The following is a 72,089-nucleotide window of genomic DNA, read 5'->3' on the forward strand; positions in this document are numbered from 1 at the left end:
CCAAGGACGCGCAAGAGGCTGGCCGAGTGGAGTTGGAAGCAATCAAAGCGAAGAAAGCGAAGCTGACCGAGTTTGATCGCCAGATCTCTGACCTTCAACGTCAAATTTCTGACCTTCGACAGCAAAGGTCGGCTACCGCTTCTGAGCTTGAGAAGGACTTTGAGGCTAACAAGGCTCGACTAACGGCCTTCGCTGCCGGTGCACGGCGTATCCAGCAACTGCAGTGCAACAAGAAGACAAGGCAGGCTGAGATAATTTTGAGCAAAGCGAAGTGGCTGGAGCTAAAAGCTGCCCTCGAGACTTTCCTCCCCTCGACCCCTTAGGAATCTATCATTGTATTTGTATCTGTTCTTTTCGTAATGATTCTTTTGATATTAATACAATGGTCGTTTTGCTACCAATACAATGGTCGTCTTGCTAACAATATAATGGTCTTACTCTTGCATTTCCCATGTAATTGGATAGTACTTCTTTAAAAACTTTCCATTAATCGGCAATTTGTGAACTGAACCCGTCCGATCTCTTAGATGATATGCTCCCTTGCCGAGGACTTTGTGAACGACGAATGGCCCTTCCCAATTTGGTGACCACTTCCCAAATCTGGGGTCTTTAATCCCAACAGGCAACACAGTTTGCCAAACCAATTCTTCTTCGCCGAACGTTTTTTGTCTTACACGCTGGTTATACGCTCGTTCAGCAATTTTCTTTTGCGCTACCAATAAGTTACCCGCGTCGATTCGACTTTCTTCTAAATCTTCTAATTCTTGCCGCATCGCTTGACAATATTCAATACTGAACAAATCACTCTGCTCGATTACTCGTAACGAACTTATACTCAACTCGACCGGAAACATGGTGTCGTGTCCATAAGTTAACGCGTAAGGAGTGGTTCCAGTGGCCGACCGGGGTGAAGTTCGGTATGCCCATAACGCTTCATTTAACTTCAAGTGGCACAACCCAGGTTTCTCTTTTACCATTTTTTCAAGGATGCCGATCAACACTTTATTGCTTGCCTCGGCCTGCCCGTTTGCCTGTGGGTAGTACGGCGTAGATTGCTCGAGTCGGATGTTCAAACTTGTCGCGTATTCCTTAAACCTATCGACCGTGAATATAGTGCCATTATCAGTGATGATCGTTTCTGGCACGCCGAATCTGGTCACAATATTTTCCTCTACGAAATTGCATACCTCCTTGGCCGTTAATTCGGCGTATGATCTTGCCTCGACCCACTTAGTGAAATAGTCGGTTGCTACCATTATCCACGCGTGTTTCGCTGCCCCCGACGACGGCGTGATTTTGCCAATTACGTTCATTGCCCACCCTCTGAACGGCCATGGTTTAGTAACCGAGTGTAGTAATTCGGCCGGGGCTCTCTGCACGTGTCCATGAATTTGGCATGGTACGTATTTTCGTGCATATTCGATACAATCTTTTAATATATTGGGCCAAAAATAACCATGTCGTCGAAGCAACCAGCGCATCTTTCGTCCAGACTGGTGTGCCCCACAAATACCTTCATGTACCTCGGCCATTGCTTGGGCGGCCTCATGTGGGCCGAGGCACAATAGTAGTAACCCATCCTCGCCTTTGCGGTACAACTCATTTTGGTATGACACGTAATTCGTGGCGAGGACCTTCGTTCTCTGGTCGTGTTTCCCGTTGGGATTATCGAGGTATTGTAACATCGTCTTTCTCCAATCGTCTGGTTCTACCTCGACGGCACATACCTCTACAGGGTCTCCTCGTTCTAGTAGGGATGGAAGCGACATTACCCTAGTACGTATTACGTGTGCGCGCTGGAGAGTTTGCCGATTGATCAAGGCCGGGTACGTTTGCAGGCCTGTGGCTGCAATTCGGCCGAGCTTGCCCCCTAATAGGAGCATATTTAGGCGACTTACTTAGCTTGTTTTCGTGCATCTATGGTGGTAATTCATAGTTATTTTAGTCTTTTATGCTTCTTTTGTGTGTTTTCAGGTTCTAAGGGCTTAGGGAGCAAGAAAGTGCATTTTGAGGCTATTTGGGGCACTTTTGGGCATGGATTGGATAGCTTAATCATGGAGCAAAGAGGATGGACGAAATTGAAGCCTTGTATGCTCTTTGGGGACATCAAACAAAGGGCCTAGCCCAATCAAACAAATCCTTTGAGCCATGGAAAACCTCTAGCCCAATCAAACATATTATGCCATGCAAACCAACCTATTTTAGCCGACAAACAAAAGACCAAAGCTTTAGCCCAATCAAACAAATCCTTGATGAAATACGGCACGAGGCGTACGAGAATGCAAGCATTTACAAGCAAAAGACCAAAGCTTTCCATGATAACATGATCCATGGGAAATCCTTCTCCATTGGGCAGAAAGTGCTATTGTTCAATTCCCGTTTACGTTTGTTTCCCGGTAAGTTACGTTCTAAGTGGATTGGACCGTTTGTTATTACTAATGTTTTTGTTCATGGTGCAGTCCAAATCCAGAGCTTGAAAACGGGACATGAATTTAAGGTGAACGGGCATCGTTTGAAGGCCTATTATGAGAACTTTGTGGAGCACACCGTGGATGACACCCCCTTGGGTGTCGTGGGCTCCAATTTGGAGTGATTGGGTTTTTCGTCCGGCTGCAAGACGTAAAAGAAAGCGCTTCGTGGGAGGCAACCCATTACAGTGAATAACGCTTGTTCATTGATTTCCGAGTGATTACAAAAAAAAAAAAAAAAAAAAAAAAAAAAAAAAGAAAACATGGCAGAAAGATGGAGCCTTCACAAAGGTTGTGTACGTGAGGCCCCACTACGTGGCAACACTCTCGGAACAGGAGGCATCGGAGCAAGAGGCATTGGAGCAAGAGGCATCGGAGCAAGAGGCATCGGAGCGGAAGGCATCGGAGCGGAAGGTACCGAAGATAGATCATTCAAGGCCTCAAACCTTGGTGGAACGCTGGATGACCCAGGAAAGAGGTGCCTCTGGAAGAAAGCCGCAAGCCTTTGACGGTCATCAAGCTCATCAAGCTTCCTCTTCATGCCTGTCGAATAATTGTTGGCAAGCACGTGCAAACTTCGGTTCTCGTACTTAAGCTGTTTTATCTCCTGCTTAAGACTCTCCACCTCTGCCATCAAGGATTCAACCTGACGGGAGCGAGCAAGAAGGCGTTGGCCCATGTTGGACACAGAGCCAGTGCACTGAACACTCAGAGCCAGGGATTCTTGAACGGCCAACTCATCGGACCGTCCTGAAAGCAGCTAACTGTCTTTGGGAGTGAGGAGGTTCTGAGCCACTATCGTAGCCGTTGTGGGATCCGTCATCACAGAGTCCTCAACTGTAAGAGGGCCATGGGAAGATAAGAAAGACGGGCACCATACCTTACCCTGACGAGGCGCGACCGGATCACTGCTTAGACTCAAATCTAAGCAAAGGTTCGATGGGTTGGATGAGCTAGCCATTGTTCACGAAGTTAAAAGAGAAGGGTTGGATGGAGGGAAATCTCGATGAGCCGAAGATGATTTTTGGGAAGTCTTCAAAGTGTGCAGATAGAGGTGATCGATCACCTCTATTAAAGGATAGGCGACACAATCACCAATTCAGCATTGAAGAGACACTGCTCTTCAAAAAATCGGATTTTCTGGCGTAAAGATCGCCAGCTCTTCAGACGCAATCCAAGCTTTTCAGAAAGCGTGTGCAAATTTGTCAAAAGCTCCCAGCTTTTCAGAAGACGCGTGGAAGGCGAGAAATCAGCTGCACACTTTAGCCGACAAACGTGGGTGACAAAGCCGAAAGCTCCCGGCTTTCCAGAAAGCGAGTGCAACTTTGTCAAAAGCTCCCGGCTTTTCAGAAGACGCGTGCCACTTTGTCAAAAGCTCCCAGCTTTTCAGAAGACGCGTGGAGGACATTGCCTCATCCGCACTGCCATTGCCTCACCCACAAATGCATAATTTACCTTCTCGGCCGAAAATGTAAGCTGCAACCAACCCTCTCAAACATGCTCAGATTTCTCCTTCTCTTGAGATCACACTTTCAAACATGGATGTATCCCCCAAAGAAGATACCAAATGCCTGCAGTACGAATGAGGAAGAGGAAACGGTGGATCGAAACATGTGGATTCATTCGCTGCCTCTTCGAAAGCAAAGGTATCTCATATCATCAAGGGCGAAAGCAAAGGTATCTCATATCATGCTCTTTCCCTGTCTTTTCCTTTGTCCTTGATATTACTTGCATGGCAAAGTGAAAGAAGCAATCAGCCGGCACTTGGAGTTTATCTGGACTCTATTCCCTGGTTGCTTACCTAGCTTTGCTGAGCTATCCTCTAACCCTCTTCAATACGAATTGGAGAGATTGAACAAAGAAACAGATAAGAGGAGGAAGCTCAGACCTTCGGGGGAGACCAAAGGAAGCCTGCTGCCCAGTTCAAGAGTAGCACAAAGGAAAATCAACAATGGGAGCAGCGCAGTTCAAGAGTAAGCCTGTGGAATCACAAAGATCCAAGCCTCACTGCAATCACCAAGGAGAAGATGGAACGAAAACTCCATAACCAGATTTGCATCTCTAACATTGAGGACAATGTTTAGTATGTTTACTTACTGTTTATATGTTTGTTTGTGTTTAGTGTGGTTTTTAACATTGAGGACAATGTTTGTTTTAAGTGTGGGGGAGTTACTAAAGTGTTTTGATGCAAATTCGTAGGGTTTTATCCACCATAACTTCAAATGTTGTCTCTTGCTGTTTTTAAGTGTTTTTAAGTGTGTTTAGTGTGTTTTGACTTAAAAATTCAAAAATCACATAAAAATTTGAAAAACATATTTTGAAAAGCCTAAAAAGAGTGTTTTGAGTCGTTTTTGTGTCGTAGGTCACCTTCCAACACAATGATAAGGATTTGGTTTCTAATTGCATGACTGTTGAAAAGAGTTATAAACATGGAGAAAAGTTTGATTTACTCATGGTATATGCTTGGTTATGGTTATAATGTATGACTTCACATGCAATCATAAAAGAAAAAAATTAGTTATGTAACATGCTTGAAGGAAGGAACTCAAACAAACGCTACAACCCTGAGAGACTTGAGCCTATAACGTTCTTTGGAGAGTATAATCTGTGATTTCTTGTTTTCTAAAGTTGTTGCATGATCTCATTATTCTTTGCTTGGTTACTACTTAGAAGGCGTTTCATCATATAGTTCCAAATGCTAGAACTCATGCCCATTTCATTCAAAGCATGTTATTGATTTACATAACATATTCAAGATGAAGTTGTGTAATTGCCACCATAGCCAAATAACCTCACTTCCCATATTTCGTATATGTTGTAAGTTTTACCCCCGTTGAGCTTTGTTTAGCCTTTATTCTTTGTCAACCCACATTATCCTCACCTAGCCTAGTTTAGGACAATCCACACCTTTGTTCTTAGAAGATAGTGAGCATGACTTAAATGAATTCCTTTTGAGTTACATTATGCAAGAAAATGAGTGTGGGAGAAGGAATGCTTGTTCTTAAGTATGTTTTGAGTTTCAAAAGAAAAGAAAAACAGAAAAGAAAAGAAAGAAAGAAAAAAGAGCTTGAAAAAAATGAAAGAATGAGTGATTGAAGTAAGGGCTCAAAACACCAATTCTGGCCCTAAATTGTCTCCCTTTTTGTTCCAAAGTTGAGTTTTCATTCAAAAGTGAATTCTAAGTTGATTCAATTGCCTTGCTCACTATTTCTTTAAGAACCTTTGTTTTCCATATCCCTTCTTTGTTATCCACACGCCCCAAGCCCCATTACAACCCGTGACTTCAATCTTGAGTGTTATGTATTTCAATTGTGGAGTTTGAATTTGGTATGAGCATATGGTGTCACTGGTTCTCGCGTCTAAGTAGTAGCATTCCATTCATGAGATCATATCTAAACATGCTTATTAATTCCAGAAATTGCGTTCTTTGTGATACATATATGTGAGTGTTCGTTTTCATGTTTACATCAATCTTCTCACATATGACTAGATTAGGGTGTGTAGTTAGAAATTCTGAGTGAAAATCGAGTGCATATCTTGTAAGGAATTGAGCAAATTCTCTAAGGCATGTTACTACATTCAAAACATGGTTTTAAATGCTTAAATGTGAACTAGTATATGGTGACTATGATTAAGAATGTACTTAAGTGTAAAGATGACTAAAATCTGTGAGAATGATGATTTCTAACATGTCATGTGCCTTGGAAATCCCTAAGACGGGTGTTGGAAGGTTTAGGTTGTGTTTTAAGTGTTTAGTGTCGTTTTGTTTATTTGTTTTTATTCTGTTTTGCTCGAGGACTAGCAAAAGTTAAGTGTGGGGGAGTTTGATAGGAGCATATTTAGGCGACTTACTTAGCTTGTTTTCGTGCATCTATGTTGGTAATTCATAGTTATTTTAGTCCTTTATGCTTCTTTTGTGTGTTTTCAGGTTCTAAGGGCTTAGGGAGCAAGAAAGTGCATTTTGAGGCTATTTTGGGGCACTTTTGGGCATGGATTGGATAGCTTAATCATGGAGCAAAGAGGATGGACGAAATTGAAGCCTTGTATGCTCTTTGGGGACATCAAACAAAGGGCCTAGCCCAATCAAACAAATCCTTTGAGCCATGGAAAACCTCTAGCCCAATCAAACATATTATGCCATGCAAACCAACCTATTTTAGGCCCATTCTATGTACTTAAACCCTAGCCCTTTAAACTAGTCCATTTATCACTTATCACTTCCATTCACTTATCACTCACCACATATCATTCATTTATCACTTATCAAACCTTTCACTTATCACTTCCATTCACTTATCACTTATCACTTCCATTCACTTATCACTTATCACTTCCATTCACTTATCACTTGATAGGAGCATATTCATGCGACTTAAATGGCTTGTTCTCGTGCATTTACGTTATGTTTCTCTAGTTATTTTAGTCATTTATGCTTCTTTTGTGTGTTTTCAGGTTCTAAGGGCTTAAGGAAGAAAAAAGATGCATTTTGGAGCATTTTGGAGCAAAATTGGGCTTGGAATGGATGGCATATGATTGGAGCCAAAATGTTGGACGAATTTGAAGGCCTTGTATTCACTTTGGACATAAAACAAAGGGCCTAGCCCATTCTCTCTTAAACCAAGCCCTTTGCCATGCATTTCCTTCCAATTCCAAAGCCCACAATCAATTCAAATGCCATGCAAATCCATATTCAACACCCTAAACTACAAGCATGCATCATCTCACCAAGCAATCAAACAAGCCACATGCATGTCCCTTTAATCATTCAACCACATTCCCACTTTCCTAGCTAACCCTACATGCATTCTTTATTCACTCTTCATCATTGCACCACAAATCATTCACCCACATGCACTCATATTCCCATTTCCTTTCCAACATCTCACATGCATTTCCACCTTCCTACTTCATCATTTCACCACATTCTCCCTCTTTAATTCCACATGCATTCACTTCATCATTACACCACCACTCATTCTTTAATTCCACATGCAATTCTTCATCATTCCTTCACACAAATGCTTAAACAAACATCCATATATTCCCTCCACTCCTCCTATAAATACCCTTGCATTCCCATTCATTCAAATCATCTCATTCACAACACAACAACACACCACAAACACATTCCTTTCTCCCTTAGAATCCAAAAACCATCTTCCATTTCCACCAATCCTCATCCATTTCCATAATTCCCCAACACTTTCATCCCCCCAACCAACCTATCCTTAAACCTTGTGCTACAACAACGAGGAAGAGAAGAGTGCCTAAACGTTCATACAATTCAAGTTTTGAGTTGTTGGAATGTTTAGGTGTTTCTTTGATTTCAAAGTTTCATTTTAATTCTCTTTGTTTTGTACGTATGAGAAATGGAAGAAAAGAGTGCTTAAACGTTCATACAATTCAAAGTTTTGAGTTGTTGGAATGTTTAGGTGTTTCTTTGATTTCAAAGTTATGAGGAACTAAACCCCCTTTAGCTAGGGGGTAATTCGAAACTATGTTTATGTTTGTAATATGATTTGATTACTTTTAATTACGTTTCATAAGTTGTGAATTCAATTTGTTTAACTGTTTGATTGATAACCTATTTATGTATGTTTATTAAGAATGAACGCTTAATTTTCATGCATGAATTTGACGCTAGAATATAAGTGAGTTTCACGTAATAGTTATGAACTTATATTCACAAGTAGTGGAGGTTGCTTATAAACAATCGTGTTAAACATATTCTTGGCATAAGTTTCATGCAATCATAGTAACGAATGCCTCGTCAACACTTATAGTTTTCATGATGCTTAATGATTCTTGCTTGTATCTCTATTATGCAATTCATGTAGGGAACTTGTGAGGAATGCTTTGGATTGTCGTATGCAATCATCCAATTCATTAACTTAAGGAAAACTTAACGGTTAATTTAAGCGGACCTAATTAACCCGGGGCGTTGAGAATTCATGGTTTATTGAAAAGCAATTAGACATCGTTTTGTATGCAAGTATAACATATGTGGAGATGAACCCCTTAGCTAGCTTCCCATCCATTCATTTCCGTCAAATCCATATTTACAATTTGTTTTATTTCCAAGTTTCCATTTTTAGTTTAAAGTCGTCCAAATCCAATCCCCCTTTACTTTATTGTTCAATTTAGTTAGAAATCAATTTAGTTTGTGTTTTTAAAGCATTTTGAGTCTTTTGGTTTGTCTTAGTGTTTTAACGTTTAGTTTCACATTCTTTGAGTCTAGTTTAGTGTTTTATATTGTTTTTACGTTTTGAGTCAGTTTCCAAGAGATTAACAATCCCTCCTAATCCCCGGTCCAGAACGATCCCTACTTACGTACTTACTACAATTAACAAAAAGAGGGTTTAATTTGAGTGTCAAGTAATTCTCGCATCAAATTTTGGCGCCGTTGCCGGGGATTAGCAACTTTGCTAATCCCTTGGATTGTTTTATTTTCGTTTGTGTGTATATATTTTTAGTTTTATTTTGTTGATTTTAGAAACACAACATGGCATTTGATAATGCTTATCTTTTGTCACAGCTCATGGAAAGGTCCCAAATGCAAAACGTTGATATAGTTGATCTTCAATCAAGGAATAACGTGTTTTCCAATACTTACAATTCGGATTGGAGTGATCAATCAACTTCTATGTGGTGGGAACCTCAAAATGTTCAACAAGAAAGATATTGGGAGCCACCTCATATTCAATATGCCCAACCAAACTCAAATTCGTCAATAGATTATAATCAAATTCTTAATGAATTAAACTCTTTGGTGCAGGGTTCACAAAATCAAGCTAAGGAGACTCACCAAGAAACATATTGGCAACCATATGAGGATTCATATGCACCACCACAGCCTTCCCCTCAATCTTCACATCCAAATTCAGGTATATCAAATTATTATAATGAAGTTATTCAACAACTGAATTCTGTGGAGCAGGGCAGGGAAGCTCAACCATTTCAACAAGACGTATTTTGGCGACCAATTGAGGATTTCTATCAAGCAAAAAAGTTGGCTGAGTGGAACAGTCAATTTAGGCAGAATGCAGAATGCATGGAACAAATTCAAGAACAAATGGTTGAAGATGAGCCCATGGATGAATTGCTACTGCTCGAAGAGGAGGAGGATGCACAAGGCACGGCAAGGGAAGAACAACCCTTGCCGCAACCTCCCAATATTCCTACACCACCCCATTCAAGTAAGGTTGTTCCAAATTTAATTATTTCTAACTTTGTTCCCCCAAATGCACCCTTCCCTGGCAGGTTCATGCAATCCATGAAAGATGAGGGGAAGAAAGACATCTTGGACACCTTTCCAACAATTCACGAGGAAAAAGTGGTTGAGGAGCATCTTGAATTCATCAAGGAGGAAATTGGAGTGGATCACACAGCCACAACCTTCAAAATGTCCAATCTGAATGAAAACATCCCTTGTGCATTTGTTGAATGTGCTGCGACTTTAGAGCCAATATTGCAGCCCATAGGTAAGCCACCAACTCAAAATCCAAAGTCGTTTTTGACTAATATGTTGTTGATGTCAATGATTAGGGCACCCACTCTTGAAATTCAACCATTGCCGGAACATTTCAAGTATCATCATCCATTCAATGATCAACTCCATGCCGTGGGTTCCATTAAGGCATGATTGTGTTCTTCGTCCGGCTACAAGACGTTAAAGAAAGCGCTATTTGGGAGGCAACCCAATACAGTAAATAAAACTTTTGCTTGTTCATTGATTTTTTTCGATAAATTACAATTGTATCTAAACATGGCAGAAAGATGGAGCCTTTACAAAGGTTGTGTACGTGAGGCCCCACTACGTGGCAACACTCTCGGAGCAAGAGGTCTCAGAGCAGGAGGCATCGGAGCAGGAGGCATAGGAGCAGGAGGCATCGGAGCAGGAGGCATAGGAGCGGGAGGCACCGAGGATAGATCATTCAAGGCCCCAAACCTTGGTGGAACGCTGGATGACCCAGGAAAGAGGTGCCTCTGGAAGAAAGCTGCAAACCGTTGACGGTCATCAAGCTCATCAAGCTTCCTCTTCATGCCTGATGAATAATTATTTGCAAGCACGTGCAAAGTTCTATTCTCGTGCTTAAGTTGTTTTATCTCTTGCTTCAGGTTCTCCACCTCCGCCATCAATGATTCAACCTGACGGGAGCGAGCAAGGAGGCGTTGGCCCATGTTTGACACAGAACCAGCACACTGAACGCTGAGAGCCAGGGACTCTTGAACGGCCAACTCATCGGACCGTCCTGAAAGCAGCTGACTATCTCTGGGAGTGAGGAGGTTCCGAGCTACTATCGTAGCTGTTGTGGCGTCCTGCATCACGGAATCTTCACCTGTAAGAGGACCGTTAGAAGATAAGAAAGAAGGGCGCCATACGTTACCTTGAAGCGGCACGCCCGTATCACTGCGGAGACTCAATTCTAAGCTAAGGTTTGATGGGTTTGCCATTTTTTTAAAAAAAGTGTTCAAAGAGAAGGGGTGGACGGAGTAAATTTTCAAAGGGCCGGAAACGAGTTTCAAGAATGGGAAATCTTCAGAGTGTGTAAGTTGGCGGTGATCGATAGCTCTATAAAAAGCCAAGGCAACGCGTCCACCGATTCAAAAAGCCAGAATTTGAGGCGTAAAGTTCGGCGACGCTCCCTCAGCTTTTCAGAAAACGCGTTCAACACGTGGAGGCCATCATCGCAGCTACACGTCTTTAGCCGACAAGCGCAAAGTTCGGCGACGCTTTCTCTGCTTTTCAGAAAGCGCCTGCTCAGAAATCAAAGAGGCGTCTTCAAATATCGAAGAGTCGTCACTATTTCAAAAGGCCGGATTTGCGGGATCAAAACGTTTGTCGACAAGGGTAAGAGAACAGTACCACCACTTGCTATCCCTATATTTGTCGACTTTCATCTTTTATGGCAAGGCAAACCTGAAGAAAATGCCCAACTCTTTCTCACCTCTGAGGGCGCACTCCCAGCAAAGCCTTTCGAAACACTCACTTCTTTCTTCTTCCCCAAAGATGATACCAGATGCCTGGAGTACAGATGACCCAGGAGGAAGCAGCACAACAAATACATGTGCTGATTCATTCACCGCTTCTTCAAAAGCAAAGGTATCTCATATCATCAAGGTCAAAAGCAAAAGTATCCCATATCATGCTCTTTCCCTGTCTTTTCCTTTGTCTTTGTTATTAATCGCATAGCAAAGTGAAAGAAGCAATCAGCCGGCACTTGGAGTCTATCTAGACTCTATTCCCTGGTTGCTTACCTAGCTTTGCTGAGCTATCCTCTAACCCTCTTCAATACGAATTGGAGAGATTGAACAAAGAAACAGATAAGAGAAGGAAACTCAGACCTTCGAGGGAGACCAAAGGAAGCCTGCTGCCCAGTTCAAGAGTAGCACAAAGGAAAATCAACGATGGGATCAGCGCAGTTCAAGAGTAAGCCTGTGGAATCACAAAGATCCAAGCCTCACTGCAATCACCAAGGAGAAGATGGAACGAAAACTCCATAACCAGATTTGCATCTCTAAACTCTTCTCTTTGTTAGATACATTCTGCCATGTTTAGTATGTTTAATTGCTGTTTATATGTTTGTTTGTGTTTAGTGTGGTTTTTAACATTGAGGACAATGTTTGATTTAAGTGTGGGGGAGATACTAAAGTGTTTTGATGCAAATTCGTAGGGTTTTATCCACCATAACTTCAAATGTTGTTTCTTGCTGTTTTTAAGTGTGTTTAGTGTGTTTTGACTTAAAAATTCGAAAATCACATAAAAATTTGAAAAACATGTTTTGAAAAGCCTAAAAAGAGTGTTTTGAGTCGTTTTTGTGTCGTAGGTACCTTCCAACACAATGATAAGGATTTGGTTTGTAAGTGCATGACTATTAAAAAGAGTTATAAACATAGAGAAAAGTTTGATTTACTCTTGGTATATGCTTGGTTATGGTTATAATGTATGACTTCACATGCAATCATAAAAGAAAAATTCGTTTTTGTAACATGCTTGAAGGAAGGAACTCAAACAAACGCTACAACCCTGAGAGACTTGAGCCTATAACGTTCTTTGGAGAGTATAATCTGTGATTTCTTGTTTTCTAAAGTCGTTGCATGATCTCATTATTCTTTGCTTGGTTACTACTTAGAAGGCGTTTCATCATATAGTTCCAAATGCTAGAACTCATGCCCATTTCATTCAAAGCATATTATTGATTTGCATAACACATATTCAAGATGAAGTTGTGTAGTGACCACCATCAAAGCCAAAAAGCCATGTGCCCTTAACTCATTTTGTGTTTAAGTTTAACCCCATTGAGCCGTGTTAGCCCATGTTCTTTGTTAACCCACTTTATCCTCACCTAACCTAGATTATGACCGTCCTTACCCTTGTTCTTGAAGCATAGTAAGCAATGAATTCCTTTTGATTAAGGTATTGCAAGAAAATGAGTGTGGGGGAAGGAATGCTTGTTCTTACGTTTATATGTATGTTTTGAGATTCAAAAAAAAAAAAAAAAAAAAAAAAAAAAAAAAAGTGAAAATAAGTAAGAATGAACTCACGAGCGTTGATGATTGAAGAAAGGGTCCAAAAAGTGAATATGGCCCTAAAGTTTTGTGTGACTTTCCCTTGGGTGTTCAAAGTTGACTTCTGCATTCTTAAGGGAATTCTAAGTGCCTGATTCAATACTTTGCTCACTATTGCTTTAAGAATGTTTGTTTACCCTTCACCTTTCATTGTTAGCCAATACCCTAGCCCCATTACAACCCGTGACTTCAATTTTGAGTGTTATGTGTTTCAATTTGTGGAGTTTGAACTTGGTATGAGCATATGGTGTCACTGGTTCTCGCGTCTAAGTAGTAGCATTCCATTCATGAGATCATATCTAAACTTGATTATTAACTCCAGAAATTACGTTCTTTGTGATACATATATGTGAGTGTCGTTTTCATGTTTACATCAATCTTCTCACATATGACTAGATTAGGGTGTGTAGTTAGAAATTCTGAGTGAAAATCGAGTGCATATCTTGTAAGGAATTGAGCAAATTCTCTAAGGCATGTTACTACATTCAAAACATGGTTTTAAATGCTTAATTGTGAACTAGTATATGGTGACTATGATTAAGAATGTACTTAAGTGTGAAGATGACTAAAATCTGTGGGAATGATGATTTTTAACTTGTCATGTGCATTGGAAATCCCTAAGACGGTTGTTGGAAGGTTTAGGTGTGTTTTACTTGTTTTGTTTCGTTTCGTTTTGTTTTGTTTTTCTTTCTGTTTTGCTCGAGGACTAGCAAAAGATAAGTGTGGGGGAGTTTGATAGGAGCATATTCATGCGACTTAAATGGCTTGTTCTCGTGCATTTACGTTATGTTTCTCTAGTTATTTTAGTCATTTATGCTTCTTTTGTGTGTTTTCAGGTTCTAAGGGCTTAAGGAAGAAAAAAGATGCATTTTGGAGCATTTTGGAGCAAAATTGGGCTTGGAATGGATGGCATATGATTGGAGCCAAAATGTTGGACGAATTTGAAGGCCTTGTATTCACTTTGGACATAAAACAAAGGGCCTAGCCCATTCTCTCTTAAACCAAGCCCTTTGCCATGCATTTCCTTCCAATTCCAAAGCCCACAATCAATTCAAATGCCATGCAAATCCATATTCAACACCCTAAACTACAAGCATGCATCATCTCACCAAGCAATCAAACAAGCCACATGCATGTCCCTTTAATCATTCAACCACATTCCCACTTTCCTAGCTAACCCTACATGCATTCTTTATTCACTCTTCATCATTGCACCACAAATCATTCACCCACATGCACTCATATTCCCATTTCCTTTCCAACATCTCACATGCATTTCCACCTTCCTACTTCATCATTTCACCACATTCTCCCTCTTTAATTCCACATGCATTCACTTCATCATTACACCACCACTCATTCTTTAATTCCACATGCAATTCTTCATCATTCCTTCACACAAATGCTTAAACAAACATCCATATATTCCCTCCACTCCTCCTATAAATACCCTTGCATTCCCATTCATTCAAATCATCTCATTCACAACACAACAACACACCACAAACACATTCCTTTCTCCCTTAGAATCCAAAAACCATCTTCCATTTCCACCAATCCTCATCCATTTCCATAATTCCCCAACACTTTCATCCCCCCCAACCAACCTATCCTTAAACCTTGTGCTACAACAACGAGGAAGAGAAGAGTGCCTAAACGTTCATACAATTCAAGTTTTGAGTTGTTGGAATGTTTAGGTGTTTCTTTGATTTCAAAGTTTCATTTTAATTCTCTTTGTTTTGTACGTATGAGAAATGGAAGAAAAGAGTGCTTAAACGTTCATACAATTCAAAGTTTTGAGTTGTTGGAATGTTTAGGTGTTTCTTTGATTTCAAAGTTATGAGGAACTAAACCCCCTTTAGCTAGGGGGTAATTCGAAACTATGTTTATGTTTGTAATATGATTTGATTACTTTTAATTACGTTTCATAAGTTGTGAATTCAATTTGTTTAACTGTTTGATTGATAACCTATTTATGTATGTTTATTAAGAATGAACGCTTAATTTTCATGCATGAATTTGACGCTAGAATATAAGTGAGTTTCACGTAATAGTTATGAACTTATATTCACAAGTAGTGGAGGTTGCTTATAAACAATCGTGTTAAACATATTCTTGGCATAAGTTTCATGCAATCATAGTAACGAATGCCTCGTCAACACTTATAGTTTTCATGATGCTTAATGATTCTTGCTTGTATCTCTATTATGCAATTCATGTAGGGAACTTGTGAGGAATGCTTTGGATTGTCGTATGCAATCATCCAATTCATTAACTTAAGGAAAACTTAACGGTTAATTTAAGCGGACCTAATTAACCCGGGGCGTTGAGAATTCATGGTTTATTGAAAAGCAATTAGACATCGTTTTGTATGCAAGTATAACATATGTGGAGATGAACCCCTTAGCTAGCTTCCCATCCATTCATTTCCGTCAAATCCATATTTACAATTTGTTTTATTTCCAAGTTTCCATTTTTAGTTTAAAGTCGTCCAAATCCAATCCCCCTTTACTTTATTGTTCAATTTAGTTAGAAATCAATTTAGTTTGTGTTTTTAAAGCATTTTGAGTCTTTTGGTTTGTCTTAGTGTTTTAACGTTTAGTTTCACATTCTTTGAGTCTAGTTTAGTGTTTTATATTGTTTTTACGTTTTGAGTCAGTTTCCAAGAGATTAACAATCCCTCCTAATCCCCGGTCCAGAACGATCCCTACTTACGTACTTACTACAATTAACAAAAAGAGGGTTTAATTTGAGTGTCAAGTAATTCTCGCATCATCACTCACCACATATCATTCATTTATCACTTATCATGCACATCATTCACTCACATTTCCACCATTCATTCTTTATTCAACAAACAAGTCACATGCATTCACACATCAACAAAACAACTCTTTTGCCGTGCATTCCCATTTCCTTTCCAACATCTCACATGCACACCCATCTCTTTCCACCTAATCCACATGCTTTCATAACCTAAAACACATGCACATTCACCACTAATTCCATCCATCTTCCACACCTTTCCAACCTAGCTAACCCTACATGCATTATTTATCAACTCTTCATCATTCACACACCATCACACAATCCAATCCGTAGCTTTCACAAACAATTCCACCAGAAAACAAAAGCCTAACCCGTGCCTATCCTACCATTCCCTTCACATTCACCCACATGCACATTCAATCATTCACTCATGCATCCTTTATTCTTCATCATTTCAGCCACTCCACATCTCTCACCAAGAAAACATTCACCCACATGCATCCATAATCATTTCTTCAACCTTGCCGTGTACTCCTACTTCATCATTCCAGCTTTCCAACCTAATTCACATGCATTCCATCCTTTAATATCCACCCACATGCACTTTAAACATTCAACCTTGCAGCCATACATTCATTCTCCAACATTTAGCCATGCAAAACAACCTATTTCAGCAGCCAAAACCCTTTGTGTCGTGGGTTTCTTATGCAATTCCAGCTTGCAACATGTTTTCCAGCTTGCAACATGTGTCCTAGCTGTTTTTCCATCATTCCTTCACACAAATGCTTAAACAAACAGCCATATGTTCCCTCCACTCCTCCTATAAATACCCTTGCATTCCCATTCATTCATATCATCTCATTTCATACACAACACACCACAAACACTTCCATCTTCTCCCTAGCCATGAGCTTCTCTTCATTTCTGTGCAGTTTTTCTCCTCCATTGCAGCCACTATCCAACCATTTCCCATCCCTCCAAAACACTTCACACCATCACACAACCTATCCTTAGACCTTGTGCTACAACAACGAGGAAGAGAAGAGTGCCTAAACGTTCATACAATTCAAGTTTGAGTTGTTGGAATGTTTAGGCGTTTCTTTGATTTCAATGTTTAATTTCAATTCTCTTTGTTTTGTAAGTATGAGGAACTAAACCCCCCTTAGCTAGGGGGTGATTCGAAATATATGTTTATGCTTGCAATATGATTTGATTACTTTTAATTACGTTTCATAAGTTGTGAATTCAATTTGTTTAACTATTTGATTGATATCCTATTTATGTATGTTTATTAAGAATGAACGCTTAATTTTCATGCATGAATATGACGCTAGAATATAAGTGAGTTTCACGTAATAGTTATGAACTTATATTCACAAGTAGTGGAGGTTGCTTATAAACAATCGCGTTAAACAAATTCTTGGCATAAGTTTCATGCAATCATAGTAACGAATGCCTCGTCAACACTTATAGTTTTCATGTTGCTTAATGATTCTTGCTTGTATCTCTATTATGCAATTCATGTAGGGAACTTGTGAGGAATGCTTTGGATTGTCGTATGCAATCATCCAATTCATTAACTTAAGGAAAACTTGACGGTTAATTTAAGCGGACCTAATTAACCCGGGGCGTTGAGAATTCATGGTTTATTGAAAAGCAATTAGAAATCGTTTTGTATGCAAGTATAACATGTATAGAGATGAACCCCTTAGCTAGCTTCCCATCCATTCATTTCCGTCAAATCCATATTTACAATTTGTTTTGTTTCCAAGTATCCATTTTAGTTTAATTTCGTCCAAATCCAATTCCCCCCTATTTCGTTGAAGTCTTAGTCTTAGTCTTTCTTATTTTTAGTTTTGCTTTCTTTGAGCATTAAATAGTTTTTTTTTTGTGTTTTTACGTTTTTAAGTCAAATCCAAGTGATTAACAATCCCTCCTAATCCCCGGTCCAGAACGATCCCTCACTTATCCATTCTACTACAATTGTCAAACGAGGGTTTAATTTGAGTGTCAAGTAATTCTCGCATCAAATTTTGGCGCCGTTGCCGGGGATTAGCAACTTTGCTAATCTCTTGGATTGTTTTATTTTCTTTTGTTTTTATTTTATTCCAAATTCTTAATCTTGTTTTGTTTCTTGTTTTAGGTACTAGTTTATGACTCGGAGTTCTCATTCGATTCGTGAACATATCTCGAGCTTTGACGCCGATTTCGAGCGAGAATTGAGACGAAAAAGAAAGAACTCAGAACCTAGCGAATCAAGTGAAAGTTCCGAGTCCGTTTCTGAATCCGAAGAAGAACCCAAGATAACAGTGGGTGAAGAAGACATGGCAGCAGACAACCGAACAATCAAGGAGCTTTCCGCTTCGGGATTGGCCAATGCCGCCCCATTATGCATTCAATACCCCGTGGCTGCCCAAGGCAAGACCGATGAATTCGAGTTGAAGTCAAGCTTGTTGCACCACATTCCGAAATACCATGGGCTTTCCATGGAAGATCCCAACAAGCATCTCAAGGAGTTCGAGGTTGTTTGTTCGAGCATGACCCCCGTCACTGTGGATGGGAGTATATTGAAGATGAAGGCCTTTCCATTTTCACCTATGGACAAGGCCAAAGATTGGCTCTACGAACTAGCCCCGGGAACTGTGACTTCGTGGGAGAGTATGAAGAGTGTTTTCTTGGAGAAATTCTTCCCTACTTCGAGAGTGATTCTCCTACGGAAGAAAATTAGTGGTATTCAACAGAATCATGGTGAGACATTCCCGGCTTATTATGAGCGCTTCAAGGGCCTTGTAGCTTCATGTCCTCAACATCAAATGAAAGAGGAACTTCTCCTTCAATATTTCTATGAGGGCCTCCTTCCTATCGAACGTCAAATGCTTGATGCATCAGCATGAGGAGCATTGGTGGACAAAACACCAAGGGATGCCAAGATTCTCATAGCCAACCGAGCGCTCAACGCTCAACAATATGAAGGAGTGGGCCAAAGGGAAGCCCCACGGCAACAAAGTGTAAATGAGGTGAGTGCTATTTCTGAAATTCAATCACAACTTGCTAATCTTACTTCTCTTGTTTCTCAGGTTGTGATTGGTCCAAAAGCACAAGAACACCAAGTTTGTGGCGTATGCTCAATTCAAGGGCATCCATCCGACAAGTGCCCTCAACTAATCGAGAATGGTGGGTGGGAATCTGCCAATGCAATTGGTTTCCAAGGACAAAAACAAAACAGCCCATACTCGAACACTTACAATGCCGGATAGAGGGACCATCCAAACTTCAAATGGAGGGAGCCACAACAAGCTGCCCAACAAGGAGGATTTAGGCCAAACCCCCCTGGCTTTTATTCCAAGCCGTATGTACCCCAACAACCCCAACAACCTTCGGCATCATCTCATTCAGGTACGTCCTTGGAAAGTGATCAAGCTATGCAATTACTAACCTCTATTTCGCAGGGGTTGCAAAATCAAAACAACCGGATAGCAAATAACGAGAAGGAGATGATGGATATGAAGAAACAAATAGGGCAGATTTCTGAGTTCCTTGGACAGATTAGAGAGCAAGGAAAGCTTCCTAGCTCAACCACAGTCAATCCAAAGGGAGGATTCGAATCCGCCAAGGCCATCACCCTAAGGGGTGGAAAAGAAGTTGGGACCGAGCCAAACAATCCCAAATCTGCCCAGAAAGTAGATGAAGAGACGACACAACCTGAGGAAGTGTCTAGCTCACCCACGGAAAGGGTGAAAAACCCAATGCCGCAGGCCCCCAATCACCCTAACTCGGTCAAATCAGGTAATTTAAGTTCAAATTCATCTACTTCACATCCTAATCTGCCCAATGTACCTTTTCCTCGCAGGTTCATGCAAGAAAAAAAGGAAGAAAGCGAGAAGGACATTCTTGAAACGTTCCGGAAGGTGCAAGTGAACATACCGCTTCTCGATGCAATCAAACAGGTTCCAAAGTATGCTAAATTCCTCAAGGACCTATGCAATACAAAGAGAAGAAGGGCAAACAAAGAGGTAGTGAAGGTAAGCGAGAATGTGTCCGCTGTTTTGCAACGTAAACTGCCTACCAAGTGCAAAGACCCCGGTAGTTTCACGATTCCTTGTGTGATTGGACATAATCGTTTTGAACATGCCATGCTTGATTTAGGTGCATCCATAAATGTCATGCCTTATTCTATTTATGCATCTATGAATTTGGGTGAATTAAAACAAGATGGTGTAATTATACAATTAGCCGATCGTTCTAACGCGTATCCAAAAGGAGTTTTGGAAGATGTGCTTGTGCAGTTGAACCATTTAATTTTTCCGGCTGATTTCTACGTCCTAGACATGGAGGATTCAGCCCATTCTACATCTTTGCCAATTCTCCTTGGTAGGCCATTCATGAAGACGGCCCGAACGAAGATTGATGTATACAAAGGCACCTTGACAATGGAATTCGATGGGGAAATGATTGATTTTAATATTTCTGAAACTATGAGATATCCCGTTGATGACCATTCTTGTTTTTCCATTGATGTTATCGATTCTTTGACGCAGGTATACCTTGAAGAATTGAACGAGGACGCCTTGGAAACAACCATCACTAAGGCCATAGAGTGCAAAAATGAAGGATTTGGGCCAATGCAAGGCCACGGCAAGGAGGAGGAATTCTTTGCCATGGGTTCTAGTGAAGAAATAATTGAGGTTGTGGCAGCCCTTGAGTCATTGCCACAACAATATGGTAAGGTTCCATTCTCACTTTCAAATTCAGTTTCCACTAAGATGCTACCTTCTGTTGTTCAGGCACCATCGCTTGAACTTAAGTCGTTGCCGGACCATTTGAAGTATGTGTTTTTGGGAGAAGGCGAAACATTGCCCGTCATCATTTCATCAAGTCTCACGGCAATGGAGGAGGAGAAGCTTGTGAGGGTGCTGCGAGAACACAAAACGGCCATAGGGTGGACTTTGGCCGACATTAAAGGAATAAGCCCTACCACATGCATGCACCGTATACTTCTTGAGGAGGGGACTAAGCCATCCCGAGAGGCTCAACGCCGTCTCAACCCTCCGATGATGGAAGTGGTGAAGAAGGAAATAATCAAGCTTTTGGATTGCGGAGTGATCTACCCTATCTTCGATAGCCGTTGGGTCTCTCCAGTTCAAGTCGTTCCCAAGAAGTCCGGAGTAACTGTTATCAAGAATGATGAGAATGAGCTCGTGCCTACACGCATTCAGACTGGATGGCGAGTATGTATCGATTACCGGAAGCTAAATGCCATGACTAGGAAAGATCACTTTCCTTTGCCATTCATCGACCAGATGCTCGAAAGGTTAGCCGGTCATGCTTTTTACTGTTTTCTTGATGGATACTCTGGATATAACCAAATTGTGATAGCCCCGGATGATCAAGAGAAGGCCACATTCACATGTCCCTTTGGAACATTTGCTTATCGTCTCATGCCATTTGGTTTATGCAACGCACCGGCCACTTTCCAAAGGTGTATGGTAAGTATATTTTCCGATTTTGTTGAAAAGATCATTAAGGTTTTCATGGATGATTTCAGTGTGTTTGGGAGTTCATTTGATAATTGCTTGGATAATCTGACCTTAATTTTGAAACGATGTGTTGAAACTAACCTTGTCTTGAATTGGGAGAAATGTCACTTTATGGTGAAACAAGGTATAGTTTTAGGACATATTGTTTCAGAAAAAGGAATTGAAGTAGATAAATCGAAAATAGACCTTGTACGTCACTTACCCTCTCCTACTTCTGTTAGAGAGATACGTTCGTTTCTTGGCCATGCAGGGTTCTATAGGCGTTTTATCAAGGACTTCTCCAAGATGTCCAACCCTCTTTGCCGATTGCTTCAAAAAGATGTGCCATTCAAGTTTGATGAAGAGTGTAATTCGGCATTTAACCAACTCAAGGAGAAGCTAGTCTCGGCCCCCATTATTGTACCTCCAGATTGGACCCTTCCGTTCGAGCTCATGTGCGATGCATCCGACTATGCATTAGGAGCTGTTCTAGGACAAAGAAGAGACAAGCGGCCGCATGTCATATACTATGCCTCTCGGACTCTCAATGATGCCCAATTGAACTACTCCACGACGGAAAAAGAACTTCTAGCTGTGGTTTTTGCTTTAGATAAATTCCGTTCATATTTAATTGGTACTAAAGTAATCGTTTATTCTGATCATGCAGCTTTGAGGTACTTGCTCACGAAAAAGGAAGCAAAGCCGAGGCTTATCCGTTGGATTCTTCTTCTTCAAGAATTTGATATTGAAATCAGGGATAAGAAAGGAAGCGAGAATGTAGTGGCTGACCATTTAAGCCGAATGATCCACGAGGAGCATGAACATGCCGTACCTATCCCTGAAACTTTTCCCGATGAGCAGCTGCTATCCATTGAGGTAAGTGAACCATGGTATGCAGATTTAGTGAATTACTTGGTGGCTAAACAATTTCCAAATGAGCTCAATAGGCACCAACGTGACAAACTTAGGCATGATGCACGGTTTTATGTATGGGATGATCCGTACTTATGGAAATTTTGTCCCGATCAGATTATACGTCGTTGTGTGCATGATTCTGAATGTCATTCAATTTTGAGTTTTTGTCATACATATGCATGTGGAGGGCACTTTGGCACACAACGCACGGCCCTCAAAGTGTTACAATGTGGATTTTATTGGCCTAGTATTTTTAAGGATGCTAGAACGTTTTGCCTAACATATGATAAATGCCAAAGAATGGGTGGTATTAGTGTAAGAGACCAAATGCCGCAGGTTTCTATCCTAAATGTTGAAATTTTTTATGTTTGGGGTATTGACTTTATGGGTCCCTTTCCATCATCTTATGGTTTCACTTATATCTTGCTAGCCGTTGATTATGTTTCTAAATGGGTGGAAGCAAAAGCCACCCGTACTAACGATTCTAAGGTGGTTGCAGATTTCGTGAAAACTAACATTTTTGCTAGGTTTAGAATGCCGAGAGTAATCATAAGTGATGGAGGGTCTCATTTTTGCAACCGGACCATTAAGGCATTATTGAGGAAATACAGTGTCAACCATAGGGTTTCTACACCTTACCATCCTCAAACAAATGGCCAAGCCGAGGTTTCCAACCAAGAGATCAAGCAAATCCTAGAAAAGACCGTTGGGCCAACAAGAAAGGATTGGAGTTTACGGTTAGATGATGCACTTTGGGCGTATCGTACGGCATACAAAACCCCCATTGGGATGTCCCCTTTTCGACTTGTCTATGGCAAGGCGTGCCATCTTCCCGTGGAGTTGGAGCATAAAGCTCTTTGGGCCGTCAAGAAGTTCAACATGCACTTAGATGAAGCGGGAAGCCATAGGAAATTCCAATTGAATGAGCTTGATGAAATACGGCACGAGGCGTACGAGAATGCAAGCATTTACAAGCAAAAGACCAAAGCTTTCCATGATAACATGATCCATGGGAAATCCTTCTCCATTGGGCAGAAAGTGCTATTGTTCAATTCCCGTTTACGTTTGTTTCCCGGTAAGTTACGTTCTAAGTGGATTGGACCGTTTGTTATTACTAATGTTTTTGTTCATGGTGCAGTCCAAATCCAGAGCTTGAAAACGGGACATGAATTTAAGGTGAACGGGCATCGTTTGAAGGCCTATTATGAGAACTTTGTGGAGCACACCGTGGATAACACCCCCTTGGGTGCCGTGGGCTCCAATTTGGAGTGATTGGGTTTTTCGTCCGGCTGCAAGACGTAAAAGAAAGCGCTTCGTGGGAGGCAACCCAATACAGTGAATAACGCTTGTTCATTGATTTCCGAGTGATTACAAAAAAAAAAAAAAAAAAAAAAAAAAAAAACATGGCAGAAAATGGAGCCTTCACAAAGGTTGTGTACGTGAGGCCCCACTACGTGGCAACACTCTCGGAACAGGAGGCATCGGAGCAAGAGGCATCGGAGCAAGAGGCATCGGAGCGGGAGGTACCGAAGATAGATCATTCAAGGCCTCAAGCCTTGGTGGAACGCTGGATGACCCAGGAAAGAGGTGCCTCTGGAAGAAAGCCGCAAGCCTTTGACGGTCATCAAGCTCATCAAGCTTCCTCTTCATGCCTGTCGAATAATTGTTGGCAAGCACGTGCAAACTTCGGTTCTCGTACTTAAGCTGTTTTATCTCCTGCTTAAGACTCTCCACCTCTGCCATCAAGGATTCAACCTGACGGGAGCGAGCAAGAAGGCGTTGGCCCATGTTGGACACAGAGCCAGCGCACTAAACACTCAGAGCCAGGGATTCTTGAACGGCCAACTCATCGGACCGTCCTGAAAGCAGCTAACTGTCTTTGGGAGTGAGGAGGTTCTGAGCCACTATCGTAGCCGTTGTGGGATCCGTCATCACAGAGTCCTCAACTGTAAGAGGGCCATGGGAAGATAAGAAAGACGGGCACCATACCTTACCCTGACGAGGCGCGACCGGATCACTGCTTAGACTCAAATCTAAGCAAAGGTTCGATGGGTTGGATGAGCTAGCCATTGTTCACGAAGTTAAAAGAGAAGGGTTGGATGGAGGGAAATCTCGATGAGCCGAAGATGATTTTTGGGAAGTCTTCAAAGTGTGCAGATAGAGGTGATCGATCACCTCTATTAAAGGATAGGCGACACAATCACCAATTCAGCATTGAAGAGACACTGCTCTTCAAAAAATCGGATTTTCTGGCGTAAAGATCGCCAGCTCTTCAGACGCAATCCAAGCTTTTCAGAAAGCGTGTGCAAATTTGTCAAAAGCTCCCAGCTTTTCAGAAGACGCGTGGAAGGCGAGAAATCAGCTGCACACTTTAGCCGACAAACGTGGGTGACAAAGCCGAAAGCTCCCAGCTTTCCAGAAAGCGAGTGCAACTTTGTCAAAAGCTCCCGGCTTTTCAGAAGACGCGTGCCACTTTGTCAAAAGCTCCCAGCTTTTCAGAAGACGCGTGGAGGACATTGCCTCATCCGCACTGCCATTTGCCATTACAATTCCTATATACATCAACCTTCATGGCAAGGCATACACCCACAAATGCATAATTTTCCTTCTCGGCCGAAAATGTAAGCTGCAACTAACCCTCTCAAACATGCTCAGATTTCTCCTTCTCTTGAGATCACACTTTCAAACATGGATGTATCCCCCAAAGAAGATACCAAATGCCTGCAGTACGAATGAGGAAGAGGAAACGGTGGATCGAAACATGTGGATTCATTCGCTGCCTCTTCGAAAGCAAAGGTATCTCATATCATCAAGGGCGAAAGCAAAGGTATCTCATATCATGCTCTTTCCCTGTCTTTTCCTTTGTCCTTGATATTACTTGCATGGCAAAGTGAAAGAAGCAATCAGCCGGCACTTGGAGTTTATCTGGACTCTATTCCCTGGTTGCTTACCTAGCTTTGCTGAGCTATCCTCTAACCCTCTTCAATACGAATTGGAGAGATTGAACAAAGAAACAGATAAGAGGAGGAAGCTCAGACCTTCGGGGGAGACCAAAGGAAGCCTGCTGCCCAGTTCAAGAGTAGCACAAAGGAAAATCAACAATGGGAGCAGCGCAGTTCAAGAGTAAGCCTGTGGAATCACAAAGATCCAAGCCTCACTGCAATCACCAAGGAGAAGATGGAACGAAAACTCCATAACCAGATTTGCATCTCTAACATTGAGGACAATGTTTAGTATGTTTACTTACTGTTTATATGTTTGTTTGTGTTTAGTGTGGTTTTTAACATTGAGGACAATGTTTGTTTTAAGTGTGGGGGAGTTACTAAAGTGTTTTGATGCAAATTCGTAGGGTTTTATCCACCATAACTTCAAATGTTGTCTCTTGCTGTTTTTAAGTGTTTTTAAGTGTGTTTAGTGTGTTTTGACTTAAAAATTCAAAAATCACATAAAAATTTGAAAAACATATTTTGAAAAGCCTAAAAAGAGTGTTTTGAGTTGTTTTTGTGTCGTAGGTCACCTTCCAACACAATGATAAGGATTTGGTTTCTAATTGCATGACTGTTGAAAAGAGTTATAAACATGGAGAAAAGTTTGATTTACTCTTGGTATATGCTTGGTTATGGTTATAATGTATGACTTCACATGCAATCATAAAAGAAAAAAATTAGTTATGTAACATGCTTGAAGGAAGGAACTCAAACAAACGCTACAACCCTGAGAGACTTGAGCCTATAACGTTCTTTGGAGAGTATAATCTGTGATTTCTTGTTTTCTAAAGTTGTTGCATGATCTCATTATTCTTTGCTTGGTTACTACTTAGAAGGCGTTTCATCATATAGTTCCAAATGCTAGAACTCATGCCCATTTCATTCAAAGCATGTTATTGATTTACATAACATATTCAAGATGAAGTTGTGTAATTGCCACCATAGCCAAATAACCTCACTTCCCATATTTCGTATATGTTGTAAGTTTTACCCCTGTTGAGCTTTGTTTAGCCTTTATTCTTTGTCAACCCACATTATCCTCACCTAGCCTAGTTTAGGACAATCCACACCTTTGTTCTTAGAAGATAGTGAGCATGACTTAAATGAATTCCTTTTGAGTTACATTATGCAAGAAAATGAGTGTGGGAGAAGGAATGCTTGTTCTTAAGCATGTTTTGAGTTTCAAAAGAAAAGAAAAACAGAAAAGAAAAGAAAGAAAGAAAAAAGAGCTTGAAAAAAATGAAAGAATGAGTGATTGAAGTAAGGGCTCAAAACACCAATTCTGGCCCTAAATTGTCTCCCTTTTTGTTCCAAAGTTGAGTTTTCATTCAAAAGTGAATTCTAAGTTGATTCAATTGCCTTACTCACTATTTCTTTAAGAACCTTTGTTTTCCATATCCCTTCTTTGTTATCCACACGCCCCAAGCCCCATTACAACCCGTGACTTCAATCTTGAGTGTTATGTATTTCAATTGTGGAGTTTGAATTTGGTATGAGCATATGGTGTCACTGGTTCTCGCGTCTAAGTAGTAGCATTCCATTCATGAGATCATATCTAAACATGCTTATTAACTCCAGAAATTGCGTTCTTTGTGATACATATATGTGAGTGTTCGTTTTCATGTTTACATCAATCTTCTCACATATGACTAGATTAGGGTGTGTAGTTAGAAATTCTGAGTGAAAATCGAGTGCATATCTTGTAAGGAATTGAGCAAATTCTCTAAGGCAGGTTACTACATTCAAAACATGGTTTTAAATGCTTAAATGTGAACTAGTATATGGTGACTATGATTAAGAATGTACTTAAGTGTGAAGATGACTAAAATCTGTGAGAATGATGATTTCTAACATGTCATGTGCATTGGAAATCCCTAAGACGGGTGTTGGAAGGTTTAGGTTGTGTTTTAAGTGTTTAGTGTCGTTTTGTTTATTTGTTTTTATTCTGTTTTGCTCGAGGACTAGCAAAAGTTAAGTGTGGGGGAGTTTGATAGGAGCATATTTAGGCGACTTACTTAGCTTGTTTTCGTGCATCTATGTTGGTAATTCATAGTTATTTTAGTCCTTTATGCTTCTTTTGTGTGTTTTCAGTTTCTAAGGGCTTAGGGAGCAAGAAAGTGCATTTTGAGGCTATTTGGGGCACTTTTGGGCATGGATTGGATAGCTTAATCATGGAGCAAAGAGGATGGACGAAATTGAAGCCTTGTGATAGGAGCATATTTAGGCGACTTACTTAGCTTGTTTTCGTGCATCTATGTTGTTAATTCATAGTTGTTTTAGTAGTTTAAGCCATTTTCGTGTGTTTTTAGGTTCATATGGCTAAGGAAGCAAAAAGATGCATTTTGGAGCATTTTGGAGCAAAATTGGGCTTGGAATGGATAGCATATTTTTGGAGCCAAAGTGTTGGACGAATTTGAAAGCCTTGTATGCACTTTGGACATAAAACAAAGGGCCTAGCCCAATCAAACAATCCTTTGAGCCATGCAAAACCTCTAGCCCAATCAACAAGCCTTAGCCACATGCATTCACATGCATCACAACCCCAAAACCATCAAGAAACACCCATTCACACACACATGCATTCACATGCATTTCCACCTTCCTACTTCATCATTTCACCACATTCTCCCTCTTTAACTCACATGCACCCAAACAAAGCCAACCTAGCTAACCCTACATGCATTATTTATTCACTCTTCATCATTGCATTCATCACCAAAGAACTCCCCATCATTGCCATGCATTCCCCCTAATTCCATCCATCTTCCACACCTTTCCAACCTAGCCACATCCTTTAATCATCCCCCCTTTAAGTTATGATTTTATTTCCTAACCCTACATGCATTATTTATTAACTTTTCATCATGCATCCACATTCATTCCAACACAAAACACACACATGCACTTATTCTTTCATCATTGCACCACCAATTCACCCACATGCATTTCCAACCATTCACACCCCTTTAATCATTCTCCTAGCTATCATTCACATGCTCTCCCATCCATTCTCTCCCTATATGTTCCCTCCACTACTCCTATAAATACCCTTGCATTCATTCATTCATTCATCATCTCATTCACAACACAACACTCTTCAAAATCATCCATTCTTCCCCCTTTGGCCGTGAGTTTCCCTTCCATTTCTCCTCCATTTCTTCCATTTCCATAATCCCCCAATCCATTCAACACACCAACAACATCCCTTAGTCCTTGTGCCACAATAAAGAGGAAGATAAGAGGGCCTAAACGTTCATACAATTCACGTTTGAGTTGTTGGAATGTTTACGCGTTTCTTTGATTTCAATGTTTAAATTCAATTCTCTTTGTTTTGTAATATGAGTAATGGAAGAGAAGAGTGCCTAAACGTTCATACAATTCAAGTTTGAGTTGTTGGAATGTTTAGGTGTTTCTTTGATTTCAAAGTTATGAGGAACTAAACCCCCTTTAGCTAGGGGGTGATTCGAAACTATGTTTATGTTTGCAATATGAATTGATTAACTTTCGTTGGAATTTCATAAGTTGTGGATTCAATTTGTTTAACTGTTTGATTGATAACTTATTTATGTATGTTTATTAAGAATGCGCGCTTAATTTTCATGCATGAATATGACGCTAGAATATAAGTGAATTTCACCTAATCGTTATGAACTTATATTCACAAGTAGTGGAGGTTGCTTATAAACAATCGCGTTAAACAAATTCTTGGCATAAGTTTCATGCAATCATAGTAACGAATGCCTCGTCAACACTTATAGTTTTCATTGAACGTAATGATCTTTGATTGTATCTTTATTATGATGTCATGTAAGGAACTTTTGAAGAATGCTTTGGGTTGTAGTATGATGTCATCCAATTCATTAACTTAAGGAAAACTTGACGGTTAATTTAAGCGGACCTAATTAACCCGGGGTGTTGAGAAATCATAATTTATCGAAAGACCAACTGAGAATCAATCTTGTATGCAAGTGTAACATGTGTGGAGAAGAACCCCTTGGCTATTCCATCATCCATATTTTCATCTCATTCATATTTACGTTTTTCCTTTAATTACAATTTGTCCATTTAATTTAATCTCGTCCAAACACAATCCCCCCTTTACTTTATTGTCAAATTAGTTAGAAATCAATTTAGTTTGTGTTTTTAAAAGAATTTTGAGTCTTTTGGTTTGTCTTAATGTTTTAACGTTTAGTTTCACATTCTTAGTCTTAATCTTTCTTATTTTTAGTTTTGCTTTCTTCGAGCATTAAATAGTGTTTTATATTGTGTTTTTATGTTTTTAAGTCAATTTAGAAGGTTTTAGCAAGCCCTCCTAATCCCCGGTCTAGAACGATCCCTCACTTATCCATTCTACTACAATTGTCAAACGAGGGTAAAATTTGAGTGTCAAGTAATTCTCGCATCAAATTTTGGCGCCGTTGCCGGGGATTAGCAACTTTGCTAATCCCTTGGATTGTTTTATTTTCGTTTGTGTGTATATATTTTTAGTTTTATTTTGTTGATTTTAGAAGCACAACATGGCATTTGATAATGCTTATCTTTTGTCACAGCTCATGGAAAGGTCCCAAATGCAAAACGTTGATATAGTTGATCTTCAATCAAGGAATAACGTGTTTTCCAATACTTACAATTCGGATTGGAGTGATCAATCAACTTCTATGTGGTGGGAACCTCAAAATGTTCAACAAGAAAGATATTGGGAGCCACCTCATATTCAATATGCCCAACCAAACTCAAATTCGTCAATAGATTATAATCAAATTCTTAATGAATTAAACTCTTTGGTGCAGGGTTCACAAAATCAAGCTAAGGAGACTCACCAAGAAACATATTGGCAACCATATGAGGATTCATATGCACCACCACAGCCTTCCCCTCAATCTTCACATCCAAATTCAGGTATATCAAATTATTATAATGAAGTTATTCAACAACTGAATTCTGTGGAGCAGGGCAGGGAAGCTCAACCATTTCAACAAGACGCATTTTGGCGACCAATTGAGGATTTCTATCAAGCAAAAAAGTTGGCTGAGTGGAACAGTCAATTTAGGCAGAATGCAGAATGCATGGAACAAATTCAAGAACAAATGGTTGAAGATGAGCCCATGGATGAATTGCTACTGCTCGAAGAGGAGGAGGATGCACAAGGCACGGCAAGGGAAGAACAACCCTTGCCGCAACCTCCCAATATTCCTACACCACCCCATTCAAGTAAGGTTGTTCCAAATTTAATTATTTCTAACTTTGTTCCCCCAAATGCACCCTTCCCTGGCAGGTTCATGCAATCCATGAAAGATGAGGGGAAGAAAGACATCTTGGACACCTTTCCAACAATTCACGAGGAAAAAGTGGTTGAGGAGCATCTTGAATTCATCAAGGAGGAAATTGGAGTGGATCACACAGCCACAACCTTCAAAATGTCCAATCTGAATGAAAACATCCCTTGTGCATTTGTTGAATGTGCTGCGACTTTAGAGCCAATATTGCAGCCCATAGGTAAGCCACCAACTCAAAATCCAAAGTCGTTTTTGACTAATATGTTGTTGATGTCAATGATTAGGGCACCCACTCTTGAAATTCAACCATTGCCGGAACATTTCAAGTATCATCATCCATTCAATGATCAACTCCATGCCGTGGGTTCCATTAAGGCTTGATTGTGTTCTTCGTCCGGCTACAAGACGTAAAAGCAAGCGCTACTTGGGAGGCAACCCAATACAGTAAATAAAACTTTTGCTTGTTCATTGATTTTTTTTCGATAAATTACAATTGTATCTAAACATGGTAGAAAGATGGAGCCTTTACAAAGGTTGTGTACGTGAGGCCCCACTACGTGGCAACACTCTCGGAGCAAGAGGTCTCGGAGCAGGAGGCATCGGAGCAGGAGGCATAGGAGCAGGAGGCATCGGAGCAGGAGGCATAGGAGCGGGAGGCACCGAGGATAGATCATTCAAGGCCCCAAACCTTGGTGGAACGCTTGATGACCCAGGAAAGAGGTGCCTCTGGAAGAAAGCTGCAAACCGTTGACGGTCATCAAGCTCATCAAGCTTCCTCTTCATGCCTGATGAATAATTATTTGCAAGCACGTGCAAAGTTCTATTCTCGTGCTTAAGTTGTTTTATCTCTTGCTTCAGGTTCTCCACCTCCGCCATCAATGATTCAACCTGACGGGAGCGAGCAAGGAGGCGTTGGCCCATGTTTGACACAGAACCAGCGCACTGAACGCTGAGAGCCAGGGACTCTTGAACGGCCAACTCATCGGACCGTCCTGAAAGCAGCTGACTATCTCTGGGAGTGAGGAGGTTCCGAGCTACTATCGTAGCTGTTGTGGCGTCCTGCATCACGGAATCTTCACCTGTAAGAGGACCGTTAGAAGATAAGAAAGAAGGGCGCCATACGTTACCTTGAAGCGGCACGCCCGTATCACTGCGGAGACTCAATTCTAAGCTAAGGTTCAATGGGTTTGCCATTTTTTTAAAAAAAAATGTTCAAAGAGAAGGGGTGGACGGAGTAAATTTTCAAAGGGCCGGAAACGAGTTTCAAGAATGGGAAATCTTCAGAGTGTGTAAGTTGGCGGTGATCGATAGCTCTATAAAAAGCCAAGGCAACGCGTCCACCGATTCAAAAAGCCGGAATTTGAGGCATAAAGTTCGGCGACGCTCCCTCAGCTTTTCAGAAAACGCGTTCAACACGTGGAGGCCATCATCGCAGCTACACGTCTTTAGCCGACAAGCGCAAAGTTCGGCGACGCTTTCTCTGCTTTTCAGAAAGCGCCTGCTCAGAAATCGAAGAGGCGTCTTCAAATATCGAAGAGTCGTCACTATTTCAAAAAGCCGGATTTGCGGGATCAAAACGTTTGTCGACAAGGGTAAGAGAACAGTACCACCACTTGCTATCCCTATATTTGTCGACTTTCATCTTTTATGGCAAGGCAAACCTGAAGAAAATGCCCAACTCTTTCTCACCTCTGAGGGCGCACTCCCAGCAAAGCTTTTCGAAACACTCACTTCTTTCTTCTTCCCCAAAGATGATACCAGATGCCTGGAGTACAGATGACCCAGGAGGAAGCAGCACAACACATACATGTGCTGATTCATTCACCGCTTCTTCAAAAGCAAAGGTATCTCATATCATCAAGGTCAAAAGCAAAAGTATCCCATATCATGCTCTTTCCCTGTCTTTTCCTTTGTCTTTGTTATTAATCGCATAGCAAAGTGAAAGAAGCAATCAGCCGGCACTTGGAGTCTATCTAGACTCTATTCCCTGGTTGCTTACCTAGCTTTGCTGAGCTATCCTCTAACCCTCTTCAATACGAATTGGAGAGATTGAACAAAGAAACAGATAAGAGAAGGAAGCTCAGACCTTCGGGGGAGACCAAAGGAAGCCTGCTGCCCAGTTCAAGAGTAGCACAAAGGAAAATCAACGATGGGAGCAGCGCAGTTCAAGAGTAAGCCTGTGGAATCACAAAGATCCAAGCCTCACTGCAATCACCAAGGAGAAGATGGAACGAACACTCCATAACCAGATTTGCATCTCTAAACTCTTCTCTTTGTTAGATACATTCTGCCATGTTTAGTATGTTTAATTGCTGTTTATATGTTTGCTTGTGTTTAGTGTGGTTTTTAACATTGAGGACAATGTTTGATTTAAGTGTGGGGGAGTTTCTAAAGTGTTTTGATGCAAATTCGTAGGGTTTTATCCACCATAACTTCAAATGTTGTTTCTTGCTGTTTTTAAGTGTGTTGAGTGTGTTTTGACTTAAAAATTTGAAAATCACATAAAAATTTGAAAAACATGTTTTGAAAAGCCTAAAAAGAGTGTTTTGAGTCATTTTTGTGTTGTAGGTCACCTTCCAACACAATGATAAGGATTTGGTTTCTAATTGCATGACTGTTAAAAAGAGTTATAAACATGGAGAAAAGTTTGATTTACTCTTGGTATATGCTTGGTTATGGTTATAATGTATGACTTCACATGCAATCATAAAAGAAAAAAATTAGTTATGTAACATGCTTGAAGGAAGGAACTCAAACAAACGCTACAACCCTGAGAGACTTGAGCCTATAACGTTCTTTGGAGAGTATAATCTATGATTTCTTGTTTTCCAAAGTTGTTGCATGATCTCATTATTCTTTGCTTGGTTACTACTTAGAAGGCGTTTCATCATATAGTTCCAAATGCTAGAACTCATGCCCATTTCATTCAAAGCAGGTTATTGATTTGCATAACATATATCAAGATGAAGTTGTGTAGTTGCCACCATAGCCAAATAGCCTCACTTCCCATATTTCGTATATGTTGTAAGTTTTACCCCCGTTGAGCCATGTTAGCCCATGTTCTTTGTTAACCCACTTTATCCTCACCTAACCTAGAATATGACCGTCCTTACCCTTGTTCTTGAAGCATAGTAAGCAATGAATTCCTTTTGATTAAGGTATTGCAGAAAAATAAGTGTGGGGGAAAGAGTGTTTATGTGAGTTGATGTGCCATAGGCACGGCCAAAAAGAAAGAAAGAAAAAAAAATAAAAAAAAAATAAAAAAAGTTGAAAAGTATTGTTGGTTGAAGTAAGGGCCCAAAACAATAAATTAGGCCCTAAGAGTTGTTGAATCTCCCCCTTATGTCTAAAAGTTGATTTCTGCATGCCAAGTGAATTCTAAGCCTTAATTTCATTACTTTGCTTGCTATTGTTTAAAGAACTTTTGTTTATCCCTACCTTTCCTTGTGAGCCAATATCCCAAGCCCCGTTACAACCCTTGACTTCTATCTTGAGTGTTGTGCATTTCAATTGTGGAGTTTGAATTTGGTATGAGCATATGGTGTCACTGGTTCTCGCGTCTAAGTAGTAGCATTCCATTCATGAGATCATATCTAAACATGCTTATTAACTCCAGAAATTGCGTTCTTTGTGATACATATATGTGAGTGTTCGTTTTCATGTTTACATCAATCTTCTCACATATGACTAGATTAGGGTGTGTAGTTAGAAAATCTGAGTGAAAATCGAGTGCATATCTTGTAAGGAATTGAGCAAATTCTCTAAGGCATGTTACTACATTCAAAACATGGTTTTAAATGCTTAATTGTGAAATAGTATGTGGTGACTATGATTAAGAATGTACTTAAGTGTGAAGATGACTAAAATCTGTGGGAATGATGATTTTTAACATGTCATGTGCATTGGAAATCCCTAAGACGGTTGTTGGAAGGTTTAGGTTGTGTTTTACTTGTTTAGTGTCGTTTTGTTTATTTGTTATTATTTTGTTTTGCTCGAGGACTAGCAAAAACTAAGTGTGGGGGAATTTGATAGGAGCATATTTAGGCGACTTACTTAGCTTGTTTTCGTGCATCTATGTTGTTAATTCATAGTTGTTTTAGTAGTTTAAGCCATTTTCGTGTGTTTTTAGGTTCATATGGCTAAGGAAGCAAAAAGATGCATTTTGGAGCATTTTGGAGCAAAATTGGGCTTGGAATGGATAGCATATTTTTGGAGCCAAAGTGTTGGACGAATTTGAAAGCCTTGTATGCACTTTGGACATAAAACAAAGGGCCTAGCCCAATCAAACAATCCTTTGAGCCATGCAAAACCTCTAGCCCAATCAACAAGCCTTAGCCACATGCATTCACATGCATCACAACCCCAAAACCATCAAGAAACACCCATTCACACACACATGCATTCACATGCATTTCCACCTTCCTACTTCATCATTTCACCACATTCTCCCTCTTTAACTCACATGCACCCAAACAAAGCCAACCTAGCTAACCCTACATGCATTATTTATTCACTCTTCATCATTGCATTCATCACCAAAGAACTCCCCATCATTGCCATGCATTCCCCCTAATTCCATCCATCTTCCACACCTTTCCAACCTAGCCACATCCTTTAATCATCCCCCCTTTAAGTTATGATTTTATTTCCTAACCCTACATGCATTATTTATTAACTTTTCATCATGCATCCACATTCATTCCAACACAAAACACACACATGCACTTATTCTTTCATCATTGCACCACCAATTCACCCACATGCATTTCCAACCATTCACACCCCTTTAATCATTCTCCTAGCTATCATTCACATGCTCTCCCATCCATTCTCTCCCTATATGTTCCCTCCACTACTCCTATAAATACCCTTGCATTCATTCATTCATTCATCATCTCATTCACAACACAACACTCTTCAAAATCATCCATTCTTCCCCCTTTGGCCGTGAGTTTCCCTTCCATTTCTCCTCCATTTCTTCCATTTCCATAATCCCCCAATCCATTCAACACACCAACAACATCCCTTAGTCCTTGTGCCACAATAAAGAGGAAGATAAGAGGGCCTAAACGTTCATACAATTCACGTTTGAGTTGTTGGAATGTTTACGCGTTTCTTTGATTTCAATGTTTAAATTCAATTCTCTTTGTTTTGTAATATGAGTAATGGAAGAGAAGAGTGCCTAAACGTTCATACAATTCAAGTTTGAGTTGTTGGAATGTTTAGGTGTTTCTTTGATTTCAAAGTTATGAGGAACTAAACCCCCTTTAGCTAGGGGGTGATTCGAAACTATGTTTATGTTTGCAATATGAATTGATTAACTTTCGTTGGAATTTCATAAGTTGTGGATTCAATTTGTTTAACTGTTTGATTGATAACTTATTTATGTATGTTTATTAAGAATGCGCGCTTAATTTTCATGCATGAATATGACGCTAGAATATAAGTGAATTTCACCTAATCGTTATGAACTTATATTCACAAGTAGTGGAGGTTGCTTATAAACAATCGCGTTAAACAAATTCTTGGCATAAGTTTCATGCAATCATAGTAACGAATGCCTCGTCAACACTTATAGTTTTCATTGAACGTAATGATCTTTGATTGTATCTTTATTATGATGTCATGTAAGGAACTTTTGAAGAATGCTTTGGGTTGTAGTATGATGTCATCCAATTCATTAACTTAAGGAAAACTTGACGGTTAATTTAAGCGGACCTAATTAACCCGGGGTGTTGAGAAATCATAATTTATCGAAAGACCAACTGAGAATCAATCTTGTATGCAAGTGTAACATGTGTGGAGAAGAACCCCTTGGCTATTCCATCATCCATATTTTCATCTCATTCATATTTACGTTTTTCCTTTAATTACAATTTGTCCATTTAATTTAATCTCGTCCAAACACAATCCCCCCTTTACTTTATTGTCAAATTAGTTAGAAATCAATTTAGTTTGTGTTTTTAAAAGAATTTTGAGTCTTTTGGTTTGTCTTAATGTTTTAACGTTTAGTTTCACATTCTTAGTCTTAATCTTTCTTATTTTTAGTTTTGCTTTCTTCGAGCATTAAATAGTGTTTTATATTGTGTTTTTATGTTTTTAAGTCAATTTAGAAGGTTTTAGCAAGCCCTCCTAATCCCCGGTCTAGAACGATCCCTCACTTATCCATTCTACTACAATTGTCAAACGAGGGTAAAATTTGAGTGTCAAGTAATTCTCGCATCACCTTGTATGCTCTTTGGGGACATCAAACAAAGGGCCTAGCCCAATCAAACAAATCCTTTGAGCCATGGAAAACCTCTAGCCCAATCAAACATATTATGCCATGCAAACCAACCTATTTTAGGCCCATTCTATGTACTTAAACCCTAGCCCTTTAAACTAGTCCATTTATCACTTATCACTTCCATTCACTTATCACTCACCACATATCATTCATTTATCATTTATCAAACCTTTCACTTATCACTTCCATTCACTTATCACTTATCACTTCCATTCACTTATCACTCACCACATATCATTCATTTATCACTTATCATGCACATCATTCACTCACATTTCCATCATTCACTCACCTTTGCCGTGCATTCCCATTTCCTTTCCAACATCTCACATGCACACCCATCTCTTTCCACCTAATCCACATGCTTTCATAACCTAAAACACATGCACATTCACCACTAATTCCATCCATCTTCCACACCTTTCCAACCTAGCTAACCCTACATGCATTATTTATCAACTCTTCATCATTCACACACCATCACACAATCCAATCCGTAGCTTTCACAAACAATTCCACCAGAAAACAAAAGCCTAACCCGTGCCTATCCTACCATTCCCTTCACATTCACCCACATGCACATTCAATCATTCACTCATGCATCCTTTATTCTTCATCATTTCAGCCACTCCACATCTCTCACCAAGAAAACATTCACCCACATGCATCCATAATCATTTCTTCAACCTTGCCGTGTACTCCTACTTCATCATTCCAGCTTTCCAACCTAATTCACATGCATTCCATCCTTTAATATCCACCCACATGCACTTTAAACATTCAACCTTGCAGCCATACATTCATTCTCCAACATTTAGCCATGCAAAACAACCTATTTCAGCAGCCAAAACCCTTTGTGTCGTGGGTTTCTTATGCAATTCCAGCTTGCAACATGTTTTCCAGCTTGCAACATGTGTCCTAGCTGTTTTTCCATCATTCCTTCACACAAATGCTTAAACAAACAGCCATATGTTCCCTCCACTCCTCCTATAAATACCCTTGCATTCCCATTCATTCATATCATCTCATTTCATACACAACACACCACAAACACTTCCATCTTCTCCCTAGCCATGAGCTTCTCTTCATTTCTGTGCAGTTTTTCTCCTCCATTGCAGCCACTATCCAACCATTTCCCATCCCTCCAAAACACTTCACACCATCACACAACCTATCCTTAGACCTTGTGCTACAACAACGAGGAAGAGAAGAGTGCCTAAACGTTCATACAATTCAAGTTTGAGTTGTTGGAATGTTTAGGCGTTTCTTTGATTTCAATGTTTAATTTCAATTCTCTTTGTTTTGTAAGTATGAGGAACTAAACCCCCCTTAGCTAGGGGGTGATTCGAAATATATGTTTATGCTTGCAATATGATTTGATTACTTTTAATTACGTTTCATAAGTTGTGAATTCAATTTGTTTAACTATTTGATTGATATCCTATTTATGTATGTTTATTAAGAATGAACGCTTAATTTTCATGCATGAATATGACGCTAGAATATAAGTGAGTTTCACGTAATAGTTATGAACTTATATTCACAAGTAGTGGAGGTTGCTTATAAACAATCGCGTTAAACAAATTCTTGGCATAAGTTTCATGCAATCATAGTAACGAATGCCTCGTCAACACTTATAGTTTTCATGTTGCTTAATGATTCTTGCTTGTATCTCTATTATGCAATTCATGTAGGGAACTTGTGAGGAATGCTTTGGATTGTCGTATGCAATCATCCAATTCATTAACTTAAGGAAAACTTGACGGTTAATTTAAGCGGACCTAATTAACCCGGGGCGTTGAGAATTCATGGTTTATTGAAAAGCAATTAGAAATCGTTTTGTATGCAAGTATAACATGTATAGAGATGAACCCCTTAGCTAGCTTCCCATCCATTCATTTCCGTCAAATCCATATTTACAATTTGTTTTGTTTCCAAGTATCCATTTTAGTTTAATTTCGTCCAAATCCAATTCCCCCCTATTTCGTTGAAGTCTTAGTCTTAATCTTTCTTATTTTTAGTTTTGCTTTCTTCGAGCATTAAATAGTTTTTTTTTTTTGTGTTTTTACGTTTTTAAGTCAAATCCAAGTGATTAACAATCCCTCCTAATCCCCGGTCCAGAACGATCCCTCACTTATCCATTCTACTACAATTGTCAAACGAGGGTTTAATTTGAGTGTCAAGTAATTCTCGCATCACCCCCCATGAGTTGTGCTTCGGAGGCGATCTGGGCGAGTTCATCGGCATCTGTGTTGTGGATTCGGGAAATATGTTCAAACGTGATCCGTTCGAATGACTCGGCCAGGTAGGTGGCGACCATGTGATATGGCGCTAAAGTACAACTCATGCAACGAAAAATGTCGTTCAATTGGTTAATCACAAGTTCGGAATCGCCGAGGACAAGAACACGGGAGGCTCGTAGATCGTGTAAAACGTGGAGGCCGATAATGAGGGCTTCATATTCGGCCTGATTATTCGTGCAGCTGAAATCCAACTTGAGGGAAAAATACCATCGACAGTGGTCGGGTGACTAAATTGCAATGCCGACACCTGCCGAAGTCGAAGTACTGGAACCGTCGAAATGCATTGTCCAATGGCTGTCGCGTGTGGCGACTAGACCGATGTCGACATCACCCCCTTCAAAACCATATGGGGAAGGGTGTGGGCTAAGAAGTCGGCGAGAGCTTGTCCTTTGACGGCCTTTTGGGGTACGTACTGCAGGCTAAACTCGGATAAGGGGAGTGTCCATTTCCCGATTCAGCCTTTGACGATAGGCCGAGTGAGCATGTAACAAATTACGTCTGTTTGGGCGATGACTTGCGTCACTGATGGGAACATGTACTGCCGAAGCTTGGATGCGGCAAAAAACAAAGCTAAGCAAAGTTTTTCGATGGGTGAATAATTGAGCTCTGGTGAATTTAGATTTCGGCTAAGATAAAAGATAGCTTGCTCACGTCCTACATTGTTGTCTTGCGCGAGGAGGCACCCAATGGATTCGGCGCTGCGGAAATGTACAATTTAAGGGGTTTGTCGCGACATGGCGGAACCAGCACGGGTGGGGTCGAAAGGGCCACCTTGATTTGCGTGAATGCACTCTGATGCTCTTCGCGCCACACGAATTTATCGGTGTCCTTAAGTTTAAGGAGAGTGGAGAATGCCTTCATTTTACCGGCCGAATTGGCGATGAAACGGCGAAGGAAGTTGATCTGCCCGAGTAACGACTGCAGCTGTTTCTTTGTTGTGGGTGGTGGGGCGCTACTGATGGCGCGGGCTTTATTTGCGTCGACTTCGATGACACGATGGTGCACCAAAAATCCTAGGAAATTGCCGGTCGAAACACCAAAAACGCACTTGGCTGGGTTCATCTTGAGATTATTCCTGCGCATGCGAAGGAACGCTTGCCGCAGGTCATCCAGGTACGTTTGGCGGCGTTTCGCCTTGACCACCACGTCGTCGATATAAACTTCTACGATGGTCCCGATTAAGTCGTGGAAGATCAAATTCATAGCCGGTTGGTATGTGGCGCCGGCATTCTTGAGGCCGAATGGCATGACTACCCACTCGTAAGTACCAAGTGCCCCTGGGCGATGGAAGGCCGTTTTGTGGACGTCGGCTTCGGCGATGAAAATCTGGTCGTATCGCGCATGGCCGTCCATGAAGGATAGCAATTCATGATTAGCTGCGGCATCAATTAGTAAATCTGAGATTGGCATTGTATATTCGTCCTTGGGAGTAGCCAGATTTAGGTTACGGAAATCGATGCAGATGCGGAGGGCTCCGTTTTTCTTCAACACTGGGACGATATTGGCCAACCATTCGACGTACCGAGCGATCCTAATAAATCGGCTTTGAGGAGCCGAACTAATTCTTCCTTAATGCCAAGTTGTACCTCGGTCAAAAATCAGCAAGGGGGTTGCCGAAAAGGCTTACATCCGTCTTTGATGCGTAGCTCATGTTCTACCAGGTTTCGATCGAGGCCTGGCATTTCATGGTAACTCCACGCGAAGCAATCTTTAAATTCCTGGAGTAACTTACGGAGTTCGACCTTCATGGCCGGTGGAAGTAAAGAACTTATAAACAATATACGAGGCTCATCAGCCGTGCCTACGTTAACTTCTTCTAATGGGTCCTTGACTTGAGGCCGATGGTCTTCGAGTTCGGCCGGTGCAGCCTGAACTTTATCCAGAGACAGAACAGGGCCGTCATCTGCTTCGGCCAAAAATTCGATTAAATTGATGCCGGAATGCGGTTGCTTGGTAATGGCGTACCAATGGGTCAGCAGACGTTCCATAATTGATGAAACCGCGGCCTGACGCTGTTCTTGCTTGGTGTGCTCAATCATCGGCATTGGTGACTAAATCCGCCAAGCCAAGTCTCGCCGAATCCTGTTGGACAGTCTCGGCGCCAACCTCAATTACTTTTTGTACCGAAATTCTCGTCGGCCGCCCATCCTCGTTAAGGCCTTGGAGGGTGATGTAGCCGACGTGATCGTCGTAATAGCGAGCCTGAATCATGTTGGTCTCAAATGGTTGATTATCGGCTGGGTGGACGATGACCGATTTGCGGTCCCAAAAGATGAGAACTTGGTACAGTGATGAAGGAATGCAACTGGTTTGGTGGATCCAGTCTCGGCCAAGTAATGCGTTATAGTCGGTCTTGGAATCAATTATAAAGAATGTCGTCATGTGTTGGCGCCCGGCAATGCTAACTTCCAATGGTAGCACTCCTTTGGTCTTAGACTTGTCACCAACGAAGCTGCTCATAGTGATCCCTGACGGAATGAGTTCATTATCAGAACGGCGTAACGCCTTCATGACAGATATTGGCATAATGTTGACTGTGGCTCCACAATCGACAAACACTTTGGAAATAGGGAATCCTTCGATGTGAGCCGTGACGTACAACGGCTTCAGGTGTTGGAGATTACCCGAAGGGGAGCGGGGAAATAGCTCGGCCAAAGCCGCCTTAAGGTTGTCCGTGCTTCGGGTTTCTCGGTCGTCGTCGTTTGCGACGAAATCTACTTGTGTTGCCTCCTCGGCGACTACGTCCCCAACCAAGAAATTCGTCTGGTGGGTACTTGGTTGGAATTCAGCTGGTAGGACGTGGACCATACTGATCTCCATTTGTTCGAGGACCAAGGGACCCATTGGATCGTGGTCGTCGTCTTCTGCAGAACTAACCACAGTATCAGTCGACGCAATATCCTCGATCAAACTTTTAAGTGCCTCCGTAAGAGCCAGTATTCGAGACGTGTGAACCAAGTCGAGCGTGGTTTGGCTATTTTCCTCGACCATGTTGACTGCTGAAGACTTATGTTGGTCCTTCGTTATACGGGCTCGTTCTTCATAGGCAATACGGGCGTTTGTCGTGTCTAGATATGTATCCAACCGTGCTATCCTTTTTTCCTCGTCGGCCGTGAGGCCGAAGAGCGATACAGCCGAAAAAACTTCGAAATGATAGCGCAAATGTTGAAGGTCATCGAGCGAAAAAGGTAATTCGGCGGTGTCGATATCTGTATAGGGATCGACTTCAAAACCAAGTACCCGAGCCTCCCGTATATGTTGGAACCTTACTTTAATCGCTGGGTCGGAGGTTTTCTGAATGATTTGCTCGGCGTCAGGGCAAGTGCGAGCTAGGTCGAGGGCTTCCTGACACGCCTTAGGTAGTCTGTACAAGTCATTGGCGGAGTATTTCTTATGAAACTCTCGCATGTATTCGAGGGATTCACCGAGGAAAGGGAGATGTAAGTTGCGCCGTACTTTGATAAGCGGTTCGCACGGTGGCAACGGAGAAAGTTTCCTTTCGGCCTCTTGTCTGAAGTGTTCTAGACGAGCTCTCGTTTCCCCAGGCCGGAGAAGGATTTTGATACGATTCTCAGAATCCTCAATGGTGGTTTCGAAACCGGCGGCTGCCACTTTCTTCCCTTCGGCTAACTCGGTCATGATAGTCGGGGTTGGTCGCTCACTTATGCTTTCCACGGCCTTCTTTGGTTGCCACTGGTTGGCAGGGCTGGCCTGAGCTTCTCGTCGCCGAGCCATACAATCTATCCGTTGACGGCGACGTTTTTGGGATTTAAACAGCGCTGTATATAAGCCAGTCGGGGAATTGTAACTGTACCAGCGTTGATCAGATGTCCTGGGCGGTTTGAAAGTTTTGCGATCGGCTGATGAGCTGGAACTGTTGGTATTGCGTGAGTAATAATCCTCATTATAGAAAGGCGCGTCGAAGTCAAGACGCCACCTGACCGAGGCCTGGTCTCTCGGCCGTACTTGTGGACCGAGTCGCTCAAACACTTAACGTCGCGGCCCAAGTTCCTTTGGTGATGTCACTGGCGCGGTAAGGGTTGTGGGTGGTGTTGAAGATGTTTTCTTCCCAGGCTCAACTGGTGTTTTACAATGGTCACATAAAACCTTTGATCCATGAGAATCGTCGGCATTTGACCTCGTCGTAGGCTCGCCGGCGGGTGGTCCCGATTGTTCCGTGGGTGGTACATTCGAAAAGATATCGAGCTTTAGCCTTGTTCGACCATTCCGTTGACGGATATGCTGCACCGGGACGTATTCGGCCTTCCCTTTGTTTTTTGGAAGATGAGTGATAGGAGCATATTTAGGCGACTTACTTAGCTTGTTTTCGTGCATCTATGTTGTTAATTCATAATTGTTTTAGTAGTTTAAGCCATTTTCGTGTGTTTTTAGGTTCATATGGCTAAGGAAGCAAAAAGATGCATTTTGGAGCATTTTGGAGCAAAATTGGGCTTCGAATGGATAACATATGATTGGAGCCAAAATGTTGGACGAATTTGAAGGCCTTGTATTCACTTTGGACATAAAACAAAGGGCCTAGCCCATTCTCTCTTAAACCAACCCCAAGGCCATGCATTTCCTTCCAATTTCAAAGCCCACAATCACTTCAAAAGCCATGCAAATCCATATTCAACACCCTAAACTACAACCATGCATCATTACACCACCTTCTCCATCTTTATTCCACATGCATTCATTATAATTCACCCCACTACCACCACTCACACACACATGCACTTATTCTTTCATCATTTCACCACAAATCATCCACATACACTCATCATCACACAACCTAGCTAACCCTACATCCATTCTTTATTCACTCTTCATCATTGCATTCATTCTCCAAACACTCCCTTGTTGTCGTGGCCTACCCTTCCTTTTCCAAGCTTTTCATCATTCCATCTCATGCATCACCATTTATTCCACCTTCCTACTTCATCATTTCACCACATTCTCCCTCTTTAACTCACATGCATTCATCATAATTCACAACACAAAACAGCCAACACATGCACCAAAACCTTCAATGTCGTGGGTTCCCTTTGAAATTCCATCATCTTCACATGTCTTTCTAGCTTTCCCTTTCATTTCCACCACTCATACTTCATCATTTCAGCCACCTACATGCATTAATTATTAAATTCTTCATCATTGCATCCAGAAAATGAGCAAGAAAGCTTCCCAAACACATGCATACACACATTGACATTCCAACACCTTCACATGCAATTCCAGCTTGCATATGCTTTCTTAGCTGTTTGTTCATCATTAATTAGCCACTTGCATGCTTAAACAAACAGCCATTTACACCTTCATTCTCCTATAAAAGCCCTTGCATTCTCATCATTCAATTCATTCCTCATTTCATACACAAACACACCATTTCCCAAACCTTTGCCGTGCATATCCTTCCATTTCTGTGCAGTTTTTCTCCTCCATTGCAGCCACTATCCAACCACTTCCCATCCCTCCAAAACACTTCACACCATCACACAACCTATCCTTAGACTTTGTGCTACAACAACGAGGAAGAGAAGAGTGCCTAAACGTTCATACAATTCAAGTTTGAGTTGTTGGAATGTTTAGGCGTTTCTTTGATTTCAATGTTTAATTTCAATTCTCTTTGTTTTGTAAGTATGAGGAACTAAACCCCCCTTAGCTAGGGGGTGATTCGAAATATATGTTTATGCTTGCAATATGATTTGATTACTTTTAATTACGTTTCATAAGTTGTGAATTCAATTTGTTTAACTATTTGATTGATAACCTATTTATGTATGTTTATTGAGAGTCGACGCTTAATTTTCATGCATGAATTTGACGCTAGAATATAAGTGAGTTTCACGTAATAGTTATGAACTTATATTCACAAGTAGTGGAGGTTGCTTATAAACAATCGCGTTAAACAAATTCTTGGCATAAGTTTCATGCAATCATAGTAACGAATGCCTCGTCAACACTTATAGTTTTCAAAGAACTTAATGATTCTTGCTTGTATCTCTATTATGCAATTCATGTAGGGAACTTGTGAGGAATGCTTTGGGTTGTCGTATGCAATCATCCAATTCATTAACTTAAGGAAAACTTGACGGTTAATTTAAGCGGACCTAATTAACCCGGGGCGTTGAGAATTCATGGTTTATTGAAAAGCAATTAGAAATCGTTTTGTATGCAAGTATAACATGTATAGAGATGAACCCCTTAGCTATCTTCCCATCCATTCATTTCCGTCAAATCCATATTTACAATTTGTTTTGTTTCCAAGTATCCATTTTTAGTTTAAATTCGTCCAAATCCAATTCCCCCCCTATTTCGTTGAAGTCTTAGTCTTAATCTTTCTTATTTTTAGTTTTGCTTTCTTCTAGCATTAAATAGTGTTTTATATTGTGTTTTACGTTTTTAAGTCAAATCCAAGTGATTAACAATCCCTCCTAATCCCCGGTCCAGAACGATCCCTACTTATACATTTCACTACAATTGACAAAAAGAGGGTTTAATTTGTGTGCGCATAATTCTCGCATTAAATTTTGGCGCCGTTGCCGGGGATTAGCAATTTTGCTAATCTCTTGGATTGTTTCATTTTCTTTTGTTTTTATTTTATTCCAGATTTTTAATCTTGTTTTGTTTCTTGTTGTAGGTACTAGTTTATGACTCGGAGTTCTCATCCGATTCGTGAACATATCTCGAGCTTTAACGCCGATTTCGAGCGAGAATTAAGACGAAAGAGAAAGAACTCAGAACCTAGCGAATTAAGCGAAAGCTCCGAGTCCGTTTCTGAATCTGAAGAAGAACCCAAGATAACAGTGGGTGAAGAAGACATGGCAGCAGAAAACCGAACAATCAAGGAGCTTTCCGCTTCGGGATTGGCCAATGCCGCACCATTATGCATTCAATACCCCGCGGCCGCCCAAGGCAAGACTGATGAATTCGAGTTGAAGTCAAGCTTGTTGCACCACATTCCGAAATACCATGGGCTTTCCATGGAAGATCCTAACAAGCATCTCAAGGAGTTCGAGGTTGTTTGTTCGAGCATGACACCCATAAATGTTGACGGGAACATTCTGATGATGAAAGCTTTTCCATTCTCACTTTTGGAAAAAGCAAAGGATTGGCTTTTCGAATTAGCACCCGGAACGGTTACATCTTGGGATAGTATGAAAAGAGCTTTCTTGGAGAAGTTTTTCCCAACTTCAAGAATCATTCTCTTGAGGAAACGGATTAGTGGTATCCAACAAAATCAAGGTGAATCGTTTCCTTCTTATTATGAACGTTTTAAATCACTTGTTGCTTCTTGTCCACAGCATTAAATGAAGGAGGAGCTGCTCATTCAATACTTCTACGAAGGACTCCTCCCCATGGAACGCCAAATGCTTGATGCCTCGGCGGGAGGTGCGTTGGTGGATAAAACCCCGGGGGCTGCAAAAGTTCTAATTGCCAACCGAGCACATAATGCACAACAATACGAAGGTGTTGGACAAAGAGACCCCCCACGGCAACACCAAGTCAATGAGGTAAGTGCCATAACCGAACTTCAAAATCAAATGACTAACCTTACTACGTTGATTTCTCAGGTGGTGGAAGGTCCAAAAGTCAAAACCATAGCTTCTTGTGGCGTATGCTCCATGCAAGGACACCCTACGGACACGTGTCCTCAACTTATCGAGAATGGCGGATGGGAGAGTGCGAATGCCATTGGGTTTCAAAGCCAAAATCAGTCAAGACATAATCCATACTCCAACACATATAATCCGGGGTGGCAAGACCACCCAAATTTCAAGTGGAGGGATTCCCAGCAACCTCAGAACCAAGGAGGCTTTAGGCAACAACCCCCGGGGTTCTTTCCCAAAACCTACGACCCACCCCAAAATCAAGCCCAATCCGGCCCAAGTGCCTCAGGTACGTCTCTTGACAATGATGCACTTCTTAAGATACTAACTAAGTTGTCTAATGGGCAGGAAGATCAAGCGAAGGTTATGCAAAACCAAGATAAGAGGGTGGATCAACTTGTGAAACAAATTGGGCAGATTGCTGAGTTTGTAGGTAAGTTTCGAGATCCCGGACAACTCCCTAGTTCCACCATTCCAAATCCGAAGGGAGGTTTCGAATTAGCCAAAGCAATCACCCTAAGAAGTGGTAAGGAAGTTGGGGCAGGTCCTACATCAAAAACAGGTCATAACGAGGATGAAATTTTGCAAATGGAAGAGGAAGAAACAAGGTTACCCACGGCAAAGGTGATTCCACCTTTGCCGCAAGTCCCTATGGTCCCAAATCTGCCCAATTCGGCCAATAAAGGTAAAAATGTGTTAAATTCAGTTCCTACTAATGTTTTCCCTTCAAATAATCCTTTTCCTAGTAGGTTCAGGCAAATGAAGAAAGAAGAAGCCGAAAAGGACATCCTTGAAACATTTCGGAAAGTGCAAGTTAACATACCTTTGTTAGATGCAATCAAGCAAGTTCCGAGGTATGCTAAGTTCTTGAAGGAGTTGTGTACCACTAGGAAGAGGATGTCGACTAAAGAAGTGGTAAAGGTAGGTGAGAATGTGTCTGCCATCTTGCAATGCAAACTACCTCCCAAATGCAAAGATCCAGGTAGCTTTACCATTCCTTGTGTCATTGGGAATACTAGATTTGAATCTGCCATGCTTGATTTAGGTGCTTCTATAAATGTTATGCCATATTCCATTTGTGCATCTATGAACTTAGGAGCATTGAAAAATGATGGGGTAATAATACAATTGACCGATAGATCTAACGCCTATCCAAAGGGAGTTTTGGAAGATGTTCTTGTGCAGGTTAATCATTTGGTCTTCCCGGCGGATTTCTATGTCCTCGAAATGGATGAATCGGACCATGCTCCTTCGCTGCCCATTCTACTTGGAAGGCCATTCATGAAGACGGCCCGGACGAAGATTGATATGTATAGTGGAACTTTGTCCATGGAATTCGATGGGGAAGTTGTTAATTTTAATCTTTCTGATTCCATGAAATACCCTAATGAGGACCATTCATGCTTTTCTATTGATATAATTGATGATTTGGCACAGGATTTTCTCGATTCTTTGGAGAGGGATACACTTGAAACAACAATTGCACAAGGAATTGGGCAAAAATCTGGTTTTGTCGTGCCTAGAAGTGTGGAGGAGGCCGAGATAGTGGCTGCCCTTGAGTCACTACCTCAACTCCATGGTAAGCCTTCTAACCCAATTTCAATTTCAGTTCCCACTAATAAGTTGTTACCCTTAGTGATTCAGGCACTCGTACTTGAGCTTAAACCAGTGCCCGATCATTTAAAGTACGTCTTTCTGGGAGACAACGAGACATTGCCCGTCATTGTCTCCTCATCACTCACGGCCCAAGAAGAAGACAAGTTGATAAGGGTGTTAAAGGAGCACAAATCTGCCATTGGATGGACCTTGGCGGATATCAAAGGCATTAGTCCCACCACGTGCATGCATCGCATCCTTTTGGAGGAGGGAGCCAAGCCATCTCATGAAGCTCAACGTCGCCTTAATCCACCCATGTTGGAAGTAGTGAAAAAGGAGGTTATAAAATTGCTTGATTGTGGTGTTATATATCCTATTTCTGATAGTCGTAGGGTGTCACCTGTGCAGGTTGTTCCGAATAAGTCCGGAGTCACGGTGGTGAAGAATGAAGAACAAGAGCTTGTGCCAACCCGTATCCAAACAGGTTGGCGTGTCTGTATTGATTACAGGAAGTTAAATACTGCAACAAGGAAAGATCACTTCCCTTTGCCATTCATTGATCAAATGCTTGAAAGGTTAGCCGGTCATTCTTTTTATTGCTTTCTTGATGGTTATTCGGGATATAATCAAATTGTCATAGCGCCGGATGATCAAGAAAAGACCACCTTTACTTGTCCATTTGGTACTTTTGCATATCGTCGTATGCCATTTGGTTTATGCAATGCACCAGCCACTTTTCAACGATGCATGATAAGTATATTCTCAGATTATGTTGAAAAGATAATTGAAGTATTTATGGATGATTTTAGTGTTTTCGGGGACTCATTTGATGATTGCTTGCATAATCTTACTTTAATCCTGAAAAGATGCGTGGAAACTAACCTTGTTTTAAATTGGGAAAAATGTCATTTTATGTTTAAACAAGGCATAGTTTTTGGTCATATCATCTCTGAAAAAGGAATTGAAGTTGATAAGTCTAAAATAGATCTTGTACGTTACTTACCCTCTCCTACTTCTGTTAGAGAGGTTCGTTCTTTCCTTGGCCATGCAGGATTCTATAGGCGATTTATCAAGGATTTCTCCAAGATTGCACAACCCTTATGCCGTCTCCTGCAAAAAGAAGTGACGTTTGAGTTCAACGAGGAGTGTGAGAAGGCATTCAAGCTTCTCAAGAACAAGCTTACCACGGCACCTATCATCCTTCCACCTGATTGGACGTTGCCTTTCGAGCTCATGTGTGATGCATCCGATTATGCAATAGGGGCTGTTTTGGGTCAAATGAAGAATAAGCAATCCCACGCCATCTACTATGCTTCTAGGACCTTGAATGATGCTCAACTAAACTATTCTACCACGGAAAAAGAACTTCTTGCCGTTGTGTTTGCTTTAGATAAGTTTCGTTCATATTTACTTGGCACTAAAGTGATTGTATTTTCTGACCATGCAGCTCTTAGGTACTTATTCACTAAAAAGGAGGCTAAACCACGGCTAATTAGATGGATGCTTCTTCTCCAAGAGTTTGATATTGAAATTCGAGACAAGAAAGGGAGTGAGAACGTGGTGGCTGACCACCTAAGTCGAATGGTACATGAGGAAGTAGCGCCAATTTCTGAAACCTTTCCCGATGAGCAATTAATGTCTATCCAGGTAAGTGAGCCTTGGTATGCTGATTTGGTTAATTTTCTGGTGTCTAAGCAAGTTCCTAACACCTTAAGCAAGGCTCAACGTGATAAATTAAAAAAGGATGCACGTTTTTATGTTTGGGACGACCCTTATTTGTGGAAAATATGCCCTGATCAGATTGTGCGTCGTTGTGTTCATGAATCTGAATTTAATTCCATTTTGAGTTTTTGCCATACATATGCATATGGTGGACACTTTGGCACACAACGCACAGCGTTTAAGGTTCTTGAGAGTGGTTTTTATTGGCCTACATTGTTTAGAGATGCTAGGGCTTTTTGCTTAACATGTGATAGATGTCAAAAGACCGGAAGTATAGGCCAAAGAGACCAAATGCCGCAAACCCCAATCCTTGTTGTTGAAATCTTTGATGTTTGGGGTATTGATTTTATGGGTCCATTCCCTATGTCTTTTGGTTTTACGTACATTTTACTTGCCGTTGATTATGTGTCAAAGTGGGTGGAAGCTAAAGCCACCCGAACTAACGATTCTAGAGTTGTTGCAGACTTTGTAAAATCTAACATTTTCTCTAGATTTGGGATGCCTCGAGTGCTCATAAGCGATGGTGGGACTCATTTTTGCAACCGCACCATTATAGCATTGCTCAAGAAGTACAACGTGATGCATAAGGTTTCCACACCTTATCACCCCCAAACCAGTGGCCAAGCCGAAGTTTCAAATCGAGAAATCAAGCAAATCCTGGAAAAGACCGTTGGGCCGAATAGAAAAGATTGGAGCTTGCGCTTGGAGGATGCACTATGGGCCTATCGAACAGCGTACAAAACGCCCATTGGTATGTCCCCATTTCGGCTAGTCTATGGCAAGCCGTGCCATCTACCCGTAGAGCTTGAGCACAAGGCACATTGGGCGGTCAAGACCTTCAATATGGATGTGGACGCGACTGGAAACCATAGAAAGCTACAATTGAGCGAGCTTGAAGAGATTAGGCATGAAGCGTATGAGAATGCCCGGATTTACAAGGAGAAGACCAAGGCCGTCCATGACAAGATGATTAGAGGCAAAACCTTCTCAATTGGGCAGAAAGTGTTGTTATTCAATTCTCGTCTTCGATTATTCCCCGGTAAGTTACGTTCAAAGTGGGTTGGCCCTTTTATTGTCACTAATGTTTTCTCTCATGGTGCAGTGCAAATCAAAAGTTCAAGGACGCAGCAAGAATTCAAAGTGAATGGGCATCGATTGAAGCCCTATTACGAGACGTTTGAGGAGCATGTCGTGGAGGAGGTACCCCTCCATGCCGTGGAACCTAGTCAAGCTTAAACGGAGGTACCGTCCGGCTGCAAGACGTAAAAGAAAGCGCTACTTGGGAGGCAATCCAATACAGTGAATAAACCTTGTTCATTGATTTCCGAGTGATTGTAATCCTAAAAAAAAAAAAAAAAAAAAAAAAAAAAAAAAAAGCTTGTTCATTAATTTTTGAGAAATTACAATTGTATCTAAACATGGCAGAAAGATGGAGCCTTCACAAGGGTTGTGTACGTGAGGCCCCACTACATGGCAATACTCTCGGAGCAGAAGGTCTCGGAGCAGGAGGTCTCGGAGCAGAAGGTATTGGAGCAAGAGGCATCGGAGCGGAAGGCATCGGAGCGGGAGGTACCGAAGATAGATCATTCAAGGCCCCAAACCTTGGTGGAACGCTGGATGACCCAGGAAAGAGGTGCCTCTGGAAGAAAGCCGCAAGCCTTTGACGGTCATCAAGCTTATCAAGTTTCCTCTTCATGCCTGTCGAATAATTGTTGGCAAGCACGTGCAGACTTCGGTTCTCGTACTTAAGCTGTTTGATCTCCTGCTTAAGACTCTCCACTTCCGCCATCAAGGATTCAACCTGACGGGAGCGAGCAAGAAGGCGTTGGCCCATGTTGGACACAGATCCAGCGCACTGAACGCTAAGAGCCAAGGATTCTTGAACGGCCAACTCATCGGACCGTCCTGAAAGCAGATGACTGTCTTTGGGAGTAAGGAGGTTCCGAGCCACTATCGTAGCCGTTGTGGGATCCGTCATCACAGAGTCCTCATCTGTAAGAGGGCCATGGGAAGATAAGAAAGACAGGCACCATACCTTACCCTGACGAGACGCGACCGGATCACTGCTTAGACTCAAATCTAAGCAAAGGTTCGATGGGTTGGATGAGCTAGCCATTGTTCACGAAGTTAAAAGAGAAGGGGTGGACGGAGTAGATTTTCAAAGGGCCGGAGACGAGTTTTAAGAATGGCAAATCTTCAGAGTGTGTAAGTTGGCGGTGATCGATAGCTCTATAAAAAGCCAAGGCAACGCGTCCACCGATTCAAAAAGCCGGAAGACAAGCGCAAAGTTCGGCGACGCTTTATCTGCTTTTCAGAAAACGCGTTCAACACGTGGAGGCCATCATCGCAACTACACGTCTTTAGCTGACAAGCGCAAAGTTCGGCGACGCTTTATCTGCTTTTCAGAAAACGCGTGCAGCTTTATCGAAGAGGCGTTTTCAAAGATCGAAGAGGCGTCTTCAAAGATCGAAGAGTCGTCACTATTCTAAAAAGCCGGATTTGCGGGATCAAAATGTTTGTCGACAACGGTAAAAGAACAGTATCACCACTTGCTATTGAATTCCCTATATATGTCGACCTTCATCTTTTATGGCAAGACAGAACTGAAGAAAATGCCCAACTCTTCCTCACCTCTGAGGGCGCACTCCTAGCAAAGCCTTTCGAAATACTCCATTCTTTTTTTTCTTCCCCAAAGATGATACCAGATGCCTGGAGTACAGATGACCCAGGAGGAAACAGCACCACAAATACATGTGCTGATTCATTCACCGCTTCTTCAAAAGCAAAGGTATCTCATATCATAAAAGGCAAAAGCAAAGGTATCTCATATCATGCTCTTTCCCTGTCTTTTCCTTTGTCCTTGATATTACTTGCATGGCAAAGTGAAAGAAGCAATCAGCTGGCACTTGGAGTCTATCTGGACTCTATTCCCTGGTTGCTTACCTAGCTTTGCTGAGCTATCCTCTAACCCTCTTCAATACGAATTGGAGAGATTGAACAAAGAAACAGATAAAAGGAGGAAGCTCAGACCTTCGGGGGAGACCAAAGGAAGCCTGCTGCCCAGTTCAAGAGTAGCACAAAGGAAAATCAACGATAGGAGCAGCGCAGTTCAAGAGTAAGCCTGTGGAAACTAAAGATCCAAGCCTCACTGCAATCACCAAGGAGAAGATGGAACGAACACTCCATAACCAGATTTGCATCTCTAAACTCTTCTCTTTGTTAGATACATGCTGTCATGTTTAGTATGTTTAATTGTTGTTTATATGTTTGTTTGTGTTTAGTATGGTTTTTAACATTGAGGACAATGTTTGTTTTAAGTGTGGGGGAGTTACTAAAGTGTTTTGATGCAAATTCGTAGGGTTTTATCCACCATAACTTCAAATGTTGTTTCTTGCTGTTTTTAAGTGTGTTTAGTGTGTTTTGACTTAAAAATTCGAAAATCACATAAAAATTTGAAAAACATGTTTTGAAAAGCCTAAAAAGAATGTTTTGAGTCGTTTTTGTGTCGTAGGTCACCTTCCAACACAATGATAAGGATTTGGTTTCTAATTGCATGACTGTTGAAAAGAGTTATAAACATGGAGAAAAGTTTGATTTACTCTTGGTATATGCTTGGTTATGGTTATAATGTATGACTTCACATGCAATCATAAAAGAAAAATTCGTCTTTGTAACATGCTTGAAGGAAGGAACTCAAACAAACGCTACAACCCTGAGAGACTTGAGCCTATAACGTTCTTTGGAGAGTATAATCTGTGAATTCTTGTTTTCTAAAGTCGTTGCATGATCTCATTATTCTTTGCTTGGTTACTACTTAGAATGCGTTTCGTCATATAGTTCCAAATGCTAGAACTCATGCCCATTTCATTCAAAGCATGTTATTGATTTGCATAACATATATCAAGATGAAGTTGTGTAGTTACCACCATAGCCAAATAGCCTCACTTCCCATATTTCGTATATGTTGTAAGTTTTACCTCCGTTGAGCCGTGTTAGCCCATGTTCTTTGTTAACCCACTTTATCCTCACCTAACCTAGAATATGACCGTCCTTACCCTTGTTAGTGAAGCATAGTAAGCAATGAATTCTTTTTGATTAAGGTATTGCAGAAAATAAGTGTGGGGGAAAGAGTGTTTATGTAAGTTGATGTGCCATAGGCACGGCCAAAAAAAAAAAAAAAAAAAAAAAAAAAAAAAAAAGCAAGAGTTGAAAAGTATTGTTGGTTGAAGTAAGGGCCCAAAACAATAAATTAGGCCCTAAGAGTTGTTGAATCTTCCCCTTATGTCTATAAGTTGATTTCTGCATGCCAAGTGAATTCTAAGCCTTAATTTCATTACTTTGCTTGTTATTGTTTAAAGAACTTTTGTTTATCCCTACCTTTCCTTGTGAGCCAATATCCCAAGCCCCGTTACAACCCTTGACTTCTATCTTGAGTGTTGTGCATTTCAATTGTGGAGTTTGAATTTGGTATGAGCATATGGTGTCACTGGTTCTCGCGTCTAAGTAGTAGCATTCCATTCATAAGATCATATCTAAACATGCTTATTAACTCCAGAAATTGCGTTCTTTGTGATACATATATGTGAGTGTTCGTTTTCATGTTTACATCAATCTTCTCACATATGATTAGATTAGGGTGTGTAGTTAGAAATTCTGAGTGAAAATCGAGTGCATATCTTGTAAGGAATTGAGCAAATTCTCTAAGGCATGTTACTACATTCAAAACATGGTTTTAAATGCTTAATTGTGAACTAGTATATGGTGACTATGATTAAGAATGTACTTAAGTGTGAAGATGGCTAAATTCTGTGGGAATAATGATTTTTAACTTGTCATGTGCATTGGAAATCCCTAAGACGGTTGTTGGAAGGTTTAGGTTGTGTTTTACGTGTTTAGTGTCGTTTTGTTTTGTTTTTTTCTGTTTTGCTCGAGGACTAGCAAAAGATAAGTGTGGGGGAGTTTGATAGGAGCATATTTAGGCGACTTACTTAGCTTGTTTTCGTGCATCTATGTTGTTAATTCATAATTGTTTTAGTAGTTTAAGCCATTTTCGTGTGTTTTTAGGTTCATATGGCTAAGGAAGCAAAAAGATGCATTTTGGAGCATTTTGGAGCAAAATTGGGCTTCGAATGGATAGCATATGATTGGAGCCAAAATGTTGGACGAATTTGAAGGCCTTGTATTCACTTTGGACATAAAACAAAGGGCCTAGCCCATTCTCTCTTAAACCAACCCCAAGGCCATGCATTTCCTTCCAATTTCAAAGCCCACAATCACTTCAAAAGCCATGCAAATCCATATTCAACACCCTAAACTACAACCATGCATCATTACACCACCTTCTCCATCTTTATTCCACATGCATTCATTATAATTCACCCCACTACCACCACTCACACACACATGCACTTATTCTTTCATCATTTCACCACAAATCATCCACATACACTCATCATCACACAACCTAGCTAACCCTACATGCATTCTTTATTCACTCTTCATCATTGCATTCATTCTCCAAACACTCCCTTGTTGCCGTGGCCTACCCTTCCTTTTCCAAGCTTGTCATTATTCCATCTCATGCATCACCATTTATTCCACCTTCCTACTTCATCATTTCACCACATTCTCCCTCTTTAACTCACATGCATTCATCATAATTCACGACACAAAACAGCCAACACATGCACCAAAACCTTCAATGTTGTGGGTTCCCTTTGAAATTCCATCATCTTCACATGTCTTTCTAGCTTTCCCTTTCATTTCCACCACTCATACTTCATCATTTCAGCCACCTACATGCATTAATTATTAAATTCTTCATCATTGCATCCAGAAAATGAGCAAGAAAGCTTCCCAAACACATGCATACACACATTGACATTCCAACACCTTCACATGCAATTCCAGCTTGCATATGCTTCCTTAGCTGTTTGTTCATCATTAATTAGCCACTTGCATGCTTAAACAAACAGCCATTTACACCTTCATTCTCCTATAAAAGCCCTTGCATTCTCATCATTCAATTCATTCCTCATTTCATACACAAACACACCATTTCCCAAACCTTTGCCGTGCATATCCTTCCATTTCTGTGCAGTTTTTCTCCTCCATTGCAGCCACTATCCAACCACTTCCCATCCCTCCAAAACACTTCACACCATCACACAACCTATCCTTAGACCTTGTGCTACAACAACGAGGAAGAGAAGAGTGCCTAAACGTTCATACAATTCAAGTTTGAGTTGTTGGAATGTTTAGGCGTTTCTTTGATTTAAATGTTTAATTTCAATTCTCTTTGTTTTGTAAGTATGAGGAACTAAACCCCCCTTAGCTAGGGGGTGATTCGAAATATATGTTTATGCTTGCAATATGATTTGATTACTTTTAATTACGTTTCATAAGTTGTGAATTCAATTTGTTTAACTATTTGATTGATAACCTATTTATGTATGTTTATTGAGAGTCGACGCTTAATTTTCATGCATGAATTTGACGCTAGAATATAAGTGAGTTTCACGTAATAGTTATGAACTTATATTCACAAGTAGTGGAGGTTGCTTATAAACAATCGCGTTAAACAAATTCTTGGCATAAGTTTCATGCAATCATAGTAACGAATGCCTCGTCAACACTTATAGTTTTCAAAGAACTTAATGATTCTTGCTTGTATCTCTATTATGCAATTCATGTAGGGAACTTGTGAGGAATGCTTTGGGTTGTCGTATGCAATCATCCAATTCATTAACTTAAGGAAAACTTGACGGTTAATTTAAGCGGACCTAATTAACCCGGGGCGTTGAGAATTCATGGTTTATTGAAAAGCAATTAGAAATCGTTTTGTATGCAAGTATAACATGTATAGAGATGAACCCCTTAGCTATCTTCCCATCCATTCATTTCCGTCAAATCCATATTTACAATTTGTTTTGTTTCCAAGTATCGATTTTTAGTTTAAATTCGTCCAAATCCAATTCCCCCCTATTTCGTTGAAGTCTTAGTCTTAATCTTTCTTATTTTTAGTTTTGCTTTCTTCTAGCATTAAATAGTGTTTTATATTGTGTTTTACGTTTTTAAGTCAAATCCAAGTGATTAACAATCCCTCCTAATCCCCGGTCCAGAACGATCCCTACTTATACACTTCACTACAATTGACAAAAAGAGGGTTTAATTTGTGTGCGCATAATTCTCGCATCAATGAGCATCCACCATACCAATTGTTGTTGACGGGAAGAGATTGACGTCGACCGCCATCTGTTTTTCTGGAAATTTCAACTTTCCTTTCTCGATCCAACTTTGGATTGTATCCCGGAATACGACACAGTTATTGGTCGCATGCTTATTAAAGTTATGATACTTGCAGTATACCTTTCCCTTCAATTCATCGGCCTTAGGGATAATATGTCCTGGCCGAAGCTTGAGGATCTTTGCTGCCAATAATTGATCGAAAATTCCATAGGCCTTGGTGATGTCGAAAGTATAAACTTTCGAAGACTTATTCATTTCCTCGGCGGCCGAATGGGCTTTGGTGTCTTTGCCATTTACTTGAGCCAGAGCCTTGCAGACGTATGGTTTGTCTATTACTATCTCGGCCGCATCCACACTAACACACTGATGGTCCCCGTTTTCGGCCGAGGCATAACTAACCGTGGGGTTCTTGTATAACGTTCCCCGGGATGGTGACTTCGATATCTTTTCTTCTCGGAGCAGATAATCATACTGTTCGACGTGTTGAGCAAGTTCGTACATATCGCGAATGTTTGCCCCTAGGAACTTCTTTTTGTACTCCACGTCTAATCTGTTGAGAGCAATCCTGATGAATTCCACTTCGGGGAGTGGTACTCGGCACCAATTCCTGGCCGACTTGAACCTTGTTAAGTACTCCATTGGAGATTCGTCGGATGCTTGAGCCATCCTGGCCAAGGATGATACGGACATCTCCATCCCTGGCCGATAGAATTGTTCATGGAACTTTTCGACCAACTCCTCCCAACTCTGCACAGAATTGGGTGGAAGATTAATGTACCAGGCGAAAGCGGAGCCTGTCAATGAAAAATTAAACAAACGTAGTTTGTAGAAGTCACTATTGACGTCTCCACACTACGCTGTGAACCGAGCCACATGTTCTAATGAGGACAAAGACAATTCCCCGGCGAAGAGGCTGAAATCAGGGATCTTAAATCCTCGTGGGTATTCAAACCTTTCTACGTAAGCCGGGTATGGATGAATGAATTTTGGAAACTTCGGCCCTTTCTTCAGGGCCGAATCAATCATTCTCTGGACCTCGGTCATGTTCATGGAAGCGGCTTCTTCTCCCTGGCTTGGTCCCTCGGATCTATTTCCTGGTCCTCTTCTTTCTAAGGTGACTGGTTGTGGCCGAGCGGACCCTCTCTCGGCTGGTATGGGCACGTTCGTCGAGAGCTGCCGAGGTTGGCCGACCTGGCCATCTTCGAAGGCTTTACTAACTAACAGTTCAAGCATTCTGGTCCGTGTATCGTTGTTACTTCGTATTGCTTCTAGCAAATCATTCATCATTTGACCAATCGACTGCTCGACCTGACGATACTGCTCATCAAGTCGTCTCCGAAGAAACGACCTAGTTGGTGGATCAGAGCCTTCTCCACCATCGTCGTCGCAATCTTCCACTATCCCCTCCACAAACATGGGCGTCGTTTGATTCGGGATCGCCGCGTTGTGAGGTTGCCCGCCGAGACAGATCTCATTTTCTCGGCGTGTCACACTTGTAGCCTCGGGTGGCGCAGCAATGATCGAATTTTTTGCTGGGTGCGAATCCTGCCCAAGGCCTTGTACTGGTAAGTCAGCTGTTGACTTCCCCATGGTTGTTCTCTTTTTGGTAGACCGTGTCTCAACGGTCATGAACTCCGAAGGTTTAGCACAATTGTCCCACCGGGCATGCCAAAATGTTGACTACAAAAATTACAAAACCTACGTGGCGCGCAGGCCGAGTAACTAATGAGCTAACTACGTCCTTCGGTTGAATGCGGGGCGTGCCAACTCGTCGGCCGGGCTCGGCCGAGGAGTAAAATGCGATGTCGCGTTGGGTGCGTCGTTGACTTCTGTATCTTGCGATTGCGACCGAGGAAGGAACGCTCTCGGCCTCTGGGTTCTATAGCCTGAAGACAAGGCTACTAATTCTACGGAGTTCACAAGTCGTCGGACCCTGATTCGGTCACTGTGATTATATTCGTAAGAGTATAAGCACGCCGAATCGAGACCAAACTATATGGGCACAGGTACTCGAATGTGATGTATGTCTTGATGGTAAACGTAGTTCGGCCGTCAGAATGCCGAACCCTGAAGCTTACTTGCGAGTATCCAATCATAAAACCACTCGGCGTCCAATGCGCCGAGTAATGCAATTCGTAACACCCTACTATGCCGGAAAGGCTTAGTAAGATGACCTCTACCAACAAGGGCTCGAAAACCCTTTTCAGCCGAGACTTAGATAGATAATCAGTCGACCTCGACGCAATGCTGTTTATCCAAACTGAAGGTGCTCCTCGGTCGGCTGATTCTGCGGCCGCAGTGCTGTTTATCCAAACTGAAGATGCTCGCCGTGCGCTTCCACAGTGCTGTTTATCCAAACTGAAGGTGTGTCGGCAGGGAAAAGAAAAGGAAAAAATCTCAAGGTGTTTGAGAGGTTTTGCGCAGGGCAATTGTATGCTGAATTAAAGGTCCTTTCTATTGCGTAATTTCTGGTATTTATAGCACCTCGTTCCCTGAAACCCATTCGGATTTGGATTGAGAGTCCTTGTCCCATTTTTCCTTTAGCTCGAACAATCCTACCCCTTCTAGGATTCTGAATCTTCCTCCTTTTGAAGCTTTATTTCTTGCTGGTTGAGAATCCTGGTCGCACCAGGACTTCCTCGACCTTTTCTACTCATCTGAACTCCTTATGATAGGATTTGGCCGACCCTGCCAGCTGGCCCGGGTTTTATTATTCGGCCCATAACATTTGTCATTATCTTGGGCCCAGCACATCTTGCTGCTCGGCCCAACCATATTATTTTGGGCCCAAACAGAAACGTAATTAGAAGTAATCAAATCATATTGCAAGCATAAACATATATTTCGAATCCCTCCCTAGTCAAGGGGGGTTTAGTTCCTCATACGTACAAAACAAAGAGAATTGAAATTAAACATTGAAATCAAAGAAACGCCTAAACATTCCAACAACTCAAACTTAAATTGTATGAACGTTTAGGCCCTCTTCTCTTCCTCTTTATTGTGGCACAAGGTCTAAAGGATGTTGTTGGTGTGTTGAATGGATTGGGGAATTATGGAAATGGATGAGGAGTGGTGGAGAAAATGGTGCAGAAAATGGAGACAAACTCACGGCAAAAGGGGGAAGTGTTTGTGTTGTGGTATCTACAATGGAATGGAAGTGTGTATGAAAATGAGATGTAGTGGGGAGTGAATTGAATGCAAGGGTTTTTATAGGGAGAGAATGGGTGAGAATGTGGCTACAATGCATGTGAAAAACAGCTAGGAAAGTGGGTGGAAAGCTGGAATTGCACAAGGGGAATGCTGGAAAGGCAAAGGGAACCCACGGCAATGCTTGTTTTGGTGCATGTGTTGGCTGATTTGTTTGTTGGGAAAGCATGTGTTTGCATGTGAATGTTGTTTGTGTGAAGTGTGTGTGAATGCATGTGGATTAAAGAGTGAATGGTGGCTGAAATAATGATGGAAAACAGCTAGGAGAAGTATGGAATGCATATGAAATGTAAATGGAAAAGCTGGAAATGCTAGGAAGGCCATGGCAAAGGATGGTTTCTTGATGATTTTGGGGTTGTGATGCATGTGAATGCATGTGAATGGCAGCTAGGGGAGGGAATATATGCATGTGGTGGCTGAATGATGAAGAGAAGTTGCTGAAAATCTAAGGGGAAGGCACGGCATGGAATTGTTTTGGGTGCATGTGTGTGAATGTGTGGCTTAATGATTAAGTGAATGAATATGTGGCTGCATGTGGGTTGGAAATGATGAAGGAAATGCATGAGTGACAACTAGATATGTTGATGAATGCATGTGTTGAATTGGTTGTGAATGTTGAAGAGTTGCATGTGAATGCATGTGAGTGCAATATGAAAAGAATGACTAATTAATGTATGTAGGGTGCAGCTAGGTTGGAAAGGTGTGGATTGTGGCTGCAATTTAGGGAAAGGAAATAGGTTTAATGCATAAATAAAAGGGCAAAGTGGCTGCAATGATGAAGACAAGCTGGAATTGATGTGGAAGGCACGGCAAATGATGGTTTCTTGATGGTTTTGGGTTTGTGATGCATTGTTTGATTGGGCTAGAGGTTTTGCATGGCTCAAAGGTTTGTTTGATTGGGCTAGGCCCTTTGTTTTATGTCCCAAAGAGCATACAAGGCCTTCAAATTCGTCCATCCTCTTGGCTCCATGGATAAGCTATCCAATCCATGCCCAAAAATGCTCCAAATAGCCTCAAAATGCACTTTCTTGCTCCCTAAGCCCTTAGAACCTGAAAACACACAAAAGAAGCATAAAGGACTAAAATAACTAGAGAAACATAACGTAAATGCACTAGAACAAGCCATTTAAGTCGCATGAATATGCTCCTATCAAATTCCCCCACACTTAGCTTTTGCTAGTCCTCGAGCAAAACAGAAAAAAAAAACAAAACAAAACGAAACGAAACAAAACAAGTAAAACACAACCTAAACCTTCCAACAATCGTCTTAGGGATTTCCATTGCACATGACATATTAAAAATCATCATTCCCACAGATTTTAGTCATCTTCACACTTAAGTACATTCTTAATCATAGTCACCACATACTATTTCACAATTAAGCATTTAAAACCATGTTTTGAATGTAGTAACATGCCTTAGAGAATTTGCTCAATTCCTTACAAGATATGCACTCGATTTTCACTCAGATTTTCTAACTACACACCCTAATCTAGTCATATGTGAGAAGATTAATGTAAACATGAAAACGAACACTCACATATATGTATCACAAAGAAAGCAATTTCTGGAGTTAATAAGCATGTTTAGATATGATCTCATGAATGGAATGCTACTACTTAGACGCGAGAACCAGTGACACCATATGCTCATACCAAGTTCAAACTCCACAAATTGAAACACATAACACTCAAGATTGAAGTCACGGGTTGTAATGGGGCTTGGGGCGTGATAGGAGCATATTTAGGCGACTTACTTAGCTTGTTTTCGTGCATCTATGTTGTTAATTCATAGTTGTTTTAGTATTTTAAGCCATTTTCGTGTGTTTTTAGGTTCATATGGCTAAGGAAGCAAAAAGATGCATTTTGGAGCATTTTGGAGCAAAATTGGGCTTGGAATGGATAGCATATGATTGGAGCCAAAGTGTTGGACGAATTTGAAGGCCTTGTATTCATTTTGGACATAAAACAAAGGGCCTAGCCCATTCTCTCTTAAACCAACCCCAAGGCCATGCATTTCCTTCCAATTCCAAAGCCCACAATCACTTCAAAAGCCATGCAAAGAACCATCCATTCCATCAAAAACAATCCATCAATTCACATGCAAAACCACCATTAACACACATGCACCCAAACAAAGCCAACCTAGCTAACCCTACATGCATTCTTTATGCAACTCTTCATCATTCCACCATTCATTCTTTATTCCACAAACAAGTCACATGCATTTCCACCTTCCTACTTCATCATTTCACCACATTCTCCCTCTTTAACTCATTTCATTATTCATTCACTTTGCATTCATTCAATTCCACCCCACATGCACCCTTTATTCTTCATCATTGCAACCATGGCACATTTACACCAACAAAACAACTCCCATGCCATGGCCTACTCATATTCCCATTTCCTTTCCAACATCTCACATGCATTTCCACCTTCCTACTTCATCATTTCACCACATTTTCCCTTTTATTTCCACATGCAATTCTTCATCATTGCACCACCAATTCACCCACATGCATTTCCAACCATTCACACCCCTTTAATCATTCTCCTAGCTATCATTCACATGCTCTCCCATCCATTCTCTCCCTATATGTTCCCTCCACTACTCCTATAAATACCCTTGCATTCATTCATTCAAAAAACATCTCATTTCATACACAAACACATCCATTCTTTCTCTCTAGCCGTGAGTTTCTCTCCATTAGAATCCAAAAACCATCTTCCATTTCCATCACTCCCCACTCCATTCCACACTTCCATCCCCCCAACCAACTATCCCTAGACCTTATGCTACAATAAAGAGGAAGATAAGAGGGCCTAAACGTTCATACAATTCAAGTTTGAGTTGTTGGAATGTTTAGGTGTTTCTTTGATTTCAATGTTTAAATTCAATTCTCTTTGTTTTGTACGGAAGAGAAGAGTGCCTAAACGTTCATACAATTCAAGTTGAGTTGTTGGAATGTTTAGGTGTTTCTTTGATTTCAAAGTTATGAGGAACTAAAACCCCTTTAGCTAGGGGGTGATTCGAAACTATGTTTATGTTTGCAATATAAATTGATTAACTTTCGTTGGAATTTCATAAGTTGTGGATTCAATTTGTTTAACTGTTTGATTGATAACTTATTTATGTATGTTTATTAAGAATGCGTGCTTAATTTTCATGCATGAATATGACGCTAGAATATAAGTGAATTTCACCTAATCGTTATGAACTTATATTCACAAGTAGTGGAGGTTGCTTATAAACAATCGCGTTAAACAAATTCTTGGCATAAGTTTCATGCAATCATAGTAACGAATGCCTCGTCAACACTTATAGTTTTCATTGAACGTAATGATCTTTGATTGTATCTTTATTATGATGTCATGTAAGGAACTTTTGAAGAATGCTTTGGGTTGTCGTATGATGTCATCCAATTCATTAACTTAAGGAAAACTTGACGGTTAATTTAAGCGGACCTAATTAACCCGGGGTGTTGAGAAATCATAATTTATCGAAAGACCAACTGAGAATCAATCTTGTATGCAAGTGTAACATGTGTGGAGAAGAACCCCTTGGCTATTCCATCATCCATATTTTCATCTCATTCATATTTACGTTTTGCCTTTAATTACAATTTGTCCATTTAATTTAATCTCGTCCAAACACAATCCCCCCTTTACTTTATTGTCAAATTAGTTAGAAATCAATTTAGTTTGTGTTTTTAAAGCATTTTGAGTCTTTTGGTTTGTCTTAATGTTTTAACGTTTAGTTTCACATTCTTTGAGTCTAGTTTAGTGTTTTATATTGTTTTTACGTTTTTGAGTCAGTTTCCAAGAGATTAACAAGCCCTCCTAATCCCCGGTCTAGAACGATCCCTACTTATACTTATACTACAATTGACAAAAAGAGGGTTTAATTTGTGTGCGTATAAATCTCGCATCAAATTTTGGCGCCGTTGCCGGGGATTAGCAACTTTGCTAATCTCTTGGATTGTTTTATTTTCGTTTGTGTGTATATATTTTTAGTTTTATACCATTGATTTTAGAAGCACAACATGGCACTTGATAATGCTTATCTTTTGTCACAACTCATGGAAAGGTCCCAAATGCAAAACGTTGATATATTTGATCTTCAATCAAGGAATAACGTGTTTTCCAATACTTACAATTCGGATTGGAGTGATCATTCAACTTCTATGTGGTGGGAACCTCAAAATGTTCAACAAGAAAGATATTGGGAGCCACCTCATATTCAATATGCCCAACCAAACTCAAATTCGTCAATAGATTATAATCAAAAGCTTAATGAATTAATTTGTTTGGTGCAGGGCTCACAAAATCAAGACAATGAGGCTCAACAAGAAGGATATTGGCAGCCATATGAGGAGTTCTATTCAACGCCTATGCAGCCACCACAACTTGCCCAACAACCTTCGGCATCATCTCATTCAGGTACGTCCTTGGAAAGTGATCAAGCTATGCAATTACTAACCTCTATTTCGCAGGGGTTGCAAAATCAAAACAACCGGATAGCAAATAACGAGAAGGAGATGATGGATATGAAGAAACAAATAGGGCAGATTTCTGAGTTCCTTGGACAGATTAGAGAGCAAGGCGAACTCCCTAGTTCAACCATTGCAAATCCGAAGGGAGAATTTGAAACTGCCAAGGAAATCATGTTGAGAAGTGACAAGGAAGTTGGAACGGACCCTCAACCATCAAAATCAAATCACAAGGAAGAGGAATACACCCAACCCACGGCAAGAGTGGAAACACCTTTGCCGGAGGCACCTATTGCTCCTACGCCATCTAATTCAAGTAAGGTTGTTCCAAATTCAATTAGTTCTAACCCCATTCCACCTAATATCCCTATTCCTTGCAGGATCATGCAATCCAAGGAAGAAGAGGGTGAGAAAGGCATCTTCGAATCCTTTCCAAAGAATCAAGAGCAAGATGTGACTGGGGAATGTCTAGAATTCATCAAAGAGGATATACTTGAGACAACAATTCCCAAAGAAGTTGAATTTGACGACATTGGACAAGTCATAACCATCACATGCAATCTGGCCAAGTCCAATATCCCTGAAACTTTCCAGGGAGTGGTGTTTATTCTTGAGTTTATGACGGAGCACACAGGTAAACCACCTCCCCGAATTTCAATTTTCTTTTATACTGATATGTTGTTAATGATCCAGGCACCCACTCTAGAATTTAAACCATTACCGGATCATCTTAAGTACCACCCACCATTCAAAGATAAATTCCATGTCGTGGGTCCTAAGTGAAGAAAGAAGTTGCTCGTCCGGCTACAAGACGTAAAAGAAAGCGCTACTTGGGAGGCAACCCAATACAGTGAATAAAACAAAGCTTTTTCATTAATTTTCGAGAAATTACAAATGTATCTAACAAATGGAGCTTCACAAAGGTTGTTTTTGTTTTTGTTTGCGTGAAGACCCACCACGAGGCAAAACTCTAGAAGCGGAAGGCATCGAAGCAGGAGGCATCGGAGCAAGAGGCATCGGAGCAAGAGGCATCGGAGCGAGAGGCATAGGAGCAGGAGGCATCGGATATAGAGCATTCCAGGCCCCAATACTTGGCGGAACGCTGGATGACCCAGGAAAAAGGTGCCCCTGGAAGAAAGACGCAAGCCGTTGACGGTCACTTTGCATCCGACCTTGAGATTCTTGCATCTCATCAAGCTTCCTCTTCATGCCCGACGAATAGTTATTGGCAAGCACATGCAAAGTTCTATTCTCGTACTTAAGTTGTTTGATCTCTTGTTTCAGGTTCTCCACCTCCGCCATCAAAGATTCAACCTGACGGGAGCGAGCAAGGAGGCGTTGGCCCATGTTTGACACAGAACCAGCGCACTGAACGCTGAGAGCCAGGGACTCTTGAACGGCCAACTCATCGGACCGTCCTGAAAGCAGCTGACTATCTCTGGGAGTGAGGAGGTTCCGAGCTACTATCGTAGCTGTTGTGGCGTCCTGCATCACAGAGTCTTCACCTGTAAGAGGACCGTTAGAAGATAAGAAAGAAGGGCGCCATACGTTACCTTGACGCGGCACGCCCATATCACTACGGAGACTCAATTCTAAGCTAAGGTTCGATGGGTTTGCCATTTTTCAAAAGTGTTCAAAGAGAAGGGGTGGACGGAGTAGATTCTCAAAGGACCGGAGACGAATTTTCAGAATGAGAAATCTTCAGAGTGTGTAAGTTGGCGGTGATCGATAGCTCTATAAAAAGCCAAGGCAACGCGTCCACCGATTCAAAAAGCCGGAATTTGAGGCGTAAAATTCGGCGACGCTCCCTCAGCTTTTCAGAAAACGCGTTCAACACGTGGAGGCCATCATCGCAGCTACACGTCTTTAGCCGACAAGCGCAAAGTTCGGCGACGCTTTCTCTGCTTTTCAGAAAGCGCCTGCTCAGAAATCGAAGAGGCGTCTTCAAAGATCGAAGAGTCGTCACTATTTCAAAAAGCCGGATTTGCGGGATCAAAACGTTTGTCGACAAGGGTAAGAGAACAGTACCACCACTTGCTATTAGGAAATCCCTATATTTGTCGACTTTCATCTTTTATGGCAAGGCAAACCTGAAGAAAATGCCCAACTCTTTCTCACCTCTGAGGGCGCACTCCCAGCAAAGCCTTTCGAAACACTCACTTCTTTCTTCATCCCCAAAGATGATACCAGATGCCTGGAGTACAGATGACCCAGGAGGAAGCAGCACAACAAATACATGTGCTGATTCATTCACCGCTTCGTCAAAAGCAAAGGTATCTCATATCATCAAGGTCAAAAGCAAAAGTATCTCATATCATGCTCTTTCCCTGTCTTTTCCTTTGTCTTTGTTATTAATCGCATAGCAAAGTGAAAGAAGCAATCAGCCGGCACTTGGAGTCTATCTAGACTCTATTCCCTGGTTGCTTACCTAGCTTTGCTGAGCTATCCTCTAACCCTCTTCAATACGAATTGGAGAGATTGAACAAAGAAACAGATAAGAGAAGGAAGCTCAGACCTTCGGGGGAGACCAAAGGAAGCCTGCTGCCCAGTTCAAGAGTAGCACAAAGGAAAATCAACGATGGAGCAGCGCAGTTCAAGAGTAAGCCTGTGGAATCACAAAGATCCAAGCCTCAATGCAATTACCAAGGAGAAGATGAAATTTACACTCTATAACCAGATTTGCGTCTCTAAACTCTTCTCTTTGTTAGATACATTCTTCTATGTTTAGTATGTTTAGTTGTTATTTTTATGTTTGCTTGTGTTTAGTGTGGTTTTAAGCTTAAAACATTGAGGACAATGTTTGATTTAAGTGTGGGGGGGGTAACTAAAGTGTTTTGATGCAAATTCGTAGGGTTTTATCCACCATAACTTCAAATGTTGTTTCTTGCTGTTTTTAAGTGTTTTAAAACTGTTTTAGTGTGTTTTGACTTAAAAATTCGAAAATCCCATAAAAATTTGAAAAATTGTTTTGAAAAGCCTAAAAAGAGTGTTTTGAGTCGTTTTTGTGTGTTTGTGTCTTAGGATACCTTCCAACACAATGATAAGGATTTGGTGCATGACTGTTAAAAAGAGTTATAAACATAGAGAAAAGTTTGATTTACTCTTGGTATATGCTTGGTTATGGTTATAATGTATGACTTCACATGCTATCATAAAAGAAAAATTCGTTTTTGTAACATGCTTGAAGGAAGGAACTCAAACAAACGCTACAACCCTGAAAGACTTGAGCCTATAACGTTCTTTGGAGAGTATAATCTGTGATTTCTTGTTTTCTAAAGTCGTTGCATGATCTCATTATTCTTTGCTTGGTTACTACTTAGAAGGCGTTTCATCATATAGTTCCAAATGCTAGAACTCATGCCCATTTCATTCAAAGCATGTTATTGATTTGCATAACATATATCAAGATGAAGTTGTGTAGTGACCACCATCAAAGCCAAAAAGCCATGTGCCCTTAACTCATTTTGTGTTTAAGTTTAACCCCATTAAGCCTTGTTTAGCCTCTATTCTTTGTTTACCCACATTTTCCTCACCTAGCCTAGTTTAGGACAATCCACACCTTTGTTCTTAGAAGATAGTGAGCATGACTTAACTGAATTCCTTTTGAGTTACATTATGCAAGAAAATGAGTGTGGGAGAATGAATGCTTGTTCTTAAGTATGTTTTGAGTTTCAAAAGAAAAGAAAAACAGAAAAGAAAAGAAAGAAAGAAAAAAGAGCTTGAAAAAAAAAATGAAAGAATGAGTGATTGAAATAAGGGCTCAAAACACCAATTCTGGCCCTAAATTGTCTCCCTTTTTGTTCCAAAGTTGAGTTTTCATTCAAAAGTGAATTCTAAGTTGATTCAATTGCCTTGCTCACTATTTCTTTAAGAACCTTTGTTTTCCATATCCCTTCTTTGTTATCCACACGCCCCAAGCCCCATTACAACCCGTGACTTCAATCTTGAGTGTTATGTGTTTCAATTTGTGGAGTTTGAACTTGGTATGAGCATATGGTGTCACTGGTTCTCGCGTCTAAGTAGTAGCATTCCATTCATGAGATCATAATCTAAACATGCTTATTAACTCCAAAAATTGCGTTCTTTGTGATACATATATGTGAGTGTTCGTTTTCATGTTTACATCAATCTTCTCACATATGACTAGATTAGGGTGTGTAGTTAGAAAATCTGAGTGAAAATTGAGTGCATATCTTGTAAGGAATTGAGCAAATTCTCTAAGGCATGTTACTACATTCAAAACATGGTTTTAAATGCTTAATTGTGAACTAGTATGTGGTGACTATGATTAAGAATGTACTTAAGGGTAAAGATGGCTAAATTCTGTGGGAATAATAATTTTTAACTTGTCATGTGCATTGGAAATCCCTGAAACGATTGTTGGAAGGTGTAGGTTGTGTTTTACGTGTTTAGTGTCGTTTTGTTTATTTGTTTTTATTCTGTTTTGCTCGAGGACTAGCAAAAGATAAGTGTGGGGGAGTTTGATAGGAGCATATTTAGGCGACTTACTTAGCTTGTTTTCGTGCATCTATGTTGTTAATTCATAGTTGTTTTAGTATTTTAAGCCATTTTCGTGTGTTTTTAGGTTCATATGGCTAAGGAAGCAAAAAGATGCATTTTGGAGCATTTTGGAGCAAAATTGGGCTTGGAATGGATAGCATATGATTGGAGCCAAAGTGTTGGACGAATTTGAAGGCCTTGTATTCATTTTGGACATAAAACAAAGGGCCTAGCCCATTCTCTCTTAAACCAACCCCAAGGCCATGCATTTCCTTCCAATTCCAAAGCCCACAATCACTTCAAAAGCCATGCAAAGAACCATCCATTCCATCAAAAACAATCCATCAATTCACATGCAAAACCACCATTAACACACATGCACCCAAACAAAGCCAACCTAGCTAACCCTACATGCATTCTTTATGCAACTCTTCATCATTCCACCATTCATTCTTTATTCCACAAACAAGTCACATGCATTTCCACCTTCCTACTTCATCATTTCACCACATTCTCCCTCTTTAACTCATTTCATTATTCATTCACTTTGCATTCATTCAATTCCACCCCACATGCACCCTTTATTCTTCATCATTGCAACCATGGCACATTTACACCAACAAAACAACTCCCATGCCATGGCCTACTCATATTCCCATTTCCTTTCCAACATCTCACATGCATTTCCACCTTCCTACTTCATCATTTCACCACATTTTCCCTTTTATTTCCACATGCAATTCTTCATCATTGCACCACCAATTCACCCACATGCATTTCCAACCATTCACACCCCTTTAATCATTCTCCTAGCTATCATTCACATGCTCTCCCATCCATTCTCTCCCTATATGTTCCCTCCACTACTCCTATAAATACCCTTGCATTCATTCATTCAAAAAACATCTCATTTCATACACAAACACATCCATTCTTTCTCTCTAGCCGTGAGTTTCTCTCCATTAGAATCCAAAAACCATCTTCCATTTCCATCACTCCCCACTCCATTCCACACTTCCATCCCCCCAACCAACTATCCCTAGACCTTATGCTACAATAAAGAGGAAGATAAGAGGGCCTAAACGTTCATACAATTCAAGTTTGAGTTGTTGGAATGTTTAGGTGTTTCTTTGATTTCAATGTTTAAATTCAATTCTCTTTGTTTTGTACGGAAGAGAAGAGTGCCTAAACGTTCATACAATTCAAGTTGAGTTGTTGGAATGTTTAGGTGTTTCTTTGATTTCAAAGTTATGAGGAACTAAAACCCCTTTAGCTAGGGGGTGATTCGAAACTATGTTTATGTTTGCAATATAAATTGATTAACTTTCGTTGGAATTTCATAAGTTGTGGATTCAATTTGTTTAACTGTTTGATTGATAACTTATTTATGTATGTTTATTAAGAATGCGTGCTTAATTTTCATGCATGAATATGACGCTAGAATATAAGTGAATTTCACCTAATCGTTATGAACTTATATTCACAAGTAGTGGAGGTTGCTTATAAACAATCGCGTTAAACAAATTCTTGGCATAAGTTTCATGCAATCATAGTAACGAATGCCTCGTCAACACTTATAGTTTTCATTGAACGTAATGATCTTTGATTGTATCTTTATTATGATGTCATGTAAGGAACTTTTGAAGAATGCTTTGGGTTGTCGTATGATGTCATCCAATTCATTAACTTAAGGAAAACTTGACGGTTAATTTAAGCGGACCTAATTAACCCGGGGTGTTGAGAAATCATAATTTATCGAAAGACCAACTGAGAATCAATCTTGTATGCAAGTGTAACATGTGTGGAGAAGAACCCCTTGGCTATTCCATCATCCATATTTTCATCTCATTCATATTTACGTTTTGCCTTTAATTACAATTTGTCCATTTAATTTAATCTCGTCCAAACACAATCCCCCCTTTACTTTATTGTCAAATTAGTTAGAAATCAATTTAGTTTGTGTTTTTAAAGCATTTTGAGTCTTTTGGTTTGTCTTAATGTTTTAACGTTTAGTTTCACATTCTTTGAGTCTAGTTTAGTGTTTTATATTGTTTTTACGTTTTTGAGTCAGTTTCCAAGAGATTAACAAGCCCTCCTAATCCCCGGTCTAGAACGATCCCTACTTATACTTATACTACAATTGACAAAAAGAGGGTTTAATTTGTGTGCGTATAAATCTCGCATCAGGGCGTTTGGATAACAAAGAAGGGATATGGAAAACAAAGGTTCTTAAAGAAATAGTGAGCAAAGCACTTGAATCAACTTAGAATTCACTTTTGAATGAAAACTCAACTTTTGAACAAAAAGGGAGAATTTAGACAATTTACGGCCAGAATTGGTGTTTTGGACCCTTTCTTCAATCACTATTTTTTTCAATCTCTTTTTTCTTTCTTTCTTTCTTTCTTTTCTTTTCTGTTTTTTTCTTTTCTTTTGAATCTCAAAACATACTTAAGAACAAGCATTCCTTCCCCCACACTCATTTTTTTGCATAATGTAACTCAAAAGGAATTCATTTAAGTCATGCTCACTATCTTTTAAGAACAAGGGTGTGGACTGTCCTAAACTAGGCTAGGTGAGGATAATGTGGGTTAACAAGGAATAAAGGCTTAACAAGGCTCAACGGGG

This window comes from the organism of the source record quoted next, unplaced genomic scaffold (genome assembly GCF_019419815.1).
Source record: "Pyrus x bretschneideri cultivar Hongxiangsu unplaced genomic scaffold, Pyrus_bretschneideri_v1 Contig82, whole genome shotgun sequence".
Lineage (NCBI taxonomy): Eukaryota > Viridiplantae > Streptophyta > Magnoliopsida > Rosales > Rosaceae > Pyrus > Pyrus x bretschneideri.